Source organism: Dipodomys spectabilis, unplaced genomic scaffold (assembly GCF_019054845.1).
Source record: "Dipodomys spectabilis isolate Male_0828 unplaced genomic scaffold, ASM1905484v1 ptg000175l, whole genome shotgun sequence".
Taxonomy (NCBI): domain Eukaryota; kingdom Metazoa; phylum Chordata; class Mammalia; order Rodentia; family Heteromyidae; genus Dipodomys; species Dipodomys spectabilis.
The window spans coordinates 10,657,861-10,724,638 of record NW_024870852.1 but is presented as its reverse complement, the minus strand read 5'-3'; the positions used below and the strand labels follow the sequence as shown (position 1 = coordinate 10,724,638).

The window sequence follows — 66,778 nt, the reverse complement described above, 5'->3', positions numbered from 1 at the left end:
AAACAAAAATAAAAAAAATAAAAAATTAGGGCTAGGAAGGTGGCTCAGTGGTAGAGTGCTTGCTTTGCATGCATGAAGCCCTGGCTTGGATTCTTAAGCAACACATAAACAGAAGAAGCTGGAAGTGGCGCTGGGCTCAAGTGGCAGAGCGCTAGTCTTGAGCTGAAGAGCTGAGGGAGAGCACCCAGGCCCAGAGTTCAAGCCCTACAACCAACAACAATAAAAAATTACACTTTGAGCCAGCTAAATCACATTCTATGAGGAACTGGATGCTATGCTATACAATGTCAACTGGCAAACAAAACATTTTCCTTGGGACAAAACAAAGAACGTTAATGTAACAAAAAATTCCTGCCTCCATTTCAACCAGTAATAAAGACAAAAGGACTGTCATAGAACACTAAATGTGGACTGGGAAAGTAGCTCAGTGGTAAAGTGCTTGTTTTGCATGCTTGAGGCCCTGGGTTCAATTCCTCAGCACCCATAAGCAAAAAAAAAAGCCAGAAGTGGCGCTGTGGCTCAAGTGGTAGAGTGCTAGCCTTGAGCTGAAGAGCTGAGGGACAGCGCCCATGCTCAGAGTTCAGGCCCACGACCAGACCCCCCCCCCCCCAAAAAGAACACTAAATGTAAAGTGGATGAATGAAATGTCAAAGTAAAGTCTTTTTTTTTGGTACTGTAGTTTGAACTCAGCTGGTGCTATACCATTTGTTACTACACCCCCAGCCAGGTTTTTTAGTGGTTATTTTGAAGATGGAATCTCTAAGGATTCTCTGCCTACAATGACTTCAAACTGTGATCCTAGCCGGGCACTGGTGACTCACGGCTGTAAGCCTAGCTACTCAGGAGGCTGAGATCTGAGGATCGTGGTTCAAAGCCCAGTCAAGAAAGCCCCTGAGACTTTTTTTTGTCAGTTGTGGGGTCTGAACTCTGGGCCTGGGTGCTGTCCCTCTTCAGCTCAAGGTTAGCACGCTACCACTTGAGCCACAGGGCCATTTCCAGCTTTTTCTGCTTATGTGGTGCTGAGGAATCTAACCCCGAGTCTCATGCATGCAAGGCAAGCTCTCTACCACTGAGCCACATTCCCAGGCCTATGAGACTGTTATCTCCAATAACCACTAGAAAACTGGAAGTAGTGCTGTGGCTCAAGCAGTAGAGTGCTTACCTTGAGCTGAAGAGTGCAGGGACAACATCCAGGCCGAGTTCAAACCTCACGACCAACAAAAACAACAACAAGCCTGTGATCCTACAGAGATCTCAGACCCTGAGTATCTAGGATTATAAAAGTAAGCCTCCAAAGCCCAGATTAAAAGTCTATTTATTTGCCTTTTTTTTTTTTTGGTCATGGGCCTGGGTGCTGTCCCTCAGCTCTTCAGCTCAAGGTGAGTGTTCTACCACTTGAGCCACAGTGCCACGTCCAGTTTCTTGGTGGTTTATTGGAGATAAACTTCCTGCCCAGACTAGCTTTAAACTGCAATCCTCAGATCTCAGCCTCCTGAGTAGCTAGGATTACAGGCATGAGCCACCAGCGCTCCGCATTTATTTATGTTGGTCCTGGGGCTCAAACTCAGGGCCTAGACACCATTCCTGAGTTGTGATAAACTAAGTCTGTGAGATTCTTAACTCCAATTAGTCAACCAAGAGCAGAAAGTGGAGCTGTGGCTCAAGTGGGACACCACCAGCCTTGAGCAAAAAAAAACTAAAGGACAGCTCTCAGGCTCTGAGTTCAAGCCCAGTACTGGTACACCCGTACACTCTCACTCTCACTCTCTCTCTCTCTCCCTTCCTCTCTCTCTCCCCCTCCCCCACCCCTGCCCCTGCCCCAGAAACAAAAGAGGAAAGAAATGTGAAAAATACTCAAGCTTAGATGAGGATAACTCACAAGTCCTGGGTAAATGCAGTTCGATTCTTGTATTAAATAATGTTTCAGGAATGGACGTTATTAGTGAGGTGGTCCCTGCAGCTTATTTCTCCTGTCAAAGCTTCTTCAAGTAAAAACCAAAGTACTTTTATTAAAATACCAAAGTTTGATCCAGGCACACCAAAGATCTCAGCACTGAGGCAGGAAGATTAAGTTCCAGGTCAACATAGACCACAGGGAAAAACTTTTGTCTTCAAAAAAATTAAAAAACTGTCCTTCAGGTGATGGAAATTAGTCTCCAGAGACATTTCCTACGAGTGACTCTCACACTCTTTCTTGTTTCAATATCCCATTGGCCTTTACAGATATGCCATTAACTCTCTGGAATCAGTAAGGGTCATTTCAGTGAACTAGTCTCAGTAGTCCTGGAATGCAGAAGCTGGAGAAAGACCTTGGCCTTTAATTACAGCACTGTCTTCTACACTTATTCTAGTAAAGGTCAAATATGGGGTTCAACCCATAGATCCCTTCATATGTAATCTGCATACCTGTATGTGACTTTGAACTACAATGCAGAGTACCAGGCACTCTATCTGATACCAGAGGCTGGGCAGACTCTGGCCTGCTGGCTAGAGTGCCAGAGAAGTACAGGGCACCTAATGTCTCCAATAGACAATGAATAGTCCTTAAGTAGCAGAGAGGCATCATCTGCTCAGCCATGGTTCCTGCACAAACTGCCTTCCCTGTCCCTTCCCTGTCCCTTTCAGACTCCATGACTGACCTGAAAGCAACATCAACCTGCAGTGTCTAGGTACCTGATCTGGGAGCCACTACTGCTTCCAGGATGCACAGCTACCACCCAACCCAACCAATCGCCTACTTAATAAACTCAGCCTGATTCTCACTCAAAAAAAAAAAACAAAAAAAAAACACAACTACACTGTAATTTGTGAATCATCCATTAAGGTTAAATTCAAAAACTCATCTCCATACCTACTATGAAACCAGACAGAGCTGTTAAGCCAGCCTTAAGACTTACTCTGAGGGACTGAGTCTCATCTGAAAAATCTTCCACTCTCATTATTGGGCCAAAACTGAAATTAAAGCTAAAAACTGTAGTTGGTACAATTAAGATTATTTTTTCACTTCTGCCTCATACTTGTGCTCAGCCACCCAGCTTTACCAATAATTCCTGCAGACTACACCAAAACATTTCAAACTAAACCCACCCAGCAGGAAGTTGAAGAAGAAATTTCTTTTCCTTATGGTACTGGTGACTGAACAGAGCTCAGATACGGTAGGCAAGTGTTCTTTTCCTGAGTCACACCTTTAACCCTCAGGGAGAAAATTTTGCAAACAAGTCAAAATATCTTACAGAATTTCAAATCGCTAATAGATCATCTTAAAATCCAGTGCCTCCCTCTTGATGCCATTGCAAAGTGCCAGGTGGAACCTGGTTTGTTTTCAGATGATCACAGGATAAAGAACTGCCTCTTCCCACACAAGCTGTGTGTCTCTAGTAGCTACCCTCACTTTACACTCAGAGCCAAACATAAGGAAATGTGGGTCATATACATTTTATGAAATGATGTCTTAAGATCCTGGATTAAAGATCCTATAAATTTGACTCTACAGCTAGCTTGACTTGATAAATTAATAAAGCTACTTGGCAACATCAACAGAAAGCTGCTACATTTCAAAGTCACAATTAACATTACTTAACAATTCAAATTAAACCAGAAGACATTCACAAGTTATAGGTACACAACAATCTGAAGTCCTCTAAATTAATGGTTCCAACTACTGTCAAGTTCAGTGTAATAGTATAGAATCTTTTCTTGGGCTTTTAGAGAACAACTTCACACACTCAACTTATACCTTAGCTTTCAAAAACTATGAGAAAAAAAAGAAAATATAACACAAATTCTGAAATAAGTATGGTTTAAAATTTTTTTAACTGAATGTGATTTCAAAAGTATGACATATTGCTAACAGCAGAAAAATGACTAGTGATTCACAGGAATTAATCACAAGAGAGAGTTCAGTTTAGTTCAAAGCAATTACTTCCACCCTGCTGACAATGGTCAGATTTGGGTCACTCACATGCTAGCAAGCTAATATGAACAGGCTGATCAGGCTTAAAAGCCTAGGATTTGTGGACTAAGCAAAAACTACCACCTATGGTAAGTACCATCAAATGAGTTCCCCATACTAAATCTTACAGAACAATTGTTAAAACTGTATGACACCCTAGAAAACAGTAACTGAAGAAGGGCCAGGTATAGTAATGTATGTCTCAGGATTCCAGCTACTTGGAAGGCAGAGGTAGGAAGATTATACTTCAAGTCCAGCATCAACAAAGTTAGACTCTAACTGAAAAGGTAAAAGCAAAAAAGAACAGGGGGAATGGCTCTCTGCCAAGAAAACAAGAGGGCCTGAGTTTTAACTTTAGTACCATCACAGGAAAGAAAAGGTAAGGTAGAGAGGAAGGAAAGAGAAAGGAAAAGGGAAGGAAATTTTTTTAACCAATGAAATCAAGTAATTGGCTCACATCTATAATCCTAGCCACTCAGGAGACTGAGGTTTGGGGATCGAGGTTCAAAGCTAGCTTGGCAGAAAAGGCCTCGAGACCCTTATCTCCAATTAACCAGCAAAAAGTAGGAAGAGGAGGTGTGGCCCAAATAGGAAACTGCCAGCCTTGAGTGAAAAAGTCAGGTAAAAGCTCTAGACCTGGAGCTCAAGCCCCAGTACCAGCACCAAAAGAAAAAGAAGAAAAAGGAAAAGGAGAGGAAGAAGAAAATGGTGAAATACGTTTAGACTTTGATTCCACTTGGAGAAAAACAGGATAAAAAAACTATAGTCTGGGGGCTGTGAATGTGGCTCAGTGGTAGAGTGCTTGCCTTGGCATGCATGAAACCCCAGGTTCGATTCCCCACTACCACATAAACAGAAAAAGCCAGAAGAGACGTTGTTGCTTAAGTGGTAGAGTGCTAGCCTTGAGCAAAAGAAGCTCAGGGACAGAGCTCAGTCCCTGAGTTCAAGCCCCAGGACTGGCAATAAACAAACAAATTTAACTTGTCCTACAAGCTGAAAAAGAAACATTAAAAAGATGTTACTTATTTTGCAAAATATTCAAATACTCGATACTCAGCTATGCCCTCCTCCTGAATTCTCATAAGGATACAAAAACCCTTTTCTATACTTTTTAAAATCTATTTCATCTGTTCAGAGCTTCTCCCATTGTAGGTGCTTTTCTTTTTTTGGTGCCAATCCTGGGCTTAAACTCAGGCCTGGGCACTGTCCCTGATCTTTTCTGCTCAAGGCCAGCATACTACTACTTGAGCCACAGCTCTACTTCTGGCTTTAAAGGGTAGTTAATTGGAGAGAAGTCTGATTGACTTTCCTGCCCTAGATGGCTTCGAACTGCAATCCTCAGATGTTCAGGCTCCTGAACATCTAGGATTAGAGGTGTCAACTACCAGTGCCTGGCCACAATTGCTTTTTTTTCTCATTAGCTCTCTCATAGTCAACTAACACCCAAAAGGGGTGTTCACCCTGTCAAACACCCTCATCTTTACTTTGCAGTTAAGAAAAAGAAAGGGGCTGGAAAAGTGGCTCAGTGGTAGAGTGCTTGCCTTGCATGCATGAGGCCCTGGGTTCGATTCCTCAGCACCACATAAGCAGAAAAAGCTGGAAGTGGCACTGTGGCTCAAGTGGTAGAGCCCTGGCCTTGAGCTGAAGAGCTGAGAGAAAGCACCCAGGCCCAGAGTTCAGGCCCCATGACCAACCAAAAAAAAAAAAAAACAAAACCATCAATTAGCTTAAAGCTTACAAAGCTAGACCTTAAATCTGATGTTCTCTTTGCAGACATCTGCTATGGCCCAAGTTCAGACCACTAGAGAATCTATATTTCCTACGTGAAAACCCAGATTCTTCATCTCCTAACTTTAGAATTTGAGGGACGGATTTTACAAATACATTATGCCAAACAAGTTCCCCAGGTGATTGTGAAGAGAAGGCTAAGGAATGAATCCTGAATCCAAATCTATGCAGAGAACCCCTCTGTTTACCCTTTATGCAACACAGAACTTGCCAGCCAAACCACATAACCTATCTAAGTTTATTGCTCTGGTGGGCTAACCTGAATTTGTCACAAAAAGATTTTATGTCTTAGCCTAAACAGCTAGGCTGCCCAGTACCAACTCAGGCCTGTAATCTTAGCTAATCAGGAAGCTAAGATCTGATTGCAGGCCAGTCCAGGCAGGAAAGTTCCCGAGACTCTCATCTCTACTAAACCACCAGAAAATCACAAGTGGTACTGTGGCTCAGTGGTGCTGGCCTTGGGCAAAAAGAGCTCAGGGACAGCACCCCGACCTTGAGTTCAAACCCCACAACCAAAACACACACACACACACACACACACACACACACACACACACACACACACACACACACACACACACACACACACACACACACACACACACACACACACACACACACACACACACACACACACACACACACGAACTAGGTCGAAATAGACTAAGGTCACAGGCACAGAGTATCTATCAGTTTCACTTCTTACCAAGTAACTTCTCAGCTGACAGCACCTAGTAGCATCTTCACAAACTCCACGTCCTGCTGAAGATATCATCTTATAGAGGATGAGGACAGTATCAAGTTCCTTCTCGAGGTACGTTAACATTTCAAGGAAAGTATCATACCACTAACTTCAGAGAAAGTAATGTAAACCAAAATCAAATTGGATTTCCAGTGTCCAAAATAATAGCTAAGTAAGTACTCTAAAGTGATACACAACAAAGGACAGCCACCCATTTTGTCATATCATTGCTAAATGACTCCATGTTCTTGACCATATATATGGTAAGATATATTCATGCAACCGAGGGAAGCCAGGAAGAGGAACAGAATAAGTCAGAACAGCCTACACTAAGCAAAAGGAAATAAATATAAACATCACCTGATGTGGAAAAAAATAACTTGTATTGTCAAAGCTCATGGAATTCACAAACTGTATAGACCATGATAATGACAATTTGCCTTGTGAAGGTTAAAATGTGTTTGTGACTTTAACTAAGTATCACTATTCCACAATACTGTGAAATATGTGAAATTTAGGTAATCACCTAATCTCAATTAAAGAAAAAAAGTGAGAGAAGGGATGGGTTAGGAGATGGGTGACAATGTTGTCAGACACTTTGTACTCATATACTGTTTTGTAGAATGGGAACTTCTTTATACAACTACTTAAAGATAATAAAAAATAAAATGATACACAAAACTACTTTCCACCCATCTAACTTTATTTCACATTGAAAATAGCAATGAATCATCTTTTGAATCCATTTGTAAAGGTAGAGGACTTCATAAAGTTAAGAAAAAATGTTGCCAACTTTTCTTTTTTTTTTTTTTGGGTCCGGTTGTGGGGCCTGAACTGTGGGCCTGGGCACTGTCCCTTAGCTCTTCAGCTCAAGGCTAGCACTCTACCACTTGAGCCACATCGCCACTTCCGGCTTTTTTTCCTTTTGCTTATGTGGTGCTGAGGAATCGAACCCAGGGCCTCATGCATGCAAGGCAAGCACTCTACCACTGAGCCACCTTCCCAGCCCCTGCCAACTTTTCTTATAAGCTGAGTTTGTGCGAATTACCCTCAAAACATGCTTTCAGGAAAAACAAAACATTCTGGCCAAGTATGGTCATCACCAAGCACTGTTCTGCTGCATTTCTCAAAGGAAAGGGCAGGCTGGCTATGAATTTAAAAAAGCAGGAGGCTGAGAAGTGCAATGTGAAGAAAGGAAGCAGACTTTTAAAAAAAATTTTATTTTGCCAGGCGCCAGTGGCTCACACCTGTTATCCTAGCTACTCAACAGGCTAAGATCTGAGGATTGAGGTTCAAAGCCAGCCTGGGCAGGGAAAGGCCATGAGACTTTTCTCTCCACTTAACCACCAGAAAACTGGAAGTGGCATTATAGCTCAAGTGGTAGAGCACTCGCCTTGAGCCAAAGAGCTCAGGGAGAGTGCCCAGGCCCAGAGTTCAATCCCCATGACCAAACAATTAAAAAAAAAAACATATTTGGGGGAAAAAATTCTATCAGTCTTTGTTTACGAAAAAAGCATATGCCAGGCGCTGGTGACTCAGGCCTGTAATCCCAGCAATTCAGGAGGCTAAGATCTGAAGATCGCAATTGGAAGCTAGCCCAGGCAGGAAAGTCCATGAAACTCTGATCTCCAAATAACCATCAGAAAACTGGAAGTAGCACTATGGCTCAAACTGGTAGACAGCGCCCAGGCCCTAAATTCAAGTCCCACGACCAACCAAAAAAAAAAAAAGAAAAGAAAAAAGCATAGGTACTTACTTAACCACTAGAACCTAAATGCTTATAGTCAGGGCAAGACAAATTCCAGAAGACATAACACTCTTGAAATACAGAATTTTATTTAGAAACTGTTTAAAGTAGAAAAAAACCCTGTCAGGAAAGACCAGGTGGAAAATGGGTTCCCAATAAAATGGATTTCCGGGCAACAGAAGTCTAATAAAAGGCCACAAAAGAGAAATAGCACCACTGTCCTTTCAACAATGGCTGGTTACTTGCATTTTTGGCATTGTTAATCAATGAATCTGGGTTTCCCTCTGAATTCCACGCAAAGCATGCACTACACAACAATTTTATCATAAAATACCTTGCTTTCTACACACATTTTAGGACAAGCTACCACCAGAAACAAATCAATACAAACACATCAGGGACTGAACAATCTCAGTAGTGGGTGAAATACATTTTGCAGAATTCTGCCAAACAAAGGGACTGACTAGGCCATGGGCAAAGCAAATGAAGGAGAAGGAATGAAATCTTTTAAATATTAATAATTAATTCAGACATAGTACTGTATCTTCTGCAAAAAAAAAAAATATGACATTTAGTAACACACTAGTGAATTTTATCTCCAAAGAGATTAGTGCACTGGCAAAGTATCCAGATAACAGTGGAGAGCTGTGAACAGCAGATATGGAAAACACCCCAGCCTTGTAGATCCCAAGGTAACTGGCCGTCAAAGATCACTCCCTTTGCCAGAGGTCCAGCAAGAACTTGCAGCATGATCACCTGCCTGCTGTACTTCCAACACTAAGCAGCAAACTTAAGGAGCCAAAGAGGAGCTCCCAGTGGACAAAGGGAGCAGAAAAGAGAAATATGTTCAATGTAAACTTAAAAAACAGTAAAATGGGACACAATTCCCATTTGAATCCCAGAGATGTGGGCAAGTTCCCAAAACTAGTTGTTAGATTTAAAAAAAAAAGGGGGGGGGGGGGTATCTCATTTCCCAAAAACACACAATGCAAAGCAATTCCAAAGATAGTTGAATAAATCAGAGGACTGCTCAATGAAAATCTAGGTCTTCACCTCAAACCATCTCAGGACTGAAACACACCATTCACCCAGGCAACCATGCCACTTGCTAGTAGCGGGGATGCATCTGGCCAATGATACCAAATGGCCTTACAGAGCAATTTTTAAACTTCCACTTTGGGGCCAAAGGTGTGGCCTGTGAGGATTCAAGCAGCCCTGTAAGGCCTGACACAACAGGCTATAAAGGTCCCAAAGTCTGGCCCCTCCTTCCCAGACACAAAGTCAGACACATAATATCTCCTGTCAGGTTACATGTTCTATTTTGAAATATGGAAGCATATTTTAAATACTCTTAAGGCATTTATTAAAACGTTCTTTGCCAAGATTTCACATTAGCTTAAAATTCAATTCAGTCTTTACATGTCTCTATTTGAGGGTGCCACCTCAGTGTTACACCAAACACCTTCTTCAGCAATTCAGTGTGACCAGTATCCACACGCTGAGCCCCATGGTCAGCCTCTCTGTTCCCAGGTGAACCAACTAGATGTTAATACTGCTTCTGCTACAAGGTATAAGCTCCTAACTCAAACTTATCAGAAAAGGAGTGAAACTTCTGCAAAGTGCACTTTTAAGAAGAGGTACTTTTTGCTTATGAAAAGAAACCAGTGAATCCTCTAGGAATAATAAAAGGGAGTATTTTACAGTTAAGCACATGATTTTGGAGTGAAGAATTCAATATTGATCTGCTGGTCCAGACTGTTAATACTCTTCTTGCTCTTCCTGTGGGCCCCCTTCATCAGGTATCACAAAGCCTTCCTGAAAAGGGAAAATGCAAGGAGAAAACTTACTCAACCAAGAATATGACTGATTTCTACTGTGGCTCACTTTCCTCATACTAAAAGCCTCTCTACCTAGATATCTTGTGTCTATCACATATCAAGCACATATCACACAAGTGACTAGTGTTGCTGGGCACCGGTGGCTCATGCCCATAATCCTAGCTATTCAGAAGGCTGACATCTGAACATCATGGTTCAAAGCCAGTCCTGGCAGGAGAGTCCGTAAGACTCTTATCTCCAATTAACCACCAGGAAACCGGAAGTAGCACTGTGGCTCAAGTGGTAGAGCACTTGCCCTGAGCTGAAAAGCTGAGGGACAGTGCCTAGGCCCAGAGTTCAAGCCCCACCACTGAGAAAAAAAATAAAAAATGACTAGTGCTTCTTTTTGGCCCCAGTAGTCCTGGGGTACTGTCCCTGAGCTTCTTTTCTTCAAGGCTAGCACTCTACCTCTTGAGCAACAGCACCACTTCTGTTTATGTGGTACTAAGGATTCAAACACAGGGCTTTATATATGCTAGGCACGCACTCTACCACTGAGCCACATTCCAAGCCCCTAGACCTGCTTCTTAAAGGCAAAAGAGAGAACCATCACATTTACCCTCAAAGTTGTGTGAGTGAAAGCATGTACACATGTGCTGGTACAGTTGCCTGAAATCACAACTGGTACTCTATCACTTGAGCCATACCTCCACTTCTAGCTTTTGCTGGTCCTCTACCACTTGAGCCATATCTCCATTTTCAGCTTTTTGTTGACTAACTGGAGGTAAGATTCTCCCACATTTGTCTGCCCAGGCTGCCTCTGAACCTCAGTCCTCAGATGTCAGCCTTCTGGGTAGCTAAGATTGTAAGTGTGAGCCACCAGTGCCTGATGTACCTCAAGAAACTTTTGAAAATGTTTGTACTTTATCTGATCTCACATCACCAAATATAAACTTACAATATGTGCTGCTTAATATAGCTTATTTTTTAAAAGGCTAAAGAAAATATCTCCATATGAACACGTACATCTGTGGCATAAAGAATGTCTACAATCCTCTGCAATACAGGGTCATTTTCCCCCTCATTCTCCTGGCAAATCAATTCAATGTTCCTTAGCTTTCCGAAGTAGAAATCTCTCTCTTTCTCCAAATCTTCAACAGTAAGTTTCAATACTTTGACCTGCATAAAACATTAAAAGAGGAGAGATACCTGACATTAGTAGATCAATAAAGTATCAGACATACTTCTAGCCCAAAAGATATGGTCTCTGATCAAACTCAAACACAGATTAAAAACCCTATTCAATTGAACATTGAAAATCTTCATTCAGTCCCAGTAAAACAATTGAGTAATTCAAGGCAACCCTAACTATAATTGCTTCCAGGAAAGGGCAATCAAAACATTTCAGTAACTCTTAAAACTAAAAATGGGGAAAGAAAAAAAACCTAAAGAAGCCTGGGACAAACACAGACGTAGAACCCGAAACCCATCACTTTCCATAATCCTCACCTGGGACTGGATCATAGGCTGGCACCAAGTAAATCTTCCCCAACTACATTTCTAGGTGCAGGACATGTCTTCCATGTCTTGGTATTCTCCCTAATGTTTAGCAGCAATTTGCCCAGAGTAATTGCAATGAATAATTACAATTGTCAATGTTGAGTAAAAGAACTTTCTATAAACCTCAGTTAAACAAACAACTTCAATTCCCCATTCAGATGTAACTGACCTGTGCCTTGAAGCCAGACGCATGTAGGCTGGGCAAGTGAAAACTCAAGATACACAGTAACCCTGCTATATCCTTGACTTTATGGATCCCAGAAACCTGAGATCATCCCAAAAATATCTTACAGAGTTTTACTCTACAACTGGTTTCCAAACAGACATTACATTTCTGTCACACTAGAATCAGAAGAACACCTAATGCTTGGCCATCCCCAGGCTTGCTCCCACAGGAGAGCTGTGTGTCAAGGTCTGTTCTGAAGGCGTCAAGTCTCCCTGATCCCTGTATCATGGAAGTTCCACAGTGACACAACCTGGACATAGAAGGTGCCCACCTGCTGCATCAATTCAGCTGCTTCATCATCCCCGTTGCCCACACCAGGATTCTTTCGCACCACCCCTGGGCCAGCCTTAGGAGTCGCAGTAGTTCTCTGTGTTGAAATGGGCCTCGGTGGAGCTGAGAGGATTAAACATTAAGAGACATTTCAAAAACAAACAGAAATCCACAAGATGGTAAGGGAAGGCTTTGACCAACTGCTTTCCACAGGTGTTCAGCAAATGCTAGAAAGCACCAGCCTGCAAAACAACACCCATTTGTCAAGTGGTTTTTGCCAGGTACCACTGGTTCACACCTGTAATCTTAGCAACTCAGGAGGCTGAGATCTGAGGTTCATAGTTTCAAGCCAGCCTGGCAGGAAATCCTCAAGACTCTTTATCTCCAACTAATCACCCAGAAAGCCTGAAGTGGAGCTATAGCTCAAATGGTAGAACACTAGCCTTGAGCACAAAAGCTCAGGGACACTGCCCAGTCATACAAGCCCCAGACGAGGACAAAAAAAAAAAAAGTATTGGACTGGAATATGGCTTAGTGGTAGAAGAATGCTTGCCTAGCATGCATGAAGTCCTGGGTTCAATTCCTCAGTACCACATGAACACAAAAAGCTAGAAGTGAGGCTGGGTTCAAGTGGATGAGTGCTAGCCTTGAGCAAAAAGCTCAGGGACAGTGACTAGGCCCTGAGTTCAAGCCTCAAAAATGGCCCAAAAAAAAAAAAAAAGTTCTTCATCCTGACAGCAGGCTGAAGTGTCTTTTTTTGCTGTTATTCCTTCTCCAATACCAGGACTCAAACTCAATATTGACATTTGCTTTTACTCACGGATTGCTCTACCTGAGCCACTAAAGTACCAATTTTAGCGGCACTCTTTTGTGCTGGGAGTAAGTTCTCCAGCAAGGCTTGTTCTCTGCTGTGGTGAACAGACTATCATCTGAAAGAGGCCCACAGCCATTATGGGAGGTACAGGTGAGCCACATTAACTTATCCCAACAAAACTCACAAAAAGGCAGCTACATGGCTAATAGGCAAACTTCCTGCTAGAAGACTATCACAATCCCAGCTGCTACCAGTGGCTTCTGTACCCCATAAGGAAAACTAGAACCCTCCTAACTCATAACTGCAGTATCCCTAGATTAGATGAATGAAGAAGTTGTCAGGTGCAGTGGCTCACATCTATAAATCACAGCTACTGGAAAGGTGAGGACAGAAAGGATCACAATTCAAGGCCAGCCTGGGCCAAAAGTTGACAAAATAGCATTTCAATCAGTAAGGTAGTTTGCCTCAGATCTCAGATACACAGAGGCCATAGGGAGGAGGATTGCAGTCTGAGGCCAAACCCAGGCAAAAATGCAAGATCCTACCTGAAAAATAACTAAGAATTTAAAAAAGGCTCATGAACCAGAATATCTACCTAGAAAGCATGAGGCCCTGGGTTCAAACTCCAATACTGTCAAAAATTTTTCCTAAAGGGGATATAGAACTCAAGGCATACACAGTGATGAGACTAAAGGAGGATAGTCAGTCATAGAGGAGAAACCCAAAAGCATAACACATCTGAACACTTAACATACTATTTATCAAAATAAATTCTAGGAAATGGAAACATTAAGGGTTTTTGTTGGGGGGGTGGCAGTAGTTTTATTTTTGCTTTTTGTTGTTTTGTTCTTTTTTCTATCTTTTGGGGGGCTAAAGAGGGGACACAGAAATGAAGGGGCAAATCTTAAATGCAACAGTCATACTCAGTAGACACCATGTAGAACATGAACTATGTAACCTGTGGACAGGGATGGGAAGAGGAAACTGGGGGACAGTGAAGGAAAGGGTGACACTGTCCCCCCAAAAAATAGACTCATGGCTGGGAATGTGGCTTAGTGGTAGCGTTTGCCTAGCATGCATGAAGCCCTGGGTTCAATTCCTCACTATCACACAAACAGAAGAAACCAGAAGTGGAGCTGTGGCAAGTAATAAGAGTGCTAGCCTTGAGCAAAAGAAATTCAGGGACCATGCCCAGTCCTTGAGTTCAAGCCCCAGTACTGGCAAAAAAAAAAAAAAAAAGTACTCATTGCCTGACTTATGAAACGATAACCCTCTATACAACACTTGAATAAATTTATTTTTTCAAAAAAAGAAGGAAGACATCTATAAGACTGAAATAATCTACTATCACTACTATAATTATACTTTCCTTTTAGAAGGTATTTAGAAGGGTTAGAGAAGAATCTCACTAACTAGAACCTATAGACTTCTCTCAGTACTTAAAGCAGATGAAGCAATAAACCAGTTAATGAATCTGTAAATTAAAATAATCAAGAATAGCACTGGAGGAATGGCACAAGTGGTAAGAGCACCTACCTAGCAGCATCAAGGAAAAAAAAAAACAAAAACAAAACAGCTCTGATAGCTCGTGCCTGTAATCCTAGCTACTCAGGAGGCTAAGATCTGAGGATCACAGTTAGAAGCCAGCCTGAGCAGCAAAGTCCGTGAGATTCTTGTATCAAATTAACTAACAAAAAGCTGGAAATAGAGCTGTGGCTAAAGTAGTAGTGTTAGCCTTGAGAGAAAGAAGCTCAGGGACAGACCCCTCACCCTGAGTTCAAGCTCTAGGATTGGCACAAAAAAAAAAAAAAGAAAAAGAGAAAAAAGTGCCAGGCACCAGGTCACCAGTGGCTCATGCCTGTAATCCTAGCTACTCAGGAGGCTGACATCTGAGGATCACAATGCAAAGCCAAGCTGGGCTGGGGAGGTGGGGGAGAGTACAAAAAAAAAAAAAAAACTCAGGGAAAGCACCCAGGCTCTGAGTTCAAGCCCCATTACAGAAGAAAGAAAGGAGGAGAGAAAGAGAGAGGGAGGGAGAGAGAGAAGCAATATCTAATCTTCCCAACAAGCCAAAATAACCACAGGCTTTTTGCCCACAGTAGCAGATATTTTCTCTGGATAGTTCTCTTTGGCATTTTTCTCCTGAAGACAAAATGTTTATTGTAAGTCTCCACTTAACTGTTATCAGCATCTAAAATATGAAATGTAAAGGTTATCTAAGCAGTTGCCATTCTACACAATTAAAGAATAAAAGCAGGGGCTGGGAAGGTGGCTCAGTGGTAGAGCGCTTGTCTTGCATGCATGAGGCCCTGGGTTCAATTCCTCAGCACCACATAAGCAAAAAGAAAAAAGCCAGAAGTGGCGCTGTGGCTCAAGTGGTAGAGCACTAGCCTTGAGCTGAAGAGGTGAGGGACAGTGCCCAAGCCCAGAGTTCAAGCCTCACGACCAACCAAAAAAAAAAAAAAAAGAATAAAATCATACAGTAACTAGGAAATTAGAACCATCAAATACTGTTCATGGTATTGTCAATAGTTCAGCCACTTTGGAAAACAGTGACTCTGTTCAAAAGGTTAGCTCTGCAAAAGGTTTAAGACTGTTACCATGTGACCCAGGAATTCTACTCCACAATACATATAGAAATGAAAACACGTCCACATAGAAACTATAGATGAATCTTCACAGCAACATAGGAACCAAAATGCAGAAACATCTCAAATGACCATCAACTGATGAATAACTAAATGAAGTATAGACATACAATGGGATATTATGCTCCAATAAAAATGAAGTGTAACTAAATGGTATAGCATTCTTACCACTGGAAACTTGAAGATACACTGAGTAAAAGAACCCAGACACAAAGACCACAAATGCAAGGTAGGATCTTGCATTCTATATCATTTACACAAAATATCCAGAATAGGCAAATCCAGACAGAAAACAGATTAGTGGTTTCTCCAGAGAGTTAGGGGAAAATGAGAAGTGACTGCAATAGAACAAACAAGAGGTTTCTTTTTAGGTGATGTAAATGTTCTAAAATTGTGGTGATGGTGACATAACTCTTTGAATACACTAAATAAATACAAACACTTTACACGGGTGAAGGTATAATATCTCCAATTGTTTTTTTGAGGTCTTTTTTTTTGGTTGGTCATGGGGTTTGAACTCTAGGCCTGGGTGCTGTCCCTCAGCTCTTCAGCTCAAGGCTAGCCCTCTACCACTTGATCCACAGCGCCACTTCCAGTTGGTTTTATTGGAGATAGTCTCATGGACTTTCCTGCCAGGGCTGGCTTTAAACCATGATCCTCAGATGTCAGCCTCCTGAGTAGCTAGAATTATAGGCCTGAGCCACCAGCGCCTGGCTTTCTTAAGTACTCAACGCACCCGTTCTTTTTATTCTATCTTTCTTTTTTTTTTTTGTTGGTTGTCGGGCCTGAACTCTGGGCCTGGGCGCTGATCCTCAGCTCTTCAGCTCAAGGCTAGCACTCTACCACTTGAGCCACAGCGCCACTTCTGGCTTTTTCTGCTTATGTGGTGCTGAGCAATCGAACCCAGGGCCTCATGCATGCAAGACAAGCACTCTGAGCCACCTTCCCAGCCCTGCACCCATTCTTTCTACCCAAATTCACCAGCCTCTCTCAGGGTACTCTGGGACCTTAACTAATCTTCTTGCCATATGGAAAAGGAGTGACAAGATTGGTAGAACACCAACCTTGCCCCCACATGGCATATCCCATGAATATACTACTATAAACACATCTTGGAAAACCTACTAAGCCAATTAATTCCTGAAAATCACCTCCCTCTGCCTTCTACATCTTGTCAACATCAGAGCAAGTCATACTTACTCAAGTCATATCCTACTACATAGTATATTTAACTTCCGAAGGTTCTGTAACATGCCCTTATTTTCTATATAACTAAAGCAACTTATGTGAGCCAACCTTAGGAATCTATTCCATATAACTAAAAGCTTTGCCAAATAGCATATAGTAACTCATTCGGAACTCAAGAATAACTTCTGTGGCAAGTAATAAATTTCCCATTCTATAGGGGAGGAAAATGCTGCACAGATGCCAAAGGGCTCACCTAGAGCTACAAAGAACAAGTACAGATCTGCTTTATGACAAAACATAAGCACATTTTTTCCACATCCCTAGGACTATCTTGTGGAGATTCTCAAACCAATTGTTGCTCAAAAAATACTGATACTGATTAAGCTGGTGCAAGTGGCTCATGCCTATAATCCTAGCTACTCAGGAGACTCAAATCAGAGAATTGTTGGTGAGACTCTTATCAACAATTAACCTTCAAAAAGCCAGAACTAAGCCAGGTGGTGGCTCACACCTGTAATCCTAGCTACTCAGGAGGCTGAGATCTAAGGATCGCAGTTCAAAGCCAGTTCAGGCAAGAAAGTCCGTAAAACTCTTATCTTCAATAAACCAATAGAAAACTGGAAGTGGAGCTGTAGCTCAAGTGGTAGAGTGCCAGCATTGAGCTGAAGAGCTGAGGGACGTGGGCTGGGAAGGTGGCTCAGTGGTAGAGTGCTTGCCTTGCATGCATTTGGCCCTGGGTGCCTCAGCACCACAGAAGCAGAAAAAAAGCCGGAAGTGGTACTGTGGCTCAAGTGGTAGAGCGCTAACCTTAAGGTGAAGAGCTGAGGGACAGCGCCCAGGCCCAGAGTTCAGGCCCCACGACCGGACCCCTTCTCCCCCCCAAAAAAAGAAAAAGAGCTGAGGGACAGCACCCAGACCCAGAGTTCAAGCCCCAAGACCGACAAAAAAAAAGCCAGAACTAGAGATATGGCTCAAGTGGTAAGAGCACCAGCCATGAGCAAAAAGGCCAAGCAAGAGTTCAAGGCTTAGTTCAACATGTAGCAAGTTGAGTTCAAGGTGCAGTATCAAAAACAAAAACTCTCTGATTAAAGGCTGAAGGTATATATAGCTCGGTATTAAGAGCACCCCTCCACCATGTACAAGGCCTAACAGCAAAAAATGCCAAAAAATTCTGATTCAATTTGGAATAAATGAGATTACCAGGAGTTACTAGAAATGAGGTCAGGAAGGGATGTTTTTGGTTTGGTTTGGTTTTTGTAACGTTTTAGCAAGGATTTATTTTAGGATGACAGGATAAAGTAAGGAGATAGAGGGGAAAAAATAAAAGGGAGTTATTTCCTGCAGGAAATGAGAGTTAGACTCCTGAGGGTGTTTTTTTACCTGCACCACTAGAGCCAAGAGGTTTCTTGGGTTTATTCAGAGCTGGAGCAACAAGGGTGGGAGCCACTGCAGTTTCTTGACCTTGTCTGGCAGCTACAGGGTCATAGTCTTTTCCATCATAGTTCGCATCAAAAAATTTCTTGAACCACTGAACGAATTCAAAATTGTCTTGAAACTTTCCTTTTACTAATTTATCCACAGGAATTATCTGTAAAGAAAAATCAAGACTGTTTAGTTCAAAGCAAAGGGTTTTTGGCAAGCATCAAACCTATCCACAGGTCAATCACTACAAAACTCTGTCAAAGGTAGAAAAAATATTTTAGAGAACTTAGCACTAACCCCTTAAAATATTTCAAATTTATAAAAAGGAATCTGAAATGACAAAACAACAAACATCATATATATTACATATACACCAGGGGCTAATAGCTCATGCCTGTAATCATACCTACTCAGGAGTCTGAGATCTGAGAATTGACAGTTCCAAGCCAGCCCAGGCAGAGAAATCTGTGAGACTCTTATTTCCAATTAACCAAAAACCAGAAGTAGCACTGTGACTCAAAGTGGTAGAGTGCTGGACCTTAGGCAAAAAAGCTTAGGGGAAGCACCCAAGGCCTGAGTTCAAGCCCTACACCTAACATCACCAACAAAAATGTCAATTTTAGCTGGGCGCTGATGGCTCACGCCTGTAATCCTAGCTACTCAGGAGGCTGAGATCTGAGGATCGCGGTTCAAAGCCAGCCCGGGCAGGAGACTCCTATCTCCAATAAACCACCAGAAAACCGGAAGTGGTGCTGTAGCTCAAGTGGTAGAGCGCTCACCTTGAGCTGAAGAGCTGAGGGACAGCGCCCAGGCCCAGAGTTCAAGCCCCATGACCAACAAAAAAAAATGTCAATTTTACATAAGCCACACATTTTAATATGTGATAAAAGTGCCACTCTACTATAAAGAAAAAAAAAATCTATGGCCAGGCATGGTACTGAATACCTATAATACCTGTACTCAGGAGACTGAGGAAGAAAGATCAAGTATGGCATCAGCCTGGGCTACATAGCAAGACATTTATAGCACAAACCAACCATACACATATACAATGAATTATGAATAACCTAAAAGAGAGCAAGAGGCCCTGACTAATAAAGAGTACCCAGCAAGACAACAATGGCACACAAACAAAAAAAAGGAAAAACCTAGCTGAAGGAATAAAATATACTTACTTTGTCAACACCCATTCTCTTAAAACCTGCTTGTAGTATTTTGAAGTTCTGGATATATTCATGCTCTAGCTTAGCTTGGAATTTCACTTTCTTCAAGGCAATAGAGCCAGGGAATAGCATGTCCATAAACTGACAATAGGCAGCACCTATATGAACAACAGTAACAAACATACAATAAACACTGTCACGAAGCATACTGACTCAGACCTATTTATACCAAATATAACTTTAAAATTTATAAAGCAGACCTACAAAAACCAAAAGCTTCATTATCACTTGAATTCAAAGTCAACTTTCAAGACTCTATTAAGAAAACTGGTTTTGAATTAGGGTGTAGCTTAAGTGGTACAACACTCTGAGATTAATACCCACACCAAAAAAATAAAAAGTGAGCAAATGCAGCAATAGTACTCACTAGATACTACCCTGAAAATGAACTATACAACTTGGGAGGGAGGTGACAACTAGGAGAGATGAGAGAAGAGATGCCACTGTCCAAAAAGAAAGTATTCAGGGCTGGGAAGGTGGCTCAGTGGTAGAGCACTTGCCTTGCATGCATGAGGCCCTGAGTTCAATTCCTCAGCACCACATAAGCAAAAAGAAAAAAAGCCAGAAGTGGCGCTGTGGCTCAAGTGGTAGAGCGCTAGCCTTGAGCTGAAGAGCTGAGGGACAGCGCCCAGAGTTCAGGCCCCACAACTGGACCCAAAAAAAAAAAGTATTCATTATTCATTACCTGACTTATGTAACTGTAACTCCTCTATACATCACCTTCATAGTAACAATTTAAAAACTTTAAAACATAATAGTAATAAGAATAACACAAACTGAGACTCAAGAATTTGGTCTATTTTGGGGGGATTAGGGAGGCTCTGTGCTGGTCCTAGGGCTTAAACTCAGGGTCTGGGCACTGTTCTGAGCTTTTTTTTTTTTTTTAACTTAAGGCTATAGTGCTTTACCACTTGAGCCACAGCTCCACTTCCAATTTTTTGCTGGTTAATTGGAGATAAGAGTCTCAGGGACTTTCCTGACCAGGCTGGCTTCCAACCATGATCCTTAGATCTCAGCCTCCTGGACAGTTAGGATTACAGACATGAGCCATCCACACCACTGGCAATCCTTTCTCCTCTCTCCTCCCCTCCTCCCCAGCACAATTTTAACACAAAACTCTACCTAGTTGAATTTTTACAACTATCAATGCAAGAGTAATTTCTATAGAACATTTCCCAGTGAAATCACCTTGTAACTCGAAGAAATAACAGTAAAGAATAAAGTTTAGCTCAAAAACTTAGAATTTGTGGTTAGATTTTTTTCTTTTTTTGGAAGGGGGGGGGTCGGTTGTGGGGCTTGAACTCTGGGCTTAGGCGCTGTCCCTGCGCTCTTCAGCTCAAGGCCAGTGCTCTACCACTTGAGCCACAATAACACTTCCAGTTTTCTAGTGGTTTTTATTGGAGATAAGAGTCTCACGGACTTTCCTGCCCGGGTTGCCTTTGAACGTGATCCTCAGATCTCAGCCTACTGAGTAGCTAGGATTACAAGCATAAACCACCTGTACCCAGTGGTTTCTGTCTCTTAAATAGCTAGTATTACAAGTGTGAGCCACTAGTAACTGACTCTATAAAATATTTTAGAATTCTTATGGCTCAAGTAGAGCATCGGCTTAACCAGCACAAGGCCAAGTTCTAACACAGTACTGCCAATTAAAAAAAAAAGCAGGGCTGGGAAGGTGGCTCAGTGGTAGAGCACTTGCCTTGCATGCCTGAGGCCCTGGGTTCGATTCCTCAGCACCACATAAGCAAAAAGAAAAAACCCGGAAGTGGCGCTGTGGTTCAAGTGGTAGAGCGCTAGCCTTGAGCTGAAGAGCTGAGGGACAGTGCCCAGGCCCAGAGTTCAGGCCCCACAACCAGACCAAAAATAAATAAATAAAAATAAAAATAAAGGGGCTGGGAAGATGGCTCAGTGGTAGAGCACTTGCCTTGCATGCATGAGGCCCTGGGTTCGATTCCTCAGCACCACATAAGCAAAAAGCCGGAAGTGGTGCTGTGGCTCAAGTGGTAGAGCGCTAGCCTTGAGCTGAAGAGCTGAGGGACAGCGCACAGGCCCAGAGTTCAGGCCCTACGACCGGACCCAAAAAATAAAAAATAAAAACAAACAAAATCTCAGATGTTAAGGTATCACATAGGTATAAGGACACCAACTCAAAGGAAACTTAACTTGGCAAGGCAAAGTTTACTTCAGCTGAAGAGTGTGCCAAACCCTCAAAACTTGGACAGACAGACCAGGCAGGCTGCTCCATTTTTATCCCTAACCTAGCTGGGCCTCACCCTCTGCTTGGAGTGGATGAGCTCAGGTTTACAATCTGCAAAAGGATGTGCTTTAATTTACAGGATGTAACTAAAACTCAGGGAGCTTCTAACAGGATGCCTTAAAGTGCTCAGGAGAAGGATGTATGTAACTAAAATATAATTTAAAAGGACTAAGCCACCTGGCTAAAGCAGGAACTTTTCAGAAAAACAATACTCTCCAACAGGACACTAAAACTGGGCACTGGGCACTCATAGTTGTAATCTTAGCTACTCAGGAGGCTTAGACCTAAAGATCACAGTTCAAAAAGCCATCCAATACAGAAAAAGTCTCTAAGACTCTTTACCAATTAACCACCAGGAAAATGTAAGTAGCACTGTGGCTCAAAGTGGTAGAGCGCTAACTTTGAGCAAAAAGAGCTCAGGGACAGTGCCCAGGCCCCAAGTTCAAGTCCAGGTCTGACCAAAAAAAAAAAAAACCTCTCAAAATTAACCTTCAGAATGGAAGCAAACTATTTTGACAAAAAAGATGCTTTTCTCATGCAAACAAATTCTGTGGCCAGAATTTTTTCTTTGATCATTGTATCTTTCCAAAGTAAAACTATGGTAGCTGGGCGCCGGTGGCTCACGCCTATAATCCTAGCTACTCAGGAGGCTGAGATCTGAGGATCGAGGTTCAAAGCCAGCCCAGGTAGGAAAGTCCGTGAAACTCTTATCACCGATAAACCACCAGAAAACTGGAAGTGGCGCGGTAGCTCTAGTGGTAGAGCGCTGGCTGTGAGCTGAAAAGCTGAGGGACAACACTCAAGCCCCACAACTGACCAAAAAAAAAAAAAAAGTAAAACTATGAAATGGGAACATTGGGCCAGACTCATCTTTCTCACTACCAGAGCCAAGCAAAGGCTCCTTGCAGTTTAGGGGCTTAGAGCTCATGGTGATGACAAAATGCATCCACTTCACAGGCAGCCAGCACATTGACAAGGACCTCAGAGCTTTGCCCTCTCCTAAGAAGAACCTATTACTACTACCTTTTAAATCTTGTGTTTGTGGAAAACTCCAGGTTTTGGTTTTGGGTTTTTTTTGTTTTTTTTTTTTTTTGGGGGGGGGGGGAGGCGGTGTTTTTTGTTTTTGCCAGTCCTGGGGCTTGAACTCAGGGCTTGGGCACTGTCCCTGAGCTTCTTTTGCTCAAAAGCTAGCATTCTACCACTTGAGCCATAGCACCACTTCTGGCTTCTTCTGTTTATATGGGTGGTAATGAGGAATCAAACCCAGGGCTTCTTGCATGCTAGGCAAGCACTCTAACACTAAGCCACATTCCCAGCCCCTCTGGTCTTCTTGATCCTGTTTATCTAAAGCAAAACAAGGATCAGGCACTAGTACTAGAAATTATAGAAATCTTCCTTGGGCCTTAGAAAGCATAGGGAGCCAAGGAAGCCCCTTTTCTCTGACTTCACTACCCTGACTACAAGCCTTTCTCAGGGCAGAATCTGCAGCTCCTTCTGTGTGGTCTCATACTGGGAAGAACAGAAGCAGAACACAATGCATCCAGCTAAACTGTGCACCAATAGCTCATGCCTGTAATGCTACTCAGAGGCAGTTCAAAGCCAGCCTGGACATTTAAGTCCATGAAACTCTCATCTCCAATTAAACACCAGAAAACTGGAAGTGGAGTTTGTGGTTCAAAGTGGTAGAGGCCCAGTCATGAGCAAAAAAGCTCAAGGACAACACCCACGCACAACCAAAACAATAAAAATAAAAAAGAAGGAAGGAAGGAAGGACTGAAGGAGAGAGGGAAGGAGGAAGAGAGGGAAGGAGGGAGAGAGGGAAGGAGGGAGAGAGGGAAGGAGGAAAGGAAGGGAGGTGGTCATAAAGATCCTGGTTCAAAAATCAGGCTGAGCTGGGTGCCAGTGGCTTATGCCTGTAATACTAGCTACTGAAGGCTGAGCTCTGAGGATCAAGGTTCAAAGCCAGCCCAGGCAGGAAAGTCCGTGAGACTTTTTTTTTTTTTAATTTTTTTATTGTGAAAATACTGTACAGAGGGGTTACAATTACATGGGCAAGATAATGAGTACATTTCTTATCAAGCATTGTAGCCTCCTCCTTTGTTTCCCCTTCCCATCCCTTCCCAGCCTCCCCCGGCCCCCCCCACCCAATCCTCCCTCCCCCCCCCTCCCCCAGTCCCTGAGACTCTTATCTCCAATTAACCACCAGAAAACCAGAAGTGGCGCTGTGGCTCAAGTGGTAGAGTACTAGCCTTGAGCTGTAGAGCTGAGGATAGCGCCCAGGCCCAGACTTCAAACTCCCTGACAAAAACAAAAACAAAAAACAAAAAACAGGCTGTGTCCCGTGTACAATGCCCTATCTGTAAAACAAGATGTGTTCCCTCCCAAGATTACTCACCTACAAGGTCAGTCACATAATCAATACCTAAGAGCTATTACTACAAGGAACCCTCATACAGCCAAACAGATGGGGCAGGTACTACTACCATAGTTTATACATGAGAATTATAATACCAAAGATGTGTCTAAGTCACATTCAAACATGGCACAGAGCATACTGAAGCATCTTTATGCCCAGGCCTGTCCATGATAACTCCTATCTGAATGAGATAAACCTGGAGCCAGAATGATACATGTACAACCTATCTACACAGGAAAAAAGTATTTTCCAATTAACTAGAGCTATACCTAGAGTATATTTATAGGAAGAGGGAAGTAACTCTAGGAAGAAATTGCTAGTGAAAATGTCTCCAATTAAGACAAGGATGACCTCACTCCCAATTAGTCACAGATCACAGGGCAAACAAGTACTTTAAAGACCTTAAATAAATAGGAACATGAAGATGAATTTTGAAGAAACTAAAATGGGAGAACAGCAGCACAAGCCTAAGGCCAATTACCTGTTAAGATTAAGAAAATAAGGCTTACTAAACTGATACTTGCTGGGGTGCCAGTGGTTCAAGTCTATAATCATAACTACTCAGGAGGCTGAGGATCTATGGATTATAATTTAAAGCCAGCCCTAGCAGAAAAGTCTTGGGAGACACTTATCTCCAATTAACCTGCAAAAAGTGGAAGTATGTCTCAAGTGGTAAACCACCACTCTTGACTAAAAAAGACAAGAGTGCAAGGCCCACGGTTCAAGTCCTAGTACTAGCCCAAAAAACAAAAATACAAAACAAAAACTGTATACTTTCATAGGGAACCTCCATCTGAACATCTTAGTAACTGTAAGACAGTTATTACACCTCACAGGAGAAATAATATAAATAAATGAAAGTAAGATGAAGAGCTGGGAGCCAACCTAACTACTTGGGAGGCTTGTGAAGATTGTGATTTGAAGCCAACTCCAAGTAGAAAAGTCTGTGAGACTCTACATCTCCAATTAACCAGCAAAAAGCCTGAATGGAGCTGGATGCTGATGGCTCACACTTGTAATCCTAGTTACTCAGAAGGCTGAGATCTAAGGATCACAATTCAAAGCCAGCTGGAGCAAGACAATCCAATAATTTGGGAAAAAGTCCTGGAGCCTGAACTCAGGGCACTGTTTTTGAGCTTTTTTTGCTCAAGGCTAGCACTCTGCCACTTGAGCCACAGTTCCACTTCCAGCTTTTTGCTGGTGGCCAGCAGAGACTGCCATAGAAACTAACCAGCAAAACAAAACAAAAGAAGTAGCCAGGAGCCAGTGGCTCATGTCTATAATCGTACTCAGGAGAGGCTGAGATCTGTGATCTGAGGACTGTGGTTTGAAGCCAGGCTAGGCAGAAAAGTCCATGAAACTCTTTATCTCCAATAAACTACTCAGAAAAAAGCCTGAAGTGGAGCTGTGGCTCAAGTGGTGGAGCACTTGAGCAAAAGCAGCTCAGGGACAGTACCTAATCCCTGAGTTCAAGCCCCAGGATGGGCAAAAAAAAAAGAAGTTTCATAGACTTTTTTCCTCATGCTGACTTCTCATAGCTAGGATTACAAGTGTAGTTCTCAGCTAAAATTTTTCTTGATTTTTTACTCTGTCAATAAGAATCCGTTTTCTACTTCCCCCCTCCCCCATCTCCCACAACCAGCTCCCAAAACTCAAACTGAACCCAAAGCTAAATAAATAAGCTGTTTGGGTTCAACAAGTACTTCACTACTGAACTATATCCCCAACCCCAAGAAAAGTATTTAAACAGAAACAGGACATACATCTCTTTTTCTGGCATATTCCTGACCTTACTCCTATCTATTAAAGATACAATTTTTATAACCATGACTTTCTTTACCATGTCTGAACTCAAGGATAGTCAGAAGAACTCACAAAAGATGGGACAAAACAGACTGATAAAACCTTTATGGGAAAGGCTGGGAATGTGGCTCAGTGGTAGAGTGCTTGCCTAGCATGTAAGAAAACCTGGGTTCAATTCGTCAGTACCATGTAAACAGAAAAAGCCAGAAATGGAGCTGTGGCTCAATTGGAAGAGTGCTAGCTTTGAGCAAAAGAAGCTCAAGAACAGTGCCCAGGCCGAGTTCAAGCCCCAGGACTGGCAAAAAAAAAAAACCTTTATGAGAAATAATTTACCAAGAGCCTAATGTTTATACTCTTTGTTCTAGTACTTCTACAAGTCACTGAGGATATAAAGAGGTAAGACATGTTAAAATATTTTCACACTATCATTACATATAAGAAAACTAGAAGCTGGGCACTGGTGGCTCACGCCTGTAATCCTAGCTACTCAGGAGGCTGAGATCTGAGGATCGAGGTTCAAAGCCAGCCTGGGCAGGAGAGACCGTGAGACTCCTATCTCCAATAAACCACCAGAAAACCGGAAGTGGCGCTGTAGCTCAAGTGGTAGAGCGCTTGCCTTGAGCTGAAGAGCTGAGGGACAGTGCCCAGGCCCAGAGTTCAAGCTCCACGACCGACAAAAAAAAAAAAAAAAAAGAAAACTAGAGGGCTGGGAAGGTGGCTCAGTGGTAGAGTGCCTGCCGTGCATGCATGAGGCCCTGGGTTCGATTCCTCAGCACCACATAAGCAAAAAGAAAAAAGCCGGAAAGTGGTGCTGTGGCTCAAGTGGTAGAGCGCTAAGCCTTGAGCTGAAGAGCTGAGGGACAGCGCCCAGGCCCAGAGTTCAGGCCCCAAGACCGGACCCAAAAAAAAAAAAGAAGAAGAAGAAAATTAGAAACAACCCGAATATCCAAAACTTGGGATGAGATCAAACAACTCCATCAAATCTATAGAATTTAAGATCACAGTGCCATTCAAAATAAGTATTTCCAAATCACTGAATACAATCCTAGAGAATATTCACAATATATATATATATATATATATATATATATTTTTCCAAATCACTGAATACAATCCTAGAGAATATTCACAATATATATATATATATATATATATATATATATATTTTTTTTTTTTTTTGTTCAGTCATGGGGCCTGAACTCTGGGCCTGGGCCCTGTCCCTCAGCTCTTCAGCTCAAGGCTAGTGCTCTACCACTTGAGTCACAGCACCACTTCCGGCTTTTTTTTTTTTTTTTTTTTTGCTTTTTGCTTATGTGTTACTTATGTGGAATCGAACCCAGGGCCTCATGCATGCAAGGCAAGTGCTTTACCATTGAGCCACCTTCACAGCCCAATATGTTAAATTTAAAAAGCTGGGAAAGATTGCAACTATGAGATGTACAAGTCGTTATGTCCAAAAATGAACTTTACAATGGGAAGAGGAAACAAAGCAGGAGGCTACAAGGCTTGATAAGAAATGTGCTCATTATCTTACCCATGTAGTTGGGTTTTTTTTTGTTTTTTTTTTGGTCTGGTCGTGGGGCCTGAACTCTGGGCCTGGGCACTGTCCCTCAGCTCTTCAGCTCAAGGCTAGTGCTCTACCACTTGAGCCACAGCGCCACTTCCAGCTTTTTTCTTTTTGCTTATGTGGTGCTGAGGAATCGAACCCAGGGCCTTGAGCATGCAAGGCAAGCGCTCTACCACTGAGCCACCTTCCAAGCCCTTACCCATGTAATTTTAACCCCTCTGTACAGTATTTTCACAATAAAAATATATAAAAAAATAAAAAGCTGGGAAAGGGCCCAGGCCCAGAGTTCAGGCCCCACAACCAGACCCAAAAATAAATAAATAAAATAAAATAAAAAGCTGGGAAAAAATACGTACATTCATATACACACAACTGTAGACACATAGTATAAAGAAAGGTAACAAAAAAAATAAATCAAATAGTTTTTCTAAATCATGCCATTTTTAAGAATTTTTTTCCCACTACTTTTCCTAAACATTACACAGTTAGTATATACCAGAACAAATGTTCTTATTCTTGGGTTAAATCACTATTCCCTCTCTGATAAACTTTAGTTTTATAAACTTGTGGCTGAAATGGCATTTCCTGATGTTAGTTTTGTTTCTTGGGGTTAACAAACATCGCTGATGAATTAGTATTAAAAACTAGAGGGTTGGGGGTTCTTTCCAATGGCACAGCACTTGCTTATTATGTGAGGCCCTGCCAATCCTCAGCAAAGAAAAATAAACCAAAATAGGGGCTGGGAAGGTGGCTCAGTGGTAGAGTGCTTGCCTTGCATGCATGAGGCCCTGGGTTCGATTCCTCAGCACCACATAAGCAGAAAAAGCCGGAAGTGGTGCTGTGGCTCAAGTGGTAGAGTGCTAGCCTTGAGCAGAAAAGCTCAGGGACATTGCCCAGGCCCTGAGTTCAAGATCCACAACTGACCAAAAAAAAAAGAAAAAGAAACCAAAATAATAATCATAATCAAAACTAGAACACATCTAAATTACTGTCCTCAAATAAAGTATATGAAATATGGCTGTGCAAAAGCAGAGTGGGGCTGAGGCTGAGCCTCAAGCAAAAGTGGATAGACACACAGGCCAGAGAATCTTCTTTTTAAGATTTTAAAATTCTAGTTCCTTCTGGAAGATAAAGCAGGGTAGGGTTGAGAAGCAGCAGTATGGTCTCTAGGTGATTCTTTTGTTACATACAGGCTTGAACATTCCCAAAGAACCCTAGAAAAGTGGATTCATGGATTTCTCTTACCTGAGCACAACTGTTCAATCTTTGTCAGATTCAACTGTAAAGACTCATTGATCCAGGCCAGCATGTCATGTCGACTTAGGTTATCACTGGTTACTGACGTTGAGTATACGTTCACTGCCATCTTCTACATGTGAGAAACACATAAAGGACTGTGTTACAGGTGTACATGCAAGAGAGGGCAAGCATTACACATGCTCAAGAACAAATCTGTGGGAATACTCAATTCTTAAGCCTGGCCTCCATACTCTAGGGGCCAAGCTAGAGTCATCAGGTTCCATGTAAAAGCCTAGACAACTTCCATGCATAAAGATGGCCTGAGCTGGGCGCCAGTGGCTCATGCCTATAATCCTAGCTACTCAGGAGGCTGAGATCTGAGAATCACAGGTCAAAGCTAGCCTGGGCAGGAAAGTCAGTGAGACTCTTATCTCCAGTTAACGACAAGAAAGCCGGAAGTGGTGCTATGACTCAAGAGGTAGAGTGCTTGCCTTGAGCTGAAGAGCTTAGGGACAGTGCCCATGCCCAGAGTTCAAGCCCCACGACTGAAAAAAAAGATGGCCTGGAATAAATTGTCTAACATCAGGACTGGGAATGTGACTCAGTGGTAGAGTGCTTGCCTAGCATGCATGAAGCCCAGTACCACATTACACAGAAAAGGCCAAAAGTGGAGCTGTGGCCCAAGTGGTAGAATGCTAGTCTTGAGCAAAAAGAAAGCTCAGAGACAGTGAATTCAAGCCCCATGACTGACAAAAAAAAAAAAAAAAAAAAGAATTGAAAAATGGTAATATAAAAAAGTCCACCATCTAAAGAAAATTGCTGTAAGCAGTTTGATGTTTGAGTTAGAAAGCTTGGACTTTTTTTTTTTTTTTTTGCCAGTCCTGGAGCTTGAATTCTGGGCCTGGGCACTGTCCCTCAGATCTTCAGCTCAAGGCGAGCGCTCTACCACTTGATACAGCACCACTTCTGGTTTTCTGGTTATTGGAGATAGGAGTCTTACGGTCTTTCCTGCCCGGGCTGGCTTTGAACCGTGATCCTCAGAGCTCACCCTCCTGAGTAGCTAGGATTAAGGTGTGAGCCACCGGCACCCGGCACCCGGCACCATTTCTCAATTCTTTCTCAAATTTTCTTTTTCTTTTCTTTCTTTCTTTCTTTCTTTTTTTTTTTGTCGATCCTGGGGATTGAACTCTGGGCCTGGGCGCTGTCCCTCAGCTCTTGAGCTTTAGGCAAGCACTCTACCACTTCAGCCACAGCTCCACTTCTGCTTTTCTGAGCGGTTTATTGGAGATTAGAGTCTCATGGACTGCCCAGCCCAGGTTGGCATTGAACTATGATCCTCAGATCTCAGCCTCCTTAGTAGCTAGGATTACAGGCATGAGTCACCAGCGCCCGGCTTCAAATTTTCTTTAAAGACTGTATCTATGCTTCTGGCTGGAAATGTAGCTCTGTGATAAGTTTTTGCTTAGCATGAAAAGGCCCTGCCTGAGGCATAGTCTATGTTGTCCATGCTGGCCTCAACTTATCCTTCTGCCTCAGCCCACTACCGGCACACACCAAGCTTAACTAGTCTCATTTAAGACAAGAGCCAGATGCTGGTTGCAGGCCTGTAATCCTAGCTATACAGGCTGAGATCCGAGGGTCACCATTCAAAGCCAGCCCTGGCAGAAAAGTCCCTGCAAGACTGGTATCTCCAACTAACCACTCAAAAACCTAAAGTGGTACTGTGGCTCTAATGGTAGAGCACTAGCCTTGAGCATGAAGAGGCTCAGAGACAGTGCCCAGGCCCTTAGTTCAAGGCCACAAATCTCACTCACACCACAGACACACACACACAAAAAGAAATGTAGTGAGCACTTTGCTGGGCGCCAGTGGCTCACACCTGTAATCCTAGCTACTCAGGAGGCTGAGACCTGAGGATGTCAGTTCAAAACCAGTCTGAGTAGGAAAGTCCCTGAGAGACTCTTATCTCCAATAAACCACCAGAAAACCAGAAGTGGAGCTGTGGCTGAAGTGGTAGAGTGCTTGCCTTGAGCTGAAGAGCTGAGGGACCGTGCCCAGGCCCAGAGTTCAAGCCCCACAACTGACAAAAAAGTCTCAAGTCATGCCTGTAATCCTAACTACTCAGGAGTGTGAGGATCATGATTCAAAGCAAGCCCAGGAAAGAAAGTCCAGGACAGCACCCAGACCCTGAGTTCAAACTCCTCAACCACCAAAAGAAGTCTTTACAGACTTTCCTGCTGGCTTTGAACCACAATCCTCAGATTTCAGCCTCCTGAAGAGCTAGGATTTCAAGTGTGAGCCATCAGCATCTAGCTTAGAGTTCACAAAGAGCACAAAGTACTGGAACTAGCACAGAAGAAAAACAAATTGGGGGCTGGAAAAGTGGCTCAGTAGTAGAATGCTTGCCCTGCATGCATGAGGCTCTGAGTTTGATTCCCCAGTACCACATAAGCAGAAAAAGCCTGAAGTGGTGCTGTGGCTCAAATGGTAGAGTGCTAGCCTTGAGCTGCCTCTCCAGAACACAGATCCATTTCCATCAAGAGGTTAGCATAACAATAGGGCTAATACTTTATATGAATGAGGGCAAAAAGAACAGATCAGACTTGTTGACACCCTGGACATTGCAGGACAGTTGTAAAAGCACATCAATCAAAATCTGCTAAATCAAGATCATGGTCCTGTGGCTCAGTAACACCCAGCCACTGGATACACATGGCATCAAGGACCAAGCCAGCTCCATCACCAGATATGTAAGCTGTTTAAGTTTTTTAGAAAAAAAGCCAGAAGGGCTGGGAAAGTGGCTCAGTGATAAGAGTGCTTGCCTTGCATGCATGAGGCCCTGGTTCCTATTCCTCAGCACCACATAAGCAGAAAAAGCCAGAAGTCGTGCTGTGGCTCAAGTGGTAGAGTGCTAGCCTTGAGCTGAAGAGTTGAGGGACAGTGCTCAGGCCCAGAGTTCAGGCCCCACAACCAACCAGGAAAAAAAAAAAAATTGTCAGAAAAAAATTATCTCCCAACGTTTTCCAGAAAGCAAACCATCAACACTCTTATACTTCTAAAATCACCTGACAGAAAAATGCTATGTAAGAGACCAATACAATCCAGTTCCTAGACTCCACTAGAAAATTAACCCCTAAATTTCCAAAGCATTTCATTCAGACCTCTATGACTGGGATTACTACACTAAGTTGATACATCAATTTTTTTTTTTTTTTGCCAGTCAGTCCTGGGGCTTGAACTCGGCCTTGACGCTATCCCTGGGCCTCTTTGTGTTCAAAGCTAGTGATCCACCACTAGTGATCCCACCTCTTGAGCTAAAGCACCACTTCTGGCTTTTTCTGAGTAGTTTATTGAAGGTAAGAGTCTCACAGCCTGGGCACTGGTGGCTCCCACCTGTAATACTAGCTACTCAGGAGGTTGAGATCTGAGGATCTCAGTTCAATGGCAGCCCAGGGACGAAAGTCTATGAGACTCTTATCTCCAATTAAACACCAAAAACCCGGAAGTGGCACTGTGGCTCAAGTGGTACAGTGCTTATCTTGAGCTGAAGAGCTCAGTGACAGTGCCCAGGCCCAGAGTTCAAGCCCCACAACCAACCAAAAAAAAAAACAGAGTCTCAGACTTTTCTGCCTGGGCTGGCTTCGGACCACAATTCTCAGATCTCAGCCTCAGGCATGAGCCACCAGTGCCCAGCTATATCAATTCATTTTTAAACTATCCCCAGAATAGATGTGGGCCCAGAGGCAATCCACTCAACAGAAAATTAAGAATTTCAGACCAAACTGAGCACTTGGGTTTAAATAAGACCACCCATTGTGTGAATTTGGACAATTTGTTAAAATTTAGTGAATTCAACTCAATGTTACCCCAGTTAACACAATCTATCTAAAAAAGGATTACAGAGAGATTTTAAATGAGAAGGTATATAAGATACTTAGCACTATAGCAAATAAACCACCATGTCCAAAGTAGATGCTTTCTCTCATTCACCCTATCTCCAGTGCCAAAAACAGTGCCTGAGACCTACTACACACCATCTTTCGTTGAGACCAAACATAAATCCTCAAATTAGTCTCACAGGCTCCATCTGTTTTTACACAGCAGCCAGAAAGAACCTTCTGAATCACAAATTCAAGAATCTCTCCCACTTAACCCTGAATGAACAAATCAATGAATCACATACTGTGTACAGAATGCTATTATCAAGTACCACAGAGAAACTTCCAAATAAAAAAGCATGGTCCTGGGCTGGGAAGGTGGCTCAGTAGTACAGCGCTTGCCTTGCATGCCTAAGGCCCTGGGTTCGATTCCTCAGCACCACATAAGCAAAAAGAAAAAAAGCTGGAAGTGGCACTGTGGCTCAAGTGGTAGAGCGCTAGCCTTGAGCTGAAGAGCTCAAGGGACAGCACCCAGGCCCAGAGTTCAGGCCCACGACCGGGCCCCCTCCCCACCCAAAAAAAGCATGGTCCTAGGCTGGGGATATGGCTCAGTGTTAGTGCTTGCCTAGATACATGAAGCCCTGGGTTCGATTCCTCAGTACCACATAAATAGAAAATGAACTGTTACTGTGGCTCAAGTGGTATGGAGTGCTGGCCTTGAGCAAAAGAAGCTCGGGACAGGCCCTTAGTTCAAGCCTCAGGATTGGCCAAAAAAAAAACATGGTCCCAGGCTGAGCACTTGCAATCTAGCTGGTTGATATTCATTCATATATCGGGTATTTTGTGTGTCATGCTACCAAAAATTTGAGCATAGTACAGCCACCTGTCTACTAACCACACCCTCACTCAGAAAACGTTAATGGCCTTTCATCATCGTATAATTTTAACTCTTTCATTAGTAATACATTAATATCTGGTCTTATGTGCCCCACAAACTCTGCAGCCACTAAATACTTAGGATTAGGCTCCCTGTGAACATGAAATAAACATCCACTGACTCAACCAATTAATTGGCTCTTCTGGGCAGTCAAAACACAGGAGGCAATGGCTCATGCCTGTAATCCTAGCTACTCAGGAGGCTGAGATCTGAGGATTACGGTCCAAAGCCAGAAAAGTCCTTGAGACTCTTATCTCCAATAAACCAATAAAAAACCAGAAGTGGTGCTGTGGCTCAAGCGGTACAGCACTTGCCTTTAGCTGAAGAGCACAGGAACAGCGTCCAGGCGCAGAGTTCAAGCCCCAGGACTGGGGGGGGGGGGAGACAGCAGAGTTCTCAGAGCTACAGCTCCCACTCATCCTCAGTAAGAATTCAACTGGTTGGCCTCAAGCAAAGATCCAGGACTACCACACAAACCTCACCCTTTAAAGGGCTCTCTTTGATCCAGGTTTCATCCACCATAAAAAAATTGCCCTCTTGGGGGCTGGGAAGGTGGTTCAGTGGTAGAGCGCTTGCCTTGCATGCATGAGGCCCTGGGTTCGATTCCTCAGCACCACATAAGCAAAACGAAAAAAGCTGGAAGTGGCGCTGTGGCTCAAGTGGTAGAGCACTAGCCTTGAGCCGAAGAGCTGAGGCACAGAGCCCAGGCCCAGAGTTCCGGCCCCACGACCGGACTCAAAAAATAAAAATATTAAAATTAAAATTTAAAAAAAAATTGCCCTCTTTTACCTACCCAGGTCTTTCTCTCTCCACCTTCACCAGCTCTACTATCTGGCTTACTAATTCATTTTGATTCAATGTTGGCTTTTATCTCAAGAATCATCCAGGAAGGAGAGAGCACCAAAAAAACGCTACATGACTTGGCTAAAACACCTTCTTTTCTGGTTGCTAATGGCTCACCCATAAAATGGGTAAAACATTATCTCCTGCACAAAGTGGTGGTGAAGATGAATGAGAATCTAAGTGAAAATACCTAACTGAAAAGCATACTATATCCCAAGCTTCCCTATGTGCCACAAACTGTGCTATGTAAGTTTGAAACTCCACAACAGAGTGCTTTCTAGTTCTGGACCTGAAGGAGAAAGAATAATTTAGAGGTTAGCAGTCTGGACTCTACACATGCAGGTCCAGTCACTAGCTGGGCAACAAGAAGATAGGTCATGGCTCAGTCTCAGAGTTTTCTATATAAATGAAGATGGGCTGAGGACTTTACCCAAAATGTGAGAAGCCTTGGGACTGATCCCTAGCACTGCAAAGAAAATGAAGATACCATCTCTTAAAAACAGTTTATAATGCCATATCAAGCATCTGACACAAGGCCTGACACACAAGTGATAATTAACAAGGGGCTATCTTTATTATTTGAGAGACATCCCATCAAAGAGGTGGATGCCAGGCCTCACCTAACTTCCCTCCATGTGCCTCAGGACCCTCATCTTCACAATGGGCAGAGGTCAGGCTCTGCCCTGCAGCACCTGAGGGCAGCTGAGATGCAGAAGTCAGGAAAGAAAGCCCTGTTGCTCTCACCGGGTCATACTGTCTTCCCAGTAATTACAGAAAAGGTCTTGTCCATGTACTAATTTTGTTATTTCCTAGCTCTCCCCTCACAGGTAGACTCCAGCGAGCATGTCTTTGCCTGCCTACACTCGAGTGTAAAGCCAGCACTTAACAGGGAGGATGCCACAAACACCCTGATGAAAAAGGAGTCCGAAGAGCGGGCTTATGTTTTGCCACACACCGCGCGCTAAGACTTCCCTACTTTATAATTCCGTCTCCATTTTCGAGATGAGGAAGCTGAGGCCCAGAGAGGACCAACACCTCCTCAAGGTCGGAGAGCAGGGAATCAATCGAACCCAGGGCTGCAGGGAAATACCGTCACCCCATGGGCGCAAGGCCCACCTGGCCCATGACCCAGAACACGAACGAACGAACACGAACACACACACACACACACACACTTCGGGCTAGGGTCCCCCTCCCAACAAACACCTCGCCCAAGACCCAATCTCCTACTCCCCACCCCCTCCCCAGCCCAATAGCCGCAGGACCTCCCGCGCCACAGGGCGAGCTCCACACCCCACCGCCTACAAGCCCCCACGCCGCCCCGCAGCAACCCGCACTTCCGGCCCGAAGGCCCGCCCCCCCACCCCCCGGCACCGAGGAACGCGCGCCCCCCCAGGCCAGGCCGCGCGGGCCGGGTCACAGCCCCGCCCTTCCCCCCACCCGGCCCGAGCGGCGTCGCTGTGTGGAGCAGCTGCCTACGAGGCCTACCAGGCCCAGCCCCACAGTGCCCACCCGACAGCCGCCGCCCCAGGCCCGCTAGTCGACTCACCGGCTCTCAGCGGAACCGCGTCCACTACCCGCGCCCGGCTCAGGTTCCGTCTTCGTCTCGTTCAAACCGTCCGACCCCGCCCGCCCGCCCGCGCGATGACCTCACACGTTCCCCCCCCCCTCCCGTGACGTGCCGACGTAAAGGCTCGTCATCTGCCGCCGGCTCCTTTTATAGAGAGGGACCAGGCCGCGCGCTGAGGGCGGAACGTAGTCATTGACTGACAACCGGGGGCGGGGCACCGACTGTGCACGTGCTCGACTACAGCCAATGAAGCCCTACCACTGTTAGGCATGACTCCGCCCAGAAGGCGGGGTCCAGTCACACTTTCTCCACCGCAATAGCCAAAAAAGAAAATCCATTTCACAAAGAATTTCTACAAAGATAGTCTACAGTACAAGGATGTGTCACCTCAGAAACACGTTCTGAGACCACCCTATATGTAAGGGCTCTGTGCTATAATTAAGTTTATTTTCTTCCTAGTGCTAGATCGTATTTTGTTTATACCTTTATTGTCTGCCTTCTCATAAACTCCAAAGAAGCCATCACTTTCTTATTCCTGTTTCGAGCTGTGTCCCAGTTCCTGTACCTACATTCTCATAAGAGCTTTGGTAACAGGATGAATTACACTATTTTACAGCGGAGGGGGCTGAGGATCAAATCAGCCAACTTGACTTGCCCAAAAGCAGACTTTTCAGGCCGTTTTCTTTGTCAAGATATAATTTATTCGTGTATGCAACCAGTATTTATTTTTCCTAACCAAAGATGCCCTCGGGATTTGATAGTGAGCTGAAACCAGACATCGCCTCCCTGACCTCAAGTTTCCAGTCCTACGAGAGGAGGTAAAGGGGACAAAATGTAAATGATACAAATCCCTAACTGAATGATAAATCAGATTGAGTGCTAGCAGGTATGATATGTGACAGGAGTGCTGGTACTTGCACTGGGGGAGCCTTCCAGGCCAAATTTCACCCAGTTAATTGTGAAGTGCAAGGATATTCAGAGAAGATAGGGATTTGGGGCAAGAGCTTTTTCTCATTGGAGACACGCCCATATTCTAACGACAGGGTACTACTAGCTTTGATTGAACATAGCACTCTAAGAGACACTTTACATGAAACATGAGGAATTGCCAGCCAAATCGTTGGAGTAGTTATGATGCAAGAGCCAACAGTAAAGAGCCCTATAATCAGTTATGGTAGTAAGAGTAGAACAGTAGCATCATGAAGCATCAGTGGTTAGGGTCCTTGCTTAATATGTTCAAGGCTTAGGATTTCACTTCCCAACACTTTGGGGAAGCTATGCACATCTTAATCTGACCCAGATAACTTTGGCTGAAGGCCACATGCCCCACTCCAATATCTTTCATGGCTGTAATAGTAATTAAGAGGGTAGGTGGTTTTACAGGCCTGTGCTCAGAAACCTGTGGTTCCCTGTGTATCCCAAACCAGGTCTATACTCTACTCTGCCCTAGAGTACTTGTTGAGTGTTTTTCCCTTTGGTGGTATGAGGGATATTTGAACCCCTGGCACCTCACCACCACTTAAGCTATGACCCCAGTCTCCACTTATCCTGCACCAGGGTTCTCAGTTCCAAACAAAATGGCCTGCAGATAATGGTGATACTAATTATTTGACTTTTTAAAATGTTTTACAAGGATTTATTTTAGTATAAAAGGGGTAAAGTAGAAAGCTAGAAAAAGAGAAACATTTTCTGTTACTTGTACAGGAAATGAGTGGTTCTTATCTGTAGCTTATCTGTATTTTCTGAGCTGGGCAAAGTCAGTTATGGACTCCTATTCTTTAGCCACTGGTCTTGGGTGGGTAAGGTAGGTGAGTTCTAACAAACTCAGACAACCAAACAGCCTTGAGATCTTTATTGTTGGGGATGGTGGATTTTTTGCTTAGGTTTTTCTTTTTAGGAGGGGCAAAGGGGGCACAGAAATGGAAGGACAAACAAATGCAGCCATGATATTTAGTTTATACTATGTGGAAAATGAACTATGCAACTTCAGGGCAGGGACAAGAGGAGGAAACTGAGAAAGCGAAAGATGGGTGATATTGCCTAAAAAGAATTGTACCCATTACCTAATTTATGAAGTGGTAACTCAATTGTACACATTGAACACACTACACACAAAATTATATTTTAGTAAGTTTCTAAAAATCAACAAATCTTAGCAAGGAAAGAGGAATGGAGAGGATGTATTTAGGCTGGAACAGAAAAAGGTAAGTAGGTAAACTAATTGTACCCCAGACAGTAAAGGGCAGCAAGTAAGCTAGACACCAGCCATTCACACCGTTCACACCTGTATCCTAGCTTCCAGGGAGACAGACCTAAGGATCACAGTCCAAGGTCCAGTACAGCACAAAAGTAAAAAAAAGGCAGAAGTGGAACTGTGGCCCAAGTGGTAGAGCACCAGTGTTAAGAGGGAAAAAAAGCAAACCTCAGGGACAGTGGCTAGGCATTGAGATCAATTCCCCAGACTGAAACACACACACGCAATTTCCAGGTCTAGAAAAAGAAAATTCAGGAAGTGGTGCTGTGGCTCAAGTGGTAGAGCACTAGCCTTGAGCTGAAGAGCTGAGGGACAGGGCCCAGGCCCAGAGTTCAGGCCCCACAACCAGAACCCCTCCCCCCCCCCCCCCCCCAAAAAAAGCCAGTAATATGAGAAAAAAGGCATCTTGAATCTACTGGCTGGATTTCAACTCTGCCCCTGGGACCAATAGCTAGGAATGCTTGTCTATTATTGTGGCCAGCAGATCTCCTGCGAACCACTGCTAGGAGCATTTTCCTACAGTGGAAGGGGAAAGCAGCTTCCCCAACCATTTGACCCACCCATGACCCCTGTGAGTTTGACTTTATAGCTGGGAGCAACACCCAAGGTCACTAGTGAGAAGCCCTGATAAACCACTCAGACTGCAGAGGGGGAATCCAAAACTTGAAGCTTTGCTATTCAGCTTTTCCTTATTACCAGCACCAGCACAGTCTCCATTATCATTAATAGCATAAATGACTCTTTGTCACAATAAAGCCAATACAAGGGAAGGACTCACCCAAAGGGATTAAGCAAGGTCCTTTGTCCAGATCTGCAACCTGTATTTCATTAACCTCATGAACTTGACAACCCTGTTTAAGTTACCTGTTCCAAGTAACAGCAATGTGCCAGTCCCTGGATTGAATGGGCAGCAAACTCTTGCCAGCATATGAATCCCTCCAGACACAGAAAACAGTCCCTCTAGGGCCTCCCCACCACTCAAGCCTGTCAAGACCCCTCACCTGGCAGGCTTGTCCATCTCCTCTCTTGGGATTCCGAGGTCGGGACTGTTTATTTCGCTTCATCCTGTCCTGGCATTTGGTGCAGCACCGTACACTAGATGGTTTAATTGGACTGCCAAGTTCCCTTGGGTCTCAAACACAGTCCCTTTGCTAATTGTCACACCATAGCAACTCAACTGTGCTGCTCTAACTTGTGACAATTTTCTAGTAATGTTATTTGGATTTTCATCCCCACACTCCCAAAAGCTTCCTTTCCCAAGTTTGAGCCAGACCTGAGCTATAAAGGAATGCAATTATGGAAGACATGAGCATGATTGTAGTCAAGGAAATCTGATTGATGTAAGAAAGGCCAACACTACATTGGTAAAATTGCCACAACCACCAGTTCTCACTTTACTCCACTCTAAATAGACCAGCTAACCAGTATTAACCTCTGCAAAAGTTATTTCCTGCAGCTCTTTTCTCATCAAAGGGTGGCTAGAGGTTGCAATTCTGCCATGTCTGTGTTTGGGAGACCTAAATGGCTGGCCTTAGATAAACAAATAGAATGACTGGAGGAAGCACACAAGAAATGGTGAATGACTTGAGAATTTTAGACTTAGTGGGAAAAAAAAAAAAAATCACACTATCCCAAGGACTAAGTTGGGATCACAGCCTGATTCTCAACCTGCCTCACCCAGGCTGCCCTTTGGAATGACAACCTTGAATTTGTGAAATGAGGTGTAACAGAATACCACAAAAGCAGGAGGAACTGACATAGTGGTATTGTGACTGATCGTTGGTCCAAAGAGTAGAGATGGGTGTCTCAAACATCAAGACTTGAAACACATTAAAAAGCTCCAGCCATACTTGGAAAACAAGATTATGTCTGTCCACTCACTACTCCAGGGTTGTCCTTCATTCCCAGCAACTGATTCTCAGAATCAGCGCCAGCATGTTGAAGACACTGCTTCAGTCCCCATGACTCCCCAATGTTTAGAGGCATCAATGACTTCTTTCCAGTTAGCCAGGCCTTCCTGTGTCCCACCCACTTGACCTGCCACAGAACAAAATGGACACCAGACTAATTATAGAGAAATACTGATTTTAATTAGGCAGAATAAGGTAAACTCCAGGCATCCGTTATCTTTTGGCCTAAAAGTCAGCAAAAAACTGTTGAAACAAGGCACAGTTTTTTCCCCATACTTTTATATGACTCCAGTTACAAAAAGATTTTAAAGAAAATGTTAAAAACAAAAAATAGAAGTCTGAGATTTAAAAAAAAAAAAAAAAGTGTATAAAAAGCCCCACAAAATTTGTCACGGTCGTTCTTATTCTACAAAATAGCACCAGTAAGTGTAAAAAGGTGTTAAAAACCATAATGGCAGCATTTCTGAAATGCAGCTTGTCCACCTCTCTCGGGCCTGTAAAAAGACGATATATTGTAGAATAAAAAGGGATTTTAAAATCTTGGAGAATCAAAAGCTCTTATCTTATTACAGCTCCCCTGCCATCTCTTAGATGAGGGGAAAGGTGGAAATGTGCTTTCTGCCCCTGGCTATCAAAGAATGAGGATCTGGGGATCCATGCCTGCTGAGAGTACATCTTTTGAAAGGGAAGGGAAAGGACTGGGGGAGTGGGGGAGGGAAGAGAGAGAAGGGGGATCTTATCTAAGCTATCTCCTCCAAAGCCCTCACATAGGGAAAAGAAGAGACTAATAAACTCAACTTATCCATATACATATATGGCAGCTATACTAGCTCGGTCCATTCCTTCCTGAGCTCCCCAGAGGGTTCGCAGGTACATGGAGGGATTTCGCTGAGGTGAACACATGGGTTGGGGGAAAATAGCCCTGAATTGACAGTGATGACATCATGCCTGCTGAAATCATCACCATGAAGGGAAAATGTGGCCCTTGCACCAAGGCAAGGGGAAGAGGCTGGGTAAAATCCAAGACATATACAGCAAGATATCCTCTTCTGCTATCCCTAGAAAAAAAAAAAACAAAAAACATCCTAGGCCCTGAAAAATGGCTACATGTCTACAACTGCAAGCTCCAGTAAACAGGAAACCGCAGACATTGAAAAAAAATTAAATCTTATTACAATAATGACTGTCTTGGGTGATTCTGCAGCATTAACCTGAGTGTTGGAGAGCTACCTGACAGCACTGTGATTTTGGTTATCTTAATGGGAAACCCAGGGAAAAAGGGATGGGGGAGGCCATCTTACTACCTATTTCAAGTTTTTGAAATTTTAGGAAAGGACAAATGAGCACCATGTTTGACCGCTCTGAGCGGGCAGGTCTGAGTTGTGCACAGGAGGTGGCACCTTGGGGTTTCTCTTTGTCAGAGAGGGTCAAGTGGCTCTGCTCCCACTGAGCAGGAGAGAGCTGAGGTACAGTGAGACCCCACACAGCTCAGCTGAGCTGAGGAAGGGCAGAGCTAGGGGAAATCAGCATCATGAATCTGAGCACCTCCTGGGCCCTGGCCCTGCCCCTGATACCCCAGTTCTCAGCAGGCCTGGGTAGAATTATTCACAGGCAAAGTAGTCCTTCAGGGGGGCGAAGAGGTGTCGGATGACAGGCACACTCCAGGACCTCCCGAGCAGCTTCTGGCGGGCACTACGGCCCATGTTGCACACGTCCGTGTAGTGTACAGGAAAGCCGAAGATCCTGGGGAGCACCAGGGTGAAAAGACAGGGAATCAGAACAGCCCATCCCAGCACTATGCCTAGAACCCCTGGGTTCTAAGAAGTCCTCATCTGGGCCAGGCAGCAAGCTACCACTTTCTCTACCAAAGTATGTCCATTCCCTTCAGCCCTTGGGCCTTTAAAGGAGAACACTTTCCATCTCTAGGAGGTCAGGGTCCCATCTTTTAGACAGAAGTTATTCTTGTTAGGGCACCTGTTCTTTCCAGCCCCATTCCTACCACTGTGTTGCAGCATCAATCTGTGTTCAAAGTATCTTACTTTAGTAAATAAATGTCTGGCTGAATACCAAGCAAGTGGAGGCTTCTTCAAAGCTCAATAATTTCCTTGAAGAATAAGGTCAAGGCCACTCACAGAAACAGACCAGGTGAGTTACCATGAGTAACTATAAATTGATTCCCAAAGTTGCCTAACAGGACTCAACCAGGCCTAGTCAAAGGCTAGAAGACTAAACCACAGTACTCAGCACCAACAGGTCAATAACTGGATGGGCTAACATCTCAGGCTTGTATCTTGCCATCTCATAGAAAGCCATCTGTACCTGCCCCTATCACATCTCCACCTATACTTCATACACAGGTGTCAAAAATCCTGAAGAATTCACAGCATCTGTAGATTCACCCAAGCTATTCAGTTTTAATTTATTCTTATCAACATTGTTTATTGAGAAATAAACTCAAAGTACAATTAGGGATCTGGAATGAAAATACTCTATATAAAATGCCTTTGGAAGATATCCAAAAATGTAAGGAGAGGAAAATTCATAGCCTTACTTTTTTTTAAAAAAAAAAGAACAAAATTAATCCAAACAGGGTGGGGGGGGGAGGGGGAGTTGCAGGGGAAACATTGAAGTCCAAGAGATAGATATTTCCATTGGAATAGACACATACTTAACCCAATAAAAGAAGACAGACAGACTTTGGGCTAAGTAGTACGAATCAGCTATATAAGAGTAATAATTCAACTGAAGAAATCTTCCAACTAATACCAATGGGGCTGATGCTGGTGGCTCACGCCTGTAATCCTAGCTACTCAGTAAGCTGAGATCTGAGGATTGTGGTTCAAAGCCAAACCCGTGAGACTCTTATCTCCAATTAACCACCAGAAAACCAGAAGTGGCATTGTGGCTCAAGTGGTAGAGCACTTGCCTTGAGCTGAAGAGCTGAGGGTCAAGCCCAGGCCCAGAGTTCAAGCCCCACAACAGATGAAAAAAAGAAAAAGAAAAAAGAGAGACCAATGGGGTTTTTCTTTAGTTCCTCATAGATCTTTTCTGTTGCCACAGCATGTCAGGGCAGGTAGACGTCAGGACAGTACAGACAGGCGGTACTGTAATGACCTCATATCCAGAATCACCCACCACTACTGCCAGAAAAATAAGGGCTAGCTCTGAGGTCTCATCCCCGGTCGCACTGCACTGGAGGCAGCGAGACTTAAAAAGAATTAGAACAAGCACCTGCCCATCATTTAAAGTTCTGGCCTTGACCCCATCCATGCGCCCCCCCATTCTGTGTCTGTCTGCACCAGCTCCCTCAAGTGCAGCCTTGCTCACCTTTCGAGCTCAGTGCACCACAAAACATCTTCTTTGCCATTCATGACAACAGGGAAAAGTTGGTTTTTCCCCTGTCTGATCGAGTTCGACTTGGTGGTTATTGTCTGTACTTTCTTTAACTGGAGAACAAAAGGACATCATGGAGTAAGCTCAGAAGGGTTCTGGGCAGGGCGAAGGCCCAAAGGTGCCCGGGGAGGGGGTTGGGCATGTGTAGGAGTTGGCAGTGCTAGGCTCACTGAGTGAGTGAGAAAAGGAGACAAAAAGGCAGTAAACATTTTGTGCTTCCCACAGACACAAGAAGTTTAACAAGAAGGACACAGCCTGAAAGAATAAGATAAGCAAAAAAGTGACCATGAATGAGGTCGCATGGGGGCCAAGAAGACACCAGTTCGAGATCAAATAGGATTCAAGTCAAAAGCTAAAACTACCCAGATTCTGAGAATCCTTGTCAGGCAGACTTTGGACAAAGGATATTTTGTTTGATACAGAAATTGACGATCAGGTTCATGGACAAAGTTACAATTTTATCTGTGACCTGACAGCATATTTTGGGGGGGGGGGGGTTGTTGGTTGGGTTTTTTTGCTTCTGGCTTTGTTTTTTTGCAAAAGCATTACTCTTTTCTTGTGGAAGGGCCAGCTGAAATTCTGCCTCTCCCTACATAGTCCATATTAACTGAGAGGAAGAATAGTTGCCTTTCCTCAGAGATTGCTTATCAAGAATCATTTGTACTCTCAGTACTTGAAGAGGGTACAGAAGCCCAGCACCAGGACATGTGAAGAGAAGGAAGAGGAGGAGGTGGAGGAAGGAGGAGGACACCAGACACCAAAGTCATTTCCCACGTCCCCACTTAGGGATCACCAAAGTGCATTCATTCTCTAGGTCACCGTGCAGGCTGTTTAGAAATATACCTTACCTTTGCTGTCCTACTGAACTCCAAGCAGTCCTGCAGCTCGAGTTTATCATTCTTTGATGCTATCACAGGCCTGAGAACAGCCAAAACCCATTACTTTCTACTATCTGCAGGAGGGACCTCAGCCAGGCACCTCACAGCAGGAGGAAGTGGTACTTCTAGTGTGAAAAGGTACCCCAGCACCTTTGCCATGAGCACAAGTCTATGCCAAGGCTAGGAGTGGATTAGCCCCCTGCAGTGACTGCTGCCTGTCCTGAATTAGTATGAATCCAAGCCAGGTTCCTACAGGAACAGGAGGGTTGGGGACACTACTACCCAGGAGGGTAGGAGACACTACTACCCAGGTCCACACTGTTTAGTAGATTTGAGCATGGTCTTGGCACTTCACTAGGCTTCATTTATAGTGGGTGGAGCCTGGGAATCAAACCAATCCTAGGAACAACCCTATATGATAGGCAAGCACTGAGCACTGAGTTTTCACAACCAGCTCCAAATCACCAAGTAAGGAGCTTGGATTAGAACTGATACACTTAGCACATCACCATGGATTTGGTGGCTCTCTGGATGGCTCAGGGAACTTCTTCATACAAAATCTAATCAATTTATCATTTCCTCCTGTCTCTCAAATACAGGAAGACAGACAAACTTGCTGATTGAGAAAATATATGCAGCATGGTAACTGCAAGTCCACAAAGAACCAAGAGACAAGAATGGATATTGCCAAAGTGGGGCCTCTGCACATTTCCCTCATATCACCTCAAGGATTCTACCCTGTCCATAGTTCCGTCCTCCTAGACTGAAGGAAGGGAGCTAAGGGACTATGGCTATACAAGCCTGGCATCAATCAGGCCCCTGAGACCTATGCCTTTTTCCTGATAGTCTATTCTGCACCTAGAAACCACCTCAATCTCAACTCCAAATAGCCATCTCCAAGTGCTTTCTCAGCCAATTCACAAACAGCTAGGCTGGGGATGCTCCCTATTCCCACTGCCATCATCCTTTTGGACTGCCAGCAGATTTGACTCCTTAATTGCTGGTGGGCAATTATATAACTAAGTCTTCCCTACCTTTGTCATAGCTATAGTTCATTCCTTGAGTTAAGATAGGTCTATATCTTTACTGTACTTTCACGAAGAACTTGGTAATAGTTTGCCAAATATGATGGTACTATGACACTCCTCTCCTGTCCACATTTTTCCCCCCAATTTATTGTTATGATAAAGGTGATGTACAGACGGGCACCAGTTACATGTCAGAGTGAAGGTGGTATATATAAGTCCATGTAAATTCAAATATGGACAAGACACCATTTATTATGCTAGTTAGTCAACTCAAAGGGCAAACCATTCCACAGAATCCCTCCAATTATTCCTAGATCAGATGTCTACACTTGGTTAAGTTCCGCAAAACAACCATACTTAACTCATTTGCAAAACTAAGGTGTCATAGTACCATCATATTTGGCAAACTGTGTTACCAAGTTCTTCGTGAAAGTAGTTATAAACATCTGAAGATGACCAGGTGAGCCAGTGGCTCACACCTGTAACCTAAGGTACTCAAGAGGCTGAGAACTGAGGATCATGGTTCAAAGCCAGCGTAAAGTCTGGGAGACTATAATTAACTCCAAAAAGCGAGAAATGGCTCTGTGGCTCAAAGTGGTAAAGCCGTAGCCTTGAGCACAAAAGTTAAGGAGACAGTGTGAGCAGGCTTTGAATTCAAGACCCAAACTGAGCACCTATAAAAAAAATTATCTGAAAGTGGGCTGGGAAGGTGGCTCAGTGGTAGAGCTCTTGGCTTGCATGCATGAGGCCCTGGGTTTGATTCCTCAGCACCACATAAGCAAAAAGAAAAAAGCTGGAAGTGGCGCTGTGGCTTAAGTGGTAGAGCACTAGCCTTGAGCTGAAGAGCTGTGGGACACCGCCCAGGCACAGAGTTCAGGCCCCACAACCGGACCCAAAAAAACAAAACAAAAAAAAATTATCTGAAAGTGAGAGATCTCGGGGAGAACTTTGCCAACTGGTTGGTCACTAAGGGCCTGCTGCAGGGGTGACTTCAGCTCAGGGGCAGGAAGGAATGGATTACAACTTTAACCTACTTCTATTTCCAAATAGGATTTGCTATAGCAGCAGAAAAGAGAGGTAGAGTATAGAGACACGAACAAAGATTCAAAAAGATTACCCAATGTCCCTGGCACTAACTTGGCCCAGCACACGGGAACCAGGGTCCTGGTAGGCTGACTAAGTCACGAAGCCCATGAATCTACTATTATTTCTGAATAGACAAATAAGAAGCAATTCGTAATACCACAAGTTAGCCAAACTGTCAGGTGGGGCTGTTGACAGCAGTTTCTAGAAGACTGGAAAGAAAACTGAGATCATTCACTCTATGTCACTGGGCTTGTTACCTGTTCATCCCAGGTAGGTTTCCCCAGAAGTATCTGGCCCTGTGAGCAGCAGAAACTTTGATGGCATCAATCATCACTGGATTACACTGCAGGAAGAGAAGGAAGGCTTGAGCTGCCAAGATTCTAGGTAGGAAAGCACATCAGAGCCTAGGTGCATTGGGCTATATAAGAGGCCAGGTGCCTCTCCAGAAGACAGATCCATTTCCATCAAGAGTTAGCATAACAATAGGGCTAATACCTTATATGAATGAGGGGCAAGAAGAACAGATCAGACTTGTTGACACCCTGGGCATTGCAGGACAGTTGTAAAAGCACATCAGCCAAAATCTGCTAAATCAAGATCATGGTCCTGTGGCTCAGTAACACCCAGCCACTGGATACACATGGCATCAAGGACCAAGCCAGCTCCATCACCAGATATGTAAGCTATTTAAGTTTTTTAGAAAAAGAGCCAGAAGGGCTGGGAAAGTGGCTCAGTGATAAGAGTGCTTGCCTTGCATGCATGAGGCCCTCTGGGTCCCATTCCTCAGCACTACATAAGCAGAAAAAGCCAGAAGTCGTGCTGTGGCTCAAGTGGTAGAGTGCTAGCCTTGAGCTGAAGAGTTGAGGGACAGTGCCCAGGCCCAGAGTTCAGGCCCCATGACTGACAAGAGAGAGAGAGAGAGAGCCTAAATTGTGACTTAAACACTACCAGTAACAAGTACCACCACCCAGAAAGAGAAAAAATTTAAAGAACAAAACGCATTTACTCAACAATTCCCTATAATCCCTGAAATAAACATTTTCAGAACAAATGAGAATAAGCAGTCTAGAGTACTTCAAATATATAGACTGGACTCATAGCTCTAAAAGCCTATCTTCCAAGGGATCCTCCTGGGTTCCCATCCCAGCCTGAAAAAAACTTCCCGCCAGTCCCAGAAATGTTCTGTAATCTGGAAATACTGAGCAGCTTTGCCATGCAAGCTGTCAATCCAGCAGTGCCCTGTGCTCCTCACCGCCAGGAACCGTGAGATGTCCTTCCTGTCATCAACCTTCATGGCTACAACATTCTCAAACATCCAGAAGAAGGGCCGGTTATCACCCTCCTTAGGGCGAGAGTAATTCAGCAGATGGTAGAACTCAAAGAAGAGACGGCCAGTGCCCTCTACATCCATAAAAACATCAGAAAAAGAAACACAAGTTCATTAAAAGTCTGCTGCACAGTGCTCCTCACGCAATCAAACAGGTTCCCAATGACAGAAAAGTCCAATTTCCTCGGATCACTATCTACCCCTGGAGGCCCCTGGAATGAGCCAGCAGCAGGCAGTACAATATTCACTAGCACTGTATTGTGTACTGAATGTAAAGTGTTAAGAAGGGTTGCTCACACCTATAATCCTAGCTACTCACTAAGGAGGCTGAAATCTTGAGGATTGCAGTTCAAAGCAAGCCCAGGCAGAAAAGTCCCCTTGAGACTCATCTCTAATTAACCACTTGAAACCACAGGTTGTACTGTGGTAGACTAGTAGCCTTGAGCAAGGGGTACAGGGAGGAGCACCCAGTTCCAGTTCAAGCCCCATGACTGGCCAAAAAATAAAAAGGGTGGGGGGGGGGGGGGAGGGGGGAGTGGACCCTGATCCTATCAGAACAATCTCTAGAAACCAGGACTCAGGTATAGTAGGGTCTCTGGCACTAAACAAATGGAGTACTCACCATATAGCCCTTTCCTTGCTGGATTCACATTTGAGAGGTCATTGCATGGGCTTCCACCAATCACCAAGTCAAAGGGACCCCACTCATCAATCTGGGGGACAAAAATATGGTCAGGGAAGAGATAAGGCTGAGGAAGGTGGAATAGAAAGTTTTTTATGTGACCCAATTGTTGAATCTTTCTTGGTCATTAGCTGGACTTTTTATTCTAAGAAGATTAATTCTCAGGATTCCCTATGAAGTAAGTCACTATTTTAACAAGAATTAACCATAAATTATCTTTAATCCACAACCCTGGGCTCTAGCATGCCATGAGGGTTGAGGAATTGAGAGATATAACAAGGAAAGAAAAATATCACCCACAAGGGCAGGGACTGTACTCACATTTTGCTTTGAGATTCTCCGGACATCATTCACATATTTTATATTCCCTCCATGCTTAACAGTTCCCACAGCAATAGACTCTTGACAGACTTCAGAAGCGACATACCTGTCCACCTTAATACCCAAATCTTTGAGGACCAAATACCCTGTGGGAAGGCCAGACACAAATATATAAATGATGCTCAGTATAGAACAGCTGCATTCCAGTCCCTGTGCAGCGGTAGAATGAGGATCATGTTTATGACCTCACTGGCAATTAGGAACATAAAATATAGTCAGGCTAGACCTCAGGAGATCATAAACCCTGCTTGTGGACTATCCTATGTATGTAAAATCTTCAGGAAATGGAAAGGAGAGAAAAACAACAATGGTAGTAGTGGTCCATTAATAATTTATCTATGTGGTATGAGCCAAAAGGTCAGATACCTGAACAAATTAAAAACTAAATGTAACAGCTAAAACGTGTGTTCTTTTAAAAAGGCCAAAAGTGTGTCCAGATGGTAACTAAGCGAAAGCTGAGGGAAATGTGGACAGGTATAACCCTAACACCTGGACCAAGTCAGACTCCCTGACTGGCAGGGAGAGGTGACTCCTAACTCACCTGTGGCAATTCCATCGAACAGTGACAGCACTCTAATGGGCCGCCTACGAGCTGCAGGAATCGCAGGGTATAACTTAGGTGGTTCCTGCCAGAAGAAAAGTGGATCATGGATTGAAGGAGAGGCAGGGAGCCCTCAGGGGAAATGATGAATCCTCAGGGGGATTCATAAGCTGCTGTGACTGGCTCTCATCCTGAGGCCCTGAGAGGCTCCATTTGGATAATGAATCTTGCTATGTGTATCCAGTGACCAAGACCTCCATGGTTCTGGGGCCTGTGGTGGTGGGTGATGGTGTCTGTGGCTTGCTTACAAAATCAAACTCTGGATCTGTCGTGAAGAAGGTATTTAGGCGCACATTCCAGTCCTTGCGGCGTCGGAGCACCCCATGGCAGCGCTGTGGGACACACATGTAGCAACTCCAGGGCTCCTGAAGCTTGGCCTCTGCAGCTGTGCCAGGGCCAACCAGCACCTCCAGACATTCCACACAGAAGCACCTGAACCAGTGCGTGAGAAAGGACACTGGTCAACAAACAGCTCTCCCTAAGGTCCCATTCCCAGGAAGATGAAATTTCATAGGGCCCCCTTGCTTTGCTTAACATTTTTGCCTGCAAAGCTCCACAGGAGAGCTATGCTACTCGGCCTCAATTCATAGGCCCTTTGCAAAAATCTCCCTCCCTACCCAATCACCATGGACCTTTGGACTTCAGGTAAGTTTGCAAAGCATCAGAGGGAAAGCTTACTCTTCAAACCACAAGACACACCTACACCAAGGCCAGGGTCAATCACTCAATTAGTATCACCCCATTCTTGACATTTAGCCTTCTGTCTAGTCAGTCTCCTTGCCTGTAGTCCAATGCAGTTACAAGTCCTGGTGTTTTGGATGGAAGCAATTATAGCCTACTAAGTGCCTGCAGGAATTGCAATGTACAAGCTGGGGTCCTTGGGGCCCAGTCAGCGACGCAGAGGCCCAGTGCTTACCGGCAGCAGCTCGTGTTGCTGCACAGAAGCAGCTCTCGGCCCTCACAGCACACGGTGCAATAGGACTGATAGCCATCATCGTCATACATGTAAAACAACTCGAGGAAGCGCTCCTGGCAGTTAAAAACATACCCATGAAACCAGGGATAACAGTAACCCAAACCCAGCTTGTCCAAAGGCTAATGCCTTAGGTTAACTTTCTGGTGGACTGGTGGCCTTTATCAGGGTCGAATGCCCATGGTCTATGGTGCCTTATAGAACTTCTCTGCTATAGCATTCTCCACTGGAAGAGGAAGTATAGGAGACAAGGGCAAAGGGCAGGGTCAGGGGGCAGAGACTATCAGGAAGTAGTGTAGGAGAAGGAAACAGAAAAGCACGGGACTCACTCGACATGTGTGGCAGAGTCCACCCTCAAAAAGTGGGTGAAATGACGCAGGATTTTTTCTACCACAGGATAGACAGCGTTCTGCGGGAAAGACAAAGTAAGGGCTTATTCCAACTTATGGCCTAATACCAGAATCAGTTGTGTATGGGTTAGGTGTGAAAGGTGTTAGACATGCATAAGGCTTTATTCCCCCCATGCCTGTGTCTCTCTTTTTTTTGGGGGGGAGGCGGGTTGTGGGGCTTGAATTCAGAGCCTGGGACTATCCCTGTGCTTTTTTGCTCATGGATAGTCCTCTACCACTTTGAGCCACAGCTTTACTTCCAGTTTTTAGTTAGTTAAGTTGGAGAACATAGTCTCACAGATTTTCCAGCTTGGGCTGGCTTCTTCTAACAGAGATTCTCAGATCTCAGCCTCCTGAATAGCCTAGGATTACACCCACTAGTGCCTAGCCCTTTATTATCCCTTTCATGGAAGTTTCAGTCATTGTCCTTTTCCTCACTCAAGCAGACAATCCAATTAAAAAAAAAAAAAAAATAGGCAAGACTGACAAACCCTCACCTGGTAGGAAAAGCAGTAGAACACTCAGAAAGTGACTCATCAGCAAAGGGATGTTCTGAAGGCCTAGTACCCCTCATAGCATCCAGACTGTGGAGCCAGGTGCCATTTGGCTCATGCTTGTAACACTAGCTGTTTAAAAGGCTGAGATCTGAGGATCAAAATTTGATGTCAGTCCATGCTGGAAAGTCCATGAAAATCTTACTGCCAGTTAATCAAAAAGCTCAAAGTGGAGTGGTAAAGCTCAGGAACTACACCCAGGCTCTGGGTACAAACTCCAGGATGAGAACAAAAAACTGGATCCATACTCAGAACCCCAAATCCCATTAGGTGTGTTCTATGCAAATGACTGAATCTTAGTGAAGGTTCCCACTGGATCTTAATCTTGAGAAAAGTAACAAATGGCAATGCTTTTTACCTAAAAGCTACCTCCTGCTCTTGGTTGGCAAGGTTTAAGGTACCATTGGTTTGGCTCAGGTTTTGGCTTCCCTTTCCTATTCCCAGCCTTCATTGGGTTCTCTTTACCCAGGTTTCATTCTGTCTCCATCAAATCTACCTATTCACATCTTAGTTCTTAGTTTTAATCTAAAAATTAAATAAGTAACACATAATGATCTTATTAAAATAAAAGAACATAGGATGAGAGAAACAGACTTATATGGAAATTTGGGGGCCAGGTAGGGTAAAAGGGCCCTGGGCAACACCAGCAAGGAAGAGGAGGGATGAGGACATCACCTTCCAGATTGCCCTTGTTGTTTGTGACATCAGAAGCCATTTGTTCTGTTGAAGGAAAAAGTTCAATTAGACATTCATGCTTACATCACCTCTGCCATGATCCCCACTAAAACTGCTCCAGATAAGGGGAGCTCTAAAGTACCTTCCCTACTCCCAAATCACCTCGACTTTGATCATCCTCCCCACGGTCTTTGCCGTTGTTATAACAATTGGTCTTGAGGCGCTTGGGTGGGGGGCAATAGTCAGAAGTGGCGGACTCATCAGCTGTGCGCCTTCGACTCTTATTCTCTATGAAAAAGAAAGCACATGGCATCCATAATTAGAGGAGAATACATGGAGAAAGTTGTCCCATAATTAGATTGTGCTCTGCACAGAACTCGCTGACTGCCTTGATGGCGGGGAGGTCTCCTTAGGAAATACGACCCAAAATGGGTAGCTCAGAACAGGAGTCAATTCAATCCCTCATAATCAGGAACAATGAGCTGCTTGTATATGCAATCTTAAAACATCTGTATGTCCATCCTTCTAAAATTAGCTCAAGATTATGATTAAGTTCACCTGTATCTAAAAGTGACACATCTGATTCATGTGGTTACTGAGCACTGTCAATAGAGACTGAAGATTTGAAATGACATCCAACTGCTACATCCATGACAACTTGATAATGGAGAGGATTTCAACAACTATTTCATTTATACAAGTTCAACATGAATCTGGTTTTCAAAATTAGGTTGAGATTAATTTGCAGCCTAATACCAGAAATCTATTTTATTAATGCAGATAAATTATGTCAAATGAAAATAGCCGTCATCATTAAGTGGCCATGTATAAGATACATGACACCCAAACAAAAGGTAAAATCTTGAGGCTCACTAAATGTTGAAATGCCAATATTTTAGTAACATTGGATTAAGAAAATGTACGAATTTTTGTTTCAGCTGTTTCTTTATCTCACTGAAACTATTACAAAAAAAATACATAGTCCTCAATCGATCATGGTTATGTATGTTTCAGCTCAATTGATGGAATCAGCACAGCCATGGCTAGTTAAATTTGACTGCTTTTGCAGACAAATTTGTATAGTTTTCCAGTATCCTAAGGAAGGTCGGTGTGGCAACACCTGCCCATAATCCCAGCACTCAAGAGTCTGAGCTGGGGTCACAAGCCAGTCTGGGCTATTTAAGCTCTGTCTCAACAAAAACAAACACAAACAACACAGTAATAAAATGACATTTGGTGGTGCTGAGGGGAAAGAAGGAAACCAGTGTTCAGCAGAAGAAAGGAAGTGCACCCAATGTTACCCTGAGGACGTGGAGAGGAGGTGAGGAGAGGGGGTTTGGTTCAGATCAGCTTAAGAAATTTGATTCTCAGTGAGTTCTGCATTTGCCAAGAACTAGAAAGAGTGAAAAAAAGACAACAGTCTTGAGATGGGAAGGGGAATACCGTATTTCCTGGATCCTAACTTCCTACTGCCTGCACGCTGCACCTTCGACTTATTAACCACTTTTTTGGGGGGAAGGAAACAAAACAAAACAGAAAACATTATGTGAAATGTATTGTTCAAATATACCTTGCATTTAAAGTAAGAGACATAATGGGGGAGGAATCATAGCATTGGTCAAAATGATAGGATGGGGACAAATGGCTATGCCATTTATTTTTCTTGAAGTAAAATAAAAGTGCTAATAAAGATGGAATCCTGTTACTCCAGTTTTCAGGAGATTCAGTCTTAGCTACCTGCAGGTGACCTTTATAGGCATTTCCTGCACATGTCCTGGGGTTGATTTTCATAGCATGCTTTGGTTTGAGGATGAGATACGGGAGAGCTTTGTAGGACAGGGACAGCTAGGGTACAGTCCCCAAGGGCTGCTCCCACAACTAGTGGCAGGGCTAACCCAAGGCCTTTTCCCACCTGGTTGCTTGTTGGGTTTCAAGCCTTCGATCCCAGTGGGCTTGAAGCCCCCATGGGCCCACTCCAACATGGGCTTCAGCTGGTCCTCCAGTGAGTCTCCAGGGCTGCTAGGGAAGGTCTTGCCAGCACGTATCCTGGCTTTCTGCCAAGATAGAAAGGCAGAGTCTGTGATGAATGGGGCAGGGAAGGGGTGTTAGCCAGGCCAAACCCAGGAAGTCACCCTGCCCTTCAATCCTCTCATACTGGGCCTTTTCATAGCCTGACAGCTGTGCTGGGCTGTGGAATGTGTGTGATAAAGGGCCTGGGCAAACTGGCTGGAGATCTGGAGCCCTGAAGAGTCAGGACTTTCCCTACCCAACATGCACCAAAAATGCTTCCCAGCAGGAAATCTAAATAGTTCCTCTACTTCATGAGGGGGCTGCAGGAGTTAGAGTCTCCTTGTTGAAGACACCAAGCATTGATGCTTGACCACATCAATACCACAGGCCCTTTATTACAAGAACCATGAGGGTTTACATGTGTAAAAAAGCACAAGGTCAAATGGCACGTTATGGCAGGCTCACATTAGTACAGGAGAAACAATGGGGAGGGATGGCAGAGCCTTATGGTTTACAAACTTGGCCTGGAAGAAGGGCAGGAAGCAATTCTGCCTATTCTTGGCCTTCAACTTTACCATTCAAAGTGGGGAGTATATGAGGTATCTGGAAAGTCCAAGATGAATATGGTCCCCTCCATAAGACAGTGCTCATACTTTCCCAGTGGGTCCCATCTTTCCAAGACAGGGCTCTCCAGGACTACCCTTTAGCATTTCCTTTTTGATGGCCAAGGTACCCTTGTGACATGGGGACCTAGAACAGCTTTTTACAAGTTGTCTTGTCTTGCTTCCTATATTCTTAATTCCCCAGTGTCATGTTACCTCCAGGGTATGGTACATGGCCTTCTTGTAAGAAACCAGTTTATTGAAGGTGGTCAGGTTGAAGTGCTGGCTGAACTGCCCTAGAGCAACCAGTTTGTCTGCAGCGATCTATAAGAGAAGATATCCATCATTACCATATACCCTTACTGTGTCTCCAGTGAAGCCTGGCCCCACCAGGCCAGCCAGGAAGGTGTGCAGACATTATACTTCACTAAGACTCATTCCTGAGGGCAAAGTACACAGGTGTCAACTTCAAAACAAAAACAAAAAAAAAAAAACCAGAAATGGTAGAGTCCTGACCTATTCTGTGTCAGAAATATCAGAAATATGGCAATCTTCCAGATGTGGGAAAATGGAATATTGCTAGCGCATAGTATTATATGAATCCTGTCCTGTGTGTGTACACACTTATGTATGTGTTCAAGGTCTGCAGCATGGAACTGTGATGCTCAGTACTGAAATTCAATCTGGCTGTACACTTTATTCTCACTGGTGACCGCAAGTGACAACAAACTTCCCACTGTCCCAGACCACATGAGGAGCAAACAGCATGTGCTGAGAACACTTGGGACAATTTTTGGCCCTTGTTAGGCCTTATTTGGCCAACAGACCTTCATGTTAATTAATCTCACAGGTCAGATGACCATCACCCCAAACTGCACATTTCATATCAGGTAATGTTGATATGTTGACATACCATCCCTTCTGCTTCATGAGACCGAAGTCACTCCCACACATTTCTGGAATTAGGTTTAACCTCTTGCTCCCTCTGCTGGTTAATGCACAATTGCAACACCCCCCTACCCAGCTGAATGCCATTCATAGCCATTATTTTTTTTTACCCTTAGGAAATGATCTCAATCATGGAGAAACTAAAAGCTCAAACTGAGGGCTGCATCCCAGGAATGTACTGGATGGTCCCACATGTGTTCCATGTTCAACAGCTTGCCACACTTTAGTTTGGAACTCTCATACTTTCTCTCCCTCCTCTCATTGCTCCATGAGATTGCCCACAAAATATTTCTGGCTATAAATGTAATTATAGAGCTGGAGGTAAGTTGTAGTAGTCCTGCCTAGCGCAAGCAACCCTAAGCTCAAAGGGGCTCTGAAATACTCAACTCTAAAGAACTAATAATACACACCTACATTAACAAATCCTTCTACCTGTCCAAGGCCCAGTGTGTCCCAATGAGTGGCCATTCTTACTCCTAAGCCCTCAGTACCTACGCTAGTGATTTTGCCAAGAAAAAGCAAAAAAAAAATCCGCACGGCCAATCCAGAACTAGCAAAAAAAGTCGCCTGCCAAGAATTTCATATTCAAACATGGCAAATGTTTGTCCACAAGAGTCTCTGTACACACATTCGCAAAAAAGTGACATTTGAGCTACTGAAGGAGAGGGAGGGACTTACCTCGGAGAACTTGCCATCACCAAACCATTGGACCCATCGCATGCCTGACATGGCCTGGCGCTTGGAAGTGTCCTTCCAGGATACCACCATGGCAGGCCACCAGGAGAAGCCCTTGATCTTTCCCCACACAAGGTCCCCTATTCCAAACTCCTTTCCATCCTGAAAGAAAAACCAAATGAAGAAACTCCAGTGAAAAAGGTCAAAGACAGAGGAGGAATATCCTGAAATTCCTCAAGTCAGTGAAAAGCTTGTCATCAAATGTGGAAGCTGACTTGGGGTGGAGCTCAAGAAAAAAAAGAAAAGAGCTGGGAATGTGGCTTAGTGTAGAGTGCTTAACTAGCAGGCATTAAGCCATGGGTTTGATTCCTCAGCACCATTTAAACATAAAAGGTCAGAAGTAGCCCTGTTGTAAGTGGCAGAGTGCTAGCCTCAAGCCACCGATGCTCAGGCTCTGAATACAAGCCCCAGGACTGGCAAAAAAAAAAAAAGAATAGTTAACATGAGGACCATGGGTGTGCACATACACAGTATAAATAATCTACTATGTATTGGATATTGAAAAAAGGAATCCTGGGGTTATCTATGAAAGCTCATACCTGTAATCCTAGCACTTGGAAGGAGACAAAAAGAATGGCTTGGAAAGCCATTATGGGCTTTATGGTTAGGTTGAGCCATCTTGAGATAATGAGCATGTCTCAAAAAAAAAAAACCCTACAATCCTTCATGAGTACTGGTATGTAGGAAAGCTAAGGGCTAAAATGCTTGAGGGGACATAAAACAAGCTCAAGTAGTTCATTATGGTTAATGATCCCAATACACAGATAGATGACAGACTTAAACTGAGGAGATTCTAGATAGTATTTGGGTGAAATGCTGTTCTATCATGGTATGACCCTCATGTATACATATATACTCTGAAGAAAATCAATTCAGATTTTTCTGGTAATTAATTGTGACATATACAGGATACAGTTCAAGGGCCATGTAAGAAATAGAGATCAAATGGATTGGGGGGGGGGGGGGGAGAAGGTGGCGGGTTGGTTGTCATGGGTCTGAACTCTGGGCCTGGGCGCTGTTCCTCAGATCTTCAGCTGTTCCTCAGACCTTCAGCGCAAGGCCAGTGCTCTACCATTTGAGCCATAGCACAACTTTCAGTTTTTCTGCTTATGTGGTACTAAGGAATCGAACTCAGGGCCTCATGCATGTGACGAAGCATTCTACCATTGAGCCCACTTCCCAGCCCTTGGATTTTTTTTTTAAAGGCAAAAAAAAAAAAAAATTCACTTGGCACTGGTGGCTCGTGCCTATAACCCTAGCTAATCAGAAGGCTGAGATCTGAGGATTGCAGTTCCAAGCCAGCGTGCGTGGAAAGTCCAATTCACTGCCAAAAATGCCTGAAATGGAACTGTGGCTCAAGTGGTAGATAATGCTCAGGGACAGCACCTAGGCCCTAAAAAAAGTAAAAAAAAAATAAAAATCATAGCAGTGATTGGTCAGTATGTAATATATGTGGCAATTGTTTTCTTCTGCCTATTTCCAGGGTCTCTTTGGTTACCCAAGGCAAAGCCCTTCTTAGCTATACCTGATACTCGCTCTCAGCATCATGGCTCTCTGCATCCATCTGTGAGGACTCCAGGTTTTCCTGCTTGCTGTCTTGTCCTATCCCAGTATAGGGGGTACTGCTGCTTTGGGGTGTGACATCATCATCTGTGAGGTCGATGGTGGGATAAGGGCTGGCAGGGGAGGGCCATGGTGTGCCTGCTGATGCTGCTGCCCGTCGTCTCAGAGACTGTGGATAAAAGGACAATTTGGGTGACAGCAAAGCATAGGAGGCAGATGGACAGAGAGCATCTGCCCCAAACAGCTTCCCACATGAAGATAGAAAGAATCAAGGTAAAGGTCAAGACAACCCAAGACGGTTACCAGGAACAAGGATGCCCTAAGTGGTAAGAGGAAGTTACTGTAACTATTCAGAGACAAGCACAACAGGTAAAGCCAAAAGGCTCTCAGCCTTGCAGAGCAGGTAGTCTGTTTACTTGCCTCCTAGTGGCCAATGTGGCAACAGAAACAGGATTTTGCTTGACTTGCTGTGCTGTCAAGACAGTTGAAGGACACACTACATAGATAATATGGGTCTGTTAGTCAGTGCCTTCTAGCTCAACTCAAAAGTGGGCCAAGAATCTGTGCGCTGAGGAATTTTCTCATTATTAGCATATAAGTGAATTATTTAGGTCTCAGCTAAGAGAGAAGCTGTGCTGCTAAGGAGAGAAGGTTGCTTGTGCCCAGGAGACAAAGAAAAGGCAAGGCCCTGAAAAAGTTGACAGCCAAGGTGCAAGGAGTCAGATCATCCAATCAGAGATGGACTGGGCAAGGGAACCAACCCTGGTAGCTGGGAACTCCACGGGGGACTCATCAACAGGATTGCGGCCCTGGCGGCCTCGGGTGAAACGTGGAGAGGGCCTGTACCTCTCCTGACTGGAGGCATTGTTATTTCGGGTTCGGACCTGGAAGCAAGGAGGATAAGCAAAAGGCCTTAGGTAACTGGGGACAAAGGAGATTGGGGCAGGTGGCCAAAAGGATTGGGCCAGGGTTGTCCTGATGACCTAGACTGACAACTCCCAGCCCAGAAATTTCCCAGTTGTATAAGTATGGTGAAATGCCAGCTACATGGTCTGCTGTGGGTCACACTTGCAGGTTTAGCCAACAGGCACCTAGAAAGTAAAATAAAAATAAAAATAAAAAAAAACATGTTGCCAGGCGCTGACAGCTCATATGTATAATGTTAGCAAATCAGGAGGCCAAGATCTGAAGATAGTGTGGTTCAAAACTACCCTGGGCAATAAAGTCTGTGAGACTCTTCTCTCCACTAAATTACCAGAGTAGGGCTGGGAAGGTGGCTCAGTGGTAGAGTGCTTGTCTCACATGCATGAGGCCCTGGGTTCGATTCCTCAGCACAACATAAGGAGAAAAAAAAGCCAGAAGTGGCGCTATGGCTCAAGTTGTAGAACACTAACCCTGAGCTGAAGAGCTGAGGGACAGGCCCCACAACCAAAAAAAAAAAAAGGATAGCACCCAGGCTCTGAGTTCAAACCCCAGGACCAGCAACAAAAAAAAAAAGAAATAAAAAGTATGTTTTCAAAAAACATATATATGACCAGTTACTTTTTCAATGATGGAAGAACGTCCATCCCTCAATTGTTCTCTCAAACAGCATGGATTTGGGTCTTGAGACTCCTGTTTTGCTTCTGTGTCATCTGTGGTTATGTAATCATGAAGTAGCTGGAATCTTGTTGAATATGCAAAATAGTTTGCAATACATATAGCATGAGAAGGAATTGAGGTTAGGAGCCATGGGTTACAAGTTCTAAAGTTAGGAGACCTATGGGACACATCTCAAAAGCTAGCCGGGAATAAAATCTCCATTCAATCAGAAAAAAAGCGAGGCTGGAGGAATGGCTCAAGTGATAGAGAGAAAGCTAAGCAATCAAAGGCAATGAATTGAAATTGTTAGCCCTGTTATGAGAGGGGTGGTCCTGAGCATTGATTTCCCATGTTTAGACCTCACTCAAGAATAGTTAGGTCTCACAGAATTCAAGCGTAAGGGTGTCATCACTGCTAGGTGACTGGCAGCTACGCCATCCACCCAGCTGCTTGCTTATCATGCAGTGAATTCTATGACAGACCCAAGAAAGAAGATAACAAACATGTGCCACAGGAAAGAAAGTGCTTTGAGAAATAAAACCAAATTTCAGCACATTTGTTAACCTTTGCCTTCAAACCATGCTAGGAGCTGGTTGGATGTGGTGGTTTACTTCTATAATTGTAGCCACCCAGGAGGCTGACACCCGGATGACTGTGGTTTGAAGTCTTCCTGGGTAGAAAATAAGACTCCATCTCCAATTAGGCAGTCAAAAAAAAAAAAAAAAAAAAAGGTAAAGCGTAACCTGGCAAGCAATCTGAGTGATTCTGAAGTCCTCAATTTATACCCTGATGTCAACCAAAAGGATAAAACCTTCACTAGGGAGACAGAAGCCTCTTTTGCTCCAAAGGCCACCAAGTGGTGACAAGGAAGGGCCAGGTCTGGTATGTGAGAACTTACCGCTGGACTTTCAGATCGTGTCCTGGTCTCTCGGAAGAGTTTTGGCATCACTGGAGTGTCAGACCCATCTTCATCCTCACCATCCCCATCACCCGTCAGATCCTTTGTAAAGGAAACAAACTTTCTGAAGTGTGGCAATGACAGTTAATCATATATCTGGAAACCCATAATGTAACTCAAAAGAACCTAAAAGACATGTGACTCAATCCTACTCAGGAAGCTGAAATCTATGGGTCCCATCTCAAAGTACAAAAATCTCCAACAATTATCTCCATTTAACCAGCAAGAAGCCAGGCTGGAGGTATGGCTCAGGTGGTAGAGACAGCTAAGCAATCAAGAGACACTGAATTCAAAGCCCAGTACTGCAAATAAACCTCCATTGTATTTGTTGCAGTAGAAAATAGAACCAAGTACTCCACTTTAGCCACAATCCACCCCGTAAACTAAAACTAAACAACTCAGCTAGGCGCTGGTGGCTCACACCTATAATCCTAGCTACTCAGGAGGATGAGATCTGAGGATCATGGTTCAAAGCCAGCCTGGGCAGGAAAGTCTGTAGGATTCTTATCTCCAATTAACCCCCAGAAAAACAGAAGTGGGGCTGGGAATGTAGCTTAGTGGTAGGGTGCTTGCCTAGCATACATGAAGCCCTGGGTTTGATTACTCAGTACCACATAGAAAAAGCCAGAAGTGGCGCTGTAGCTCAAGTGGTAAAGTGCTAGCCTTGAGCAAAAGAAGCTCAAGGTCAGTCCTCAGGCCCTCAGTTCAAGCCCCGGGACTGGAAAAAGAAGAAAAGAAAACCAGAAGTGGCTCAAAGTGGCAGAGCGCTAGCCTTGAGCAAGAGCTCAGGGACAGCACCAGACTGAGTTCAAACCCCATGACCAAAAAAAATAAAAATAAAACCCAAAAAAAAAATCAGTATCTGGTCTAAGAAGATTCTCTGACAGTTCATTCACCATAGGATCACATCACAAACTCAAGACAGGATTAAAATTAAAGCCCCAGTGATGAGCATATCACAGAGATGAGATGAATAATATGCCTGTGCCAAGCAGGTGACCAAGGCAACTCTCACCACTTGCAGCATATGGGAAGACCGATGGAGGGAGGGCTGCCTGACGACGGTGGAGAAGCAATGCAGAAGCAATGCGCCCAGCATCGTATCACAGACTCCAGGCTTACACCAACACACAGAACACAAAAGCTAAGCAGTGAGCAGCCAGGAGGAATGCTAGAGGGGTAAGAACGTGACTTCACACTTACAACCATGTGCGTGTGGCTTGGGTGAGTTCATTGCATTCCCTTTAAAAATGGGAATAGAAATAAAATCATACATCCATTATTTTCTCAATAATAGATAAAATTTCAAGGACTGGGGCTACAGCTCTGTACTAACTAACACACTTCTCTAACATGTGAGGCCCTGGGTTTGGTCCCATTAAGGACCTCAAAAAAAAAATGAGTTGTTTCAGAAATGAAAGCAGTTTGCTATAGTAGAAATATATCAATGTCATTGATCCCTGAGCATGAGAAAAAAAAATTTGCACAAATACGCCATAAAGATGCAGTAAAAGCCAGGCGTTGGTGACTCACATGGATAATCCTAGCTACTCAGGAGGCTGAGATCTGAAGATCACGGTTCAAAGCCAGCCCGGGCAGAAAAGTCCATGAGACTATTACCTCCAATAAACCACCAGAAAGCCGGAAGTTGCACTGTGGCTCAAGTGGTAGAGTGCTCTCCTTGAGCTGAAGAGCACAGGGATAGGGCCCAAGCCCAGAGTTCAAAACCCATGACCCACAAAAAGAAAAAAAAATGCAGTAAAATTTAACTTAATTTACTAAAATGCATGCCTTAAAATCACCCTGGGTGTCACCCTGGGTGACAGTGAGACCTTGTTTCACAAGCTGGAGGCATGACTCAAGTTCTAGCAAGCAGAAGTTCAAACTATCATATAGTAAAAACAACAAAAAGATTTTAGCTTGCAGATCACAATTCTGAGCCCTAGGATGCCCATTACATAAAAGGTAAATGTCCTTAAACTCTGAAAAAGGAAGGAGCACGTACCTGGGTGTAACTCAGCAGACTGGAGACCTCCCTCTTAGATAGTCGTGAACTTGATCTGCGGCCTACGGAGGAAGAGCAGAGCCTGTGTTTGGAGGAAAGGCAGATACCAGCCTTGCTGACAAGCTACCTCCCGATAATGGTTGTGCCCTGGCAGCCTTAAACCAGTGTTCAACCAATAGAACACAGGCACATAAATCTGACTGAATCCATTTCTGAAGGAAGATATGTGCTGTTCTTTAGTCCTTTGCTGCCAACCATACTGCAAGTGTTCACATAGGACACTGGAATAAACAGGCTACTTTCACAAAGAAAGTTTCTAGAGGGATGGAACAGATCAAGGACAAGACAGGATAGTACTGTGCATTCCCAAACAGTGGGGCAGAATCCCAAGTGGCCAGATCTGGGAACCACGAGGAAAGAGTAATAGAAAGCAAAGCTAAGAGCTCCTGATCACCCCCCAGTCCCAGCTCAGGAGAGTGCACCAAACTACGGAAGGACCAGTGATCTGGGGCTGTATTGGGACCACCCCCTGAAAAGGACAGAGGATCATCCACTTTTATTTTCCCTGTCCTCAGCCTCCTACTTGAGCTGACAGGAAAGGGGCACATGTGGCAGTGGGCAGAGATAAAATGGGGCTATGACTCTCTCATCCTATACAGGAGCTGGCTCTCCCTTCCAAGGGATGTATCCCATACTACTGAGCCTGCAGGAACCTCTTTGCCGAGATTTGGTCTGCAGGAGCCGTGCAAAATCCCCCTCCCCCCAGCCCAGCCACCTCTGATCTCCGGGGTGCGGATAGCCTCTAGGATAGGGGGCGAGGGGGCATCCTTGGAATCCGAGGATTGGTCGCTGCAGGCCCCATTGATGGAGTCTTCCCTCCCACTACGGCCCTCTTCTTCATTGAGGTGTCTGGTGTCACCCTTCATTGTTTCCTGTGGAAGAAAGTCAAAATGGGTAAAGGAGAAAAGAGAATTGGGGTCACCATGGGGCAACACCCTTCCAATAATCGGGTCACTTGGCTCTACCTATTTGCTCAGGCCAATCCAAAAAGCAATCTCACAGTGACATATTGCCCCAGGACCCCTCCCAGGGTGGCTCTATTGCCAAGCCCCTCCCAGATGCCATGTGGCTGAAGTGTCCCAAAAGCTTAGGTGCTAGCACCCAGCACACAAGAGACAAGAACACAAGTCTGAGGCTCAACTCAGGCTGCTGTGCAATTAACAGACCTTTCAAACAATGACATTTAGGCCCTGCTTGCCCTGGCCTGTCAGCTTCTGTCCCTTTCTCTGGCCCCTTCCCCCCTGCCCAGCCTCTGTAGTGCCTCAGGAAGCCAGTGCATTATTATCTCTCCTGACCCCTTTGTTTGGTCTCCCTTCCCCTCAATGTGTAGGTCTTCTTCCAGAGCTCTCTCCTCCCCCACAGAACCTTCTCTCCTCTGTGGCAGCCCAAGCCACGCCCCACCCCAATCCCAAGGATGCATTGGTCTCACAGCCTGTGGCGCACCAACCTCCCCCCATCCTCCCTCCCCCACACACACACCCTCAACTCACAGCTAGGGCTGTGAGTTCCAAGTTCCAAAAAAAAGGGCTGGGAATGTGGCTCAGTGGTAGAGTGCTTGACTAGCATGCATGAAGCCCTGGGTTCGATTCCTCAGTACCACATACACAGAAAAAGCCAGAGGTGGCGCTGTGGCTCAAGTGGTAGAGTACTAGCCTTGAGTACAGAGAGGCTCAGGGACAGTGCCCAGGCCCTGAGTTCAAGCCCCAAGACTGGCCAAAAAAAAAAAAAAGGTTAAATAAAGGCAGTACTGGAGCTGTGGACATTAAGCACCTATATTTCCAGGATTAAGTGTCCCCACCATGGCCCCTCGTGGTAAATCAGCTAAGATATGCTGCCAGTTCCTACTGATGGCTGACCGGCCCTATGACCTTTGCCCTAACCCACTGTCTGCAATATTGTGGGCATTTGTTGGATATAAGAACTTGCACCTTGCCGGGCGCTGGTGGCTCACGCCTGTAATCCTAGCTACTCAGGAGACTGAGATCTGAGGATCACGGTTCAAAGCCAGCCCGGGCAGGAGAGACCGTGAGACTCCTATCTCCAATAAACCACCAGAAAACCGGAAGTGGCGCTGTAGCTCAAGTGGTAGAGCGCTCGCCTTGAGCTGAAGAGCTGAGGGACAGCGCCCAGGCCCAGAGTTCAAGCCCCACGACCAACCAAAAAAAAAAAAGAACTTGCGCCTTTTCTAATAGGAACATGGCTAAAGAGTGTGAGTGCTTGCCTTGCACGCAGAAAATCTGGGGTCAACAGCACTACCAAAAAGGAAAAAGAAAACCTGATATACAAGGTTTCTTTACAAGGTTTTGATATCCATCCAGATGCATCAAATCCCAGCACTGAGGAAGGATAAAGAATTAGCTTGAGTCCAGCCTTTGCTACATATAGAGGAAAAACAAATTTGTGCACAATGTTCAACCCTCAGCACTTCTAAAAACAAATCACTGTAAAGAGGCAGGTAAGGGCACACACAGCTATAATTACTACACTTAGAGTCAAGACCAGGCTATATAGTAAGAACTTGTCTCAAAAAAAAATAATTTAAACATTGTGGCCAGAATTAGGTACAAGCTGCAAAAGTCACAAATCCCAAATGGGTGTTCTCTAGGTTTTTGTCATCTTTTTATGTTTGGTGGTACTAAGGTTTGAATGCAGAGCCTCTACCATTTGGGTTATGTCCCCAGACATGTTTTGTCCTTTTTTTGTGCTGGTCCTGGGGCTTAAACAACTGAGGGCCTGGAGGCTATCTGAGCTTTCTTTTGTTGTTGTTTGTATTTTTGCTCAAGGCTAGCATTCTCCCTCTTGAGCCACAGCTCCATTTCTTGTTTTTTTAGCTGGTAAGTCTCATGGACATTACTGCCCAGGCTGGCTTGGAACCACAATCCTCAGTTGTCAACATCTTGAGTAGCTAGTATTATAGGCATGAACCATAAACACCCAGCATAGAACTTTTTTTAAATGTCCATTCCCCAAGAGTTAATGTTTTAAACTAAATAATTAAAGAATTGGAGCTGGGTGGCAGTGGCTCATGCCTGTAATCCTAGCTACTCAGGAGGCTGAGATCTGAGGATCACAGTTCAAAGCCATCCCGAGCAGTCAAGCCTGTGAGGCTCATCTCCAATTAACCACCAGAAAAATAGAAATGGAACTGTGACTCAAGTGGTAGAGCACTATCCTTGAGCTGAAAAACTGAGGGACAGTGCCAAGGCCCAGAGTTCAAGCCCCATGACCAACAACAAAAAACAGAACTAAGAGGGAAGTTCTTGGCTCTCTGAGCCACAGGCATCCGGCAGTTTTTTCAAATAGCTTCAGTTTGATGCTGGCCACTAATCTCAGCCTTTTTTTTTTTTTGTCGGTCGTGGGGCTTGAACTCTGGGCCTGAGCGCTGTCCCTCAGCTCTTCAGCTCAAGGCGAGCACTCTACCACTTGAGCTACAGCGCCACTTCCGGTTTTCTGGTGGTTTATTGGAGATAGGAGTCTCACGGTCTCTCCTGCCCGGGCTGGCTTTGAACCGCGATCCTCAGATCTCAGCCTCCTGAGTAGCTAGGATTACAGGCGTGAGCCACCAGCGCCCGGCACTAATCTCAGCCTTAAGTATATGAACCCATCAAGCCAGACTTATTTGTTGAAACCAGGCTGTAGCAATATGTTGTCCAGGCTGGCCTCAATCTTGAACATTAATCCTCTGATCTCTTCTCCAGAGTTAACTGGAATAGCTTTATGTGACCATGGCTGCCTAGGAATCCCAGTTTAAGTCATTTACAAACCCCTCAAGTACCTATTTCCAACAGTTCCCCTTCTTGCTCCTCTGTTCCCAGAATACCTTCCCCTCTAGAAGAACCATCTGGGACTACCAGGCTGGGAGATTATCAGAGGGTGATGCATATCCACCAGGGGGCAGTATATAAGTCAGTAATGATGTCCCCAGGTTGATTTGCATTTAATGCAGCAGCCATCTCTACCCACCTTCTAAGCATTGACAAGAGGCAAGTAAAGGCCCGGAAGGCAGCAACGATGAAACAGCTGCCCTGGCATTAGCTAAGAACTGCTTAGAATTGCAATATTTTAGGCACCATCCTCAATTCTTGACTAACATGTACTTCAGAGAAGTGGGACTCTGATCATAAACAGATGAATATGGTGTTGACCTGGGGTTGTCTGCTCCACGTAGTCCAATATTCCTGGGTTCTGGATTTTCCCACAAGGAACTGCTTCTGCTGTCAACCACAGGCATGAGAACATGTCCTGACCATGTCCATTAGTCACTTCTCAGCCCCTTAC

At 44.3% G+C, this 66,778-nt stretch overlaps 2 protein-coding genes across 4 annotated transcripts; both read right to left on the bottom strand.

Moving 5' to 3' along the window:
- Nucleotides 1-8,301: 8,301 nt before the first annotated feature.
- On the bottom strand, nucleotides 8,302-35,994 carry Mapre1 (microtubule associated protein RP/EB family member 1). Its single transcript, XM_042694441.1, has 7 exons — nucleotides 35,887-35,994; nucleotides 28,686-28,809; nucleotides 19,350-19,495; nucleotides 18,133-18,340; nucleotides 12,104-12,225; nucleotides 11,073-11,225; nucleotides 8,302-10,044 (listed from the first exon to the last, which is right to left on the bottom strand). The coding sequence occupies exons 2-7, from the start codon at nucleotides 28,804-28,806 to the stop codon at nucleotides 9,988-9,990; spliced, it is 807 nt and encodes a 268-aa protein (XP_042550375.1). The 5' UTR covers nucleotides 28,807-28,809; nucleotides 35,887-35,994; the 3' UTR covers nucleotides 8,302-9,987.
- A 4,251-nt stretch (nucleotides 35,995-40,245) lies between these two features.
- On the bottom strand, nucleotides 40,246-63,366 carry Dnmt3b (DNA methyltransferase 3 beta). Of its 3 annotated transcripts, XM_042694476.1 has the most exons (21): nucleotides 63,216-63,366; nucleotides 62,441-62,502; nucleotides 60,376-60,477; nucleotides 58,658-58,780; nucleotides 57,859-58,065; nucleotides 56,277-56,435; nucleotides 54,867-54,974; nucleotides 53,951-54,092; nucleotides 52,201-52,326; nucleotides 52,039-52,083; nucleotides 50,750-50,829; nucleotides 50,364-50,476; nucleotides 49,696-49,879; nucleotides 49,388-49,472; nucleotides 48,787-48,932; nucleotides 48,406-48,496; nucleotides 47,709-47,857; nucleotides 46,714-46,799; nucleotides 44,313-44,382; nucleotides 43,399-43,517; nucleotides 40,246-41,814 (listed from the first exon to the last, which is right to left on the bottom strand). In XM_042694476.1, the coding sequence occupies exons 1-21, from the start codon at nucleotides 63,364-63,366 to the stop codon at nucleotides 41,673-41,675; spliced, it is 2,490 nt and encodes an 829-aa protein (XP_042550410.1). In that variant the 3' UTR covers nucleotides 40,246-41,672. The 3 variants fall into 3 exon arrangements, with proteins under 3 accessions (XP_042550410.1, XP_042550408.1, XP_042550409.1); XM_042694474.1 differs by lacking the exons at nucleotides 43,399-43,517; nucleotides 44,313-44,382; XM_042694475.1 differs by lacking the exons at nucleotides 43,399-43,517; nucleotides 44,313-44,382; nucleotides 58,658-58,780.
- Nucleotides 63,367-66,778: the final 3,412 nt, after the last annotated feature.

Excerpts from the sequence above, each read along its gene's own strand:
- Mapre1 (XM_042694441.1), bottom strand. The coding sequence starts at position 28,806 with ATGGCAGTGAACGTATACTCAACGTCAGTAACCAGTGATAACCTAAGT. Across the intron at positions 19,496-28,685 it reads GATTGAACAGTTGTGCTCAG|GTGCTGCCTATTGTCAGTTT; the intron begins GTAAGAGAAATC and ends TTGTTCATATAG. Across the intron at positions 12,226-18,132 it reads TCTTGGCTCTAGTGGTGCAG|CTCCACCGAGGCCCATTTCA; the intron begins GTAAAAAAACAC and ends TAATCCTCTCAG.
- Dnmt3b (XM_042694476.1), bottom strand. The coding sequence starts at position 63,366 with ATGAAGGGTGACACCAGACACCTCAATGAAGAAGAGGGCCGTAGTGGG. Across the intron at positions 60,478-62,440 it reads GTCTGCTGAGTTACACCCAG|GATCTGACGGGTGATGGGGA; the intron begins GTACGTGCTCCT and ends TCCTTTACAAAG. Across the intron at positions 50,830-52,038 it reads CAACAAGGGCAATCTGGAAG|AACGCTGTCTATCCTGTGGT; the intron begins GTGATGTCCTCA and ends TCTTTCCCGCAG.